Source organism: Zophobas morio, unplaced genomic scaffold (assembly GCF_036711695.1).
Source record: "Zophobas morio isolate AGI-343-1 ecotype UQ-CSIRO unplaced genomic scaffold, CSIRO_AGI_Zmor_V1 ptg000021l, whole genome shotgun sequence".
NCBI classification, from domain to species: Eukaryota; Metazoa; Arthropoda; class Insecta; order Coleoptera; family Tenebrionidae; genus Zophobas; species Zophobas morio.
The window spans coordinates 8,852,221-8,909,236 of record NW_026972126.1 but is presented as its reverse complement, the minus strand read 5'-3'; the positions used below and the strand labels follow the sequence as shown (position 1 = coordinate 8,909,236).

Sequence of the window (57,016 nt, the reverse complement as noted above, 5' to 3'; positions counted from 1 at the left end):
AAGCGGTTTATTTAAATAATCCTGATTGTTAAATTGTGTTTGCACTAGCTGACTATTAAGAAAAACTAACTTGATTGGTGAATTTACAAACAATGAAACAAATTTACAGCACGTGTTTCGGTGGACCGGAAGTCGGCATTTCTCCGATTAAAAGGCCGTAAGAATTAACCGCGCGGGTTGGGGACAACTGCGTCATTATGAAAAATACGTTTGATTGTCGTTAAACAAAGGCTTCCTTCCGTTTTATTAACTACCAAACCAACTAATTTAATCCTAGCGCTTACCACGTGTTTACACTCACACCAGCACATTCAGAATGAATCTAAGCCATGCAGCTTCTCTACTAACCCTATAACTGAAATCACCCTAGCGCTACGTGCTGCCACCTAACTCAATGATCATTAGAGAGCGGATTTCTGTCGGGCTAGGCAAGACCAAACTCGGTACGGCTCGTATGGGATGGGAATTCATTGCAGTTACGGGTTGCATTTCGTTTATTTGAGATTAGAATAACGCTGCTTCGTTGCACTCTGCTGTTAATTCACGTTCTCATTTACTTAGCCACTTGATTAATAAATCGTTAATTGTATTTATGGAATAAGTGACAATTAAATTCAGTGATTATCTATCACCCGCTACTGAGTCCCGGAGATCCAGCGCGTCCCCACCTATAATCGTGACGTAGCCCGACAGAAATCCGCTGTCTAATGATCATGCATTAAAACTCGACATGTCTATTTGGTTGCCTATGTTTAACGATTCCCTTTTCGTTATTGATTTTTTTTTTTTTAATTCAAATTATTCAAATGTGATTTCGCGCCGCTGTTAATGAATTTCAGCGCGAAAACTTTGATTTAAATTCGGTCACCACAGTCGCCCCCAAGTGCTTTCAGAGTGAAGCTTGCGAAACGAGCGGAGACGCTTCCTTCCTGGTGGTGGCCGTTCGTGTTCTTTGACGAAAATGTTCCAGTTCTCCTCGAAGCGTTTGTCGGGTGCATGAAAAGAAAAAAATGTTAGAACAGTTCTACCCAGATTCGTGTTGGAGAAAAAAATAACACAATTACAAATAAATGAACGAGTGGCAAAGTAGGTTCAGTTACATCATAGTCGTCCACACCATGGTTGTGTTTTTCTACGGAAAAACTCTACTCTAAACAAAGCTAGTTGCGTGCTGAAAGAAAACAAGAACAGAATCGTTTGGCCTCGTGTCGAACACAAGATTTCTGTTGACAGCTACACCTACACAGCTACACAGATGATGTGATTCGTCTTAGTGAGGAAACCCTACCTCCCCTGAACTCTGCTTGGGTGACCTGGAGGGAAAAACGTGACATCTATGACTAAGACTGGACTAAATGGACAAAATGCTCCTCTTAGAGGGTATATCATTTGTCAAAGTCAGTCTTATCATTACAAATAATAGATGCACCAACCCACCCACCGTTTATTTTCGTAGATGGTATATTATTTGCCAAAATCAATCGTATCATGGGAAGTACTAGTAACGCCCACCCGCCCTCCGTTTTCATGGAGGGTATATCATTGGCCAAAATCAGTGTTATCTTTAGAAATACTAGCCCCATCCACTCGCCCTTTATTTTCTTAAAGGGATATCATTTGCCAAAATCACTCTTATCTTGGTGGAAAAAAAGTTCTTTTGGCACTTGCGACGTACAGAATAAAAATATTTTACTTATAAGAGTAAATTACTGGGACTATTAATGATTGAAGCAAATTTGTGATGTGGACACCAAATTTTTAGGGGAAATTAATTACACATCCAGTGCAACACTAAATATTACCATCGCATTCAAAATTTCAGGGAGGTTAAGTGTGTCGTTTCTCAGACAAGCAATCAATAAATATGAACACGTCCAATCATTAATTTCCTTGAGACATCCTCTTTAATCAATAAGTACCACACTGTGGAAAGTATTTCTCAGTAAAAATTTACCTAATGTTTTTTTAGAATAACGTCATGACTTCTCCGAAGGGAACGAATACATGCATTTGTTCGATAACCTTTAAATTAATGTCCTAGCAAGATGTTGAAGAATCCCCACTACGCAGCTTGTAAACTCCAGACTTTGCTGTATAGATAAAATGGCGGCTTTGGTTTCGACTTTCGAGAAAAATTGTAAATTTAAATAAAACTTCTGCAAAACAGCGAATCTTCTCATCGACTCAGCAACAACATTATTTAAAAAGCAGCTTTATTAGCGCCAATTAAACCGGCCAATAGTCAACATCTTGGTTACACCAACGCGAAAACTCATGCATGCCAACGTCGGTTCGCCGGCCAGCAACCGGCATTCAAGTGGTGGCGCTCAGGGAAAGTGGCTCTTCAGACTCAGCAAACTTTTGCAACAATTAAAACCAGTGCAAAATGGCAAAGTTCGTAGCAATCTTCGTGTGTTTAGTAATTCTTGAGACAGGTAAGTGTAAAATTCTGTTCAAGTAAAGCGATCCTATGTTGCAATAAAAATAGTTTGAGCGTTAAATTGGTGCCGCTAACACTTGACCAGCGTAATCATATTATTTCCGCGAGAAGTGTGGATAAGCGAGTAGGTATTTCCCAAAAGATTAAAATATGTGGATACGTCATACATAAGAAATTTTTTCACACGTTTTATGAGTTTAAAAAAGGCATTGCGCTGAAGTTGTGCACAAGTATATGTACATGTGTTGATACTTCGTGATGATTTCATACGAAAATAAAAACGGTGAGGATTTATGCTTGACAAACCGACGACTGGTGGCATCTAAATTTAACCTTGAAATCTTCCGAAACATTTGTTTGTAGTTAAAATAGCATGACTTTGGGACGCGAAGATTTAAATGTTGCGATTTTTTATCATGTAAAAAAATCTAGATGATTCATAAGTTAAGAGAAAGTCGGAGTATCAGGAGTATCAGGAGTATCCTAATTGGCCTTGTCTACAGTGGATTATTTTGAATTATACTAAAAATTAAATTTTAATTTCCATCAAATTAACTGCTACCTTGATCCCACCACGAAGTCTATTAAAAATGTAGCATAAATTCAGCTGCCAATCTCTTAAAATGAACAATTTTTGCAAAAGTTGTAAGATCTGATAAAATTTTTATGTTCGTATCTTTATTATTTTAAAACCAACCCCTGTCGATGATGCGCTTGCGCGCTCAGAAATTAAGCGCAATTTCACTTGCCAAGAAATTTGATACAGTTGCATTTCCACGTTCTGAAATTGCAAATACAACAGACTTTTTGCATATTTATTTGTTCTACACGTGCAACGTATGTAATAAAGGTTTTTGGAAAAAAGTTGATTTAGAGTTACGGTTGTTATATAATGAGGAAGGTAGTTTTGAAGGCACCAAGGATAAATAACTTGTATTCTTTTGCACCGTAATTTCATCTTTGTCTTCACCTGTCTCACCATAGTGGACAAAGGAAAAAACCACCAACTGGAAATTCTACACTACCAAATGCAATAATGTAATTATGAATTTCCCGACCACGTTATTCAAATCTGTTCGGTGCAACGATTTTATATTAAGTAGTATTAGTAATCTGATATTTTGTAGATGTTATGCTTTTTTGACAATTCTTGAAGACTATATCTCGATTTGAATTTTATTGTTTATTAAAAAATAAAAAAAATTATACACACATTAAATTATAACAAGGCGTAATATTAATGGCTGGATTTTGAACACATTATACCAGGTAATGATGCACACTTTTTTCTGCTAGAAACTATTATATATATTTTAGAACTACTTATTTCAGACCTCGAACAGTTAGAAGTATCGTGGGTACTAATTTTTATGTTCGTTTTCCAGTCTTCTGTATACCCCTCGCTGATGTTTATGCATTTGTACCCACTATAAAATGACATAACTACAGCGTAAACAATCACCTATGTATTCTGTAAGGTTAAGTAAGCCAAATGATTTTTCACTTGGAATTTTCCCTCAAGTATGCAAGTCACCAGCGGTTTTTTTTACATAAAACATGATATTGAATGCTAAAATAAGTTGACTTGTTTTTCATTATAGCTACAGAATATTGTTACACTACGTAATACGTTCTCACAAAATTAGACAACATAAAATGTCTACTTATTTTCAACATTAAGAAAAGTATTTTTCTCGGAGAAAACTATCGATTTGGATCCTTGACATATAGATTTCTTGGCTTGACATCAAAAATTTTTAATTTTCTCTGCAGAATATCAAGTTTCCTTGACCCTAGACCAATTTTCGACAGCTTCATAAACTCGATTGTTTCTGTCCTTGGATTTATGACCACTTGCTTGGAACACATGACTATTATTGTTAAAATTGCAGCAAATGTTACAAAACGGGACACTAGTTTACCACTGATTGTTATTTATTGCCTCAAAGACCACAATCTATTTAACGGATTTTACATAATTGTAACTCTAGGTCCTTCAATATCTTCTAAAAATTTGCAATTGCAGAAAAAAGTCTACGTCAACAAAATTCTTGTAGATGTGTCGTTGGTAGTTACAATTTCTTGCTTCACTTAAAGTTTGTTAAGAATTTTTTTTGTGATGTTTGTCTGTATGCAGCTATGGGCGGATGGATGTTGTTGAAGTCATTCATTCATTCAGATACGCCTACTTTAGTCATCATATCGTTATCTATTTTATTTTGTACATTTTGATTTACACATTTGATCACGTCGTTCACGGAGGATTTTCAATTAAAGTCATTGATGATAAGAACTGTGACTATTGTTTGGGCTACACTGATCGTTAAACTATTTTTGAAAGTGATAGTAAAACTTTATTTGGAAACCAGGAAGTAATTTTTCATTTAATAAATTTTTAGTATTTCAAGCCATGTATTGATAAAAAATATATTTTACCCTTGCTAACATCTGTTCTAAGTAGTATCGAAAACAGTTATTTTCTGTGAAAATAACAGAAAGTCTTGATTTTTGAAAATGTGTGACGAAATTCAAACTTCAGGGTTTCAATAAATGATTATAGGGTCGAAGTAGGTCATGGAAGCATGCCGCCTAGCACTTTATATGGACTTTACTAAATGCCTCATATCTTATTAAAAAATAAAACTAATTCATTGCAACAAAAAGAAGCAAATTTATTGTGGTTAAACATCACAGTAAATGTTGAAAATGTTCACCATTTTGTTCAAGGCACATGTTCACTCTCTTTTTAATTTCAAAAATGTTCTGTAACATCCTCTCGTCAATGCTTTGGATCCATTGTTCAATTTCATGTTGCAGCAGGAACTCTTGACTGCTGAAACAATGTTGTCAAAGATGTTTGCGAAAAACGACTGTTTTGTTATTTTGAGCTTGGATCAACGAGTAGTACGGTAATTCACACTTGAAAACGTTAGAACAATAAAGGCGAAGATTTTAAATGACAGGTTACGAATGACATTAATGAGAAGTGAGAACTGTTACAATGAGACATGATTTCGGCGAAACAGGATTTTTTAAAATCCATGGCCAACTACGCCCTTAAAATCATTTACAAAAACCCTGTATATAAAAAAAATGTTAAATATTTTCTGGCACTTTACTTCTATTAAATAACAAAAACGCGTACCTAATTAGTAATTACTAGTGAGATTTATTACTACAAAGGTACCAGGAAGTCAAGTTTTTTCCACGATTATACTTGTAAATTATCGGTATCTTTGTGGTACGAAATCCTTCCTGGAAGTAATTATTTTATGGATAGTAAGTGACGTTAAAGTGGAGATATAATGATAATATTTACGTTATAAACGGACAAGATAATAAGTGTTAATCTATCAAGTAAGACAACACTCTACATCATCACTCAAAATTCGTCACCTTTTTCAAATAAAAGATTTGGGTTTCTAAACAGTTTGCCTCAGTTATGCTGCATAGCTTTCTCAGTATCAGAACAAAGCGGAAAATATACAGGGATTTTGAAAGAACAAATATTTATAGTCACACTGTACCGTTTACTTTGGAGATCACATCATATCAGTAGGTTTTTTAATATTAAAACCAGCAATAATCCACACTAAATAACAATGCAAAGAATTGTGTAGAATTCGTAATGTGGTTTGTTTAATTTAATAAGATACGATAACATCAACTGCAGATTTCACTAGATAATTTCAAAAATCTAAATTTTGTTGTTTGAAGGACGAAATTCTACTTTTGAATTATTCTTCGTCTACATTATTGTGGTGGTAACACTAATTGGCGTATGCAGTTTTGTGATATATTACATTAACAAATCAATCAATATTCATAAGATTTCAAGAAATGAAAATTTATTCTAATGTAATATTATAACTGTAGATACTACTTACACACTATTTAATGTAAACAAACTAAGTTCAACTAGTACCAACCACTATCGTTGAATCACCATTGATAAGACCACCGTTTCTTGTTTGTACATAGTGTTGTGATGTCAATTTGTGGCATATATTTAACAATAGTTGTTATTTTTGTCTAATGACATACGTGGAAGGTCGTGCCCGATAATAAAGTGCACCTACATATATATTGTATTAACAGTAAAAATGATGCAAACATGCTAACCGTCTGGTGTGATCAAATAAAAACCACAGCCACAGTCACAGTCACTGTTTTAATTGATTTTGTAATCGTAATACTAGATACCATTTCCAGAGTTTCTTCACTTTATTTTGTGTCCAATACGCTCCTTGTGAAAAACTAGCAATTTCTATGAAAGGTCAGTTTTCTGTGATTGTAGAAGTCTGTCGTCAATTTTATAAATAATAAAGTTATTACATTACCGCACTCCTAACTATATTAGTATCAATTAATAGTCAAGGTAGTACTATAGCTATACTTCTTTTCTATTTTAATCCTTACTATGGTTTTGAAAATCGAACAATAAAACCTTGAAAAACAACTTTTTTATGCTTAAGATACGCAAAGAATTTTGATTTTAAGGATAGGACTTCAAAAATCAAAGAACTTAGGGTGGAAATAAGAGTTTTTAAACCATTTACTCATTCTCTTAAAATCCTTAAGACACTTAAACGTAAAGCTAATAATATTTCTCTCAAGTAAGAACCTTTTTTTAATTTCGCACTATTCAATGAAAAATGTACATCCTTTCAACATTGTTTCGGTTCTTGTGGACGAAATCAGCAATCTAACTGACATAAATTAAAATCTTTAGGTGTTTATGCATCGTCTGATCGCACAATTACTGAAATATTTAACCTTAATATTCTACCATCTATACAGTCAGTTTTTCGCAAAAATTTTCTCTGCTCCTCTTAACTATTCTTTAATTGATGATAACCTTCGTGGATTTTGTGATGTTAAAATTTCAATTTTAACTTGACTTACCATGCCTCACTAAACTTAGTTATGACGGGGTTTGTAATTGTTCTTCTCTCTGGTGTTCCTCAAGGCTCCGCCATTGTCCAGGTTTATTGTCTATATACACGACTGACGTAGTTCAAGTCGTACTGTATTGTGATATACACATGTATGCTGACGACATTCAGTTGTAAGTAATTCTAATCCAGATGATAAAATTATTCTACAAATAGTTTCAGCGGTATTCGTCAATGGTGCATGAATAACTATTTGGAGATAAATGAAAACAAATGTAAGTTTATAACTAAATATACCTTCTAAACTTTACCATAGCTTAAGCCTAAATGTAGAAATTGGCGACAGCATCTTATTTCCATCTTTTTTTTTTAAAAACCTTGGCTTATGTTTAGACAATCAGTTAAAATTTGTAGAACATATTGCTTTTTTTGTAACAAAAGCTAACAATAGCATGATGCAAAAAGTACTTTATAACACTGTGCTGGTTTGGCTTCTAAATTATACCAGCATAGTATTTTCGGACCTTCTTTGTGAAACCCAGTAATATCGGTTGCAGAAGTGTTCAATTCCCAACAATGTGGTGACATCCCGTCAAAATTGTTCCTAGTAAGTAGGATTTCAGTTTTATAAAATTACATATGTATCGATGTACTTGTTGTTTATGAATTCGCTTTGAGATTTTCCCTGAGGCATCCAAATTTTCGCAAAAAAAAACCGAAATTATATGTACAGTAACTTGTTGTACTAGGGTTATTAGGGTTATTCGTTAGCTTATCGTGTAAAGTGTGCCTTCGGGCTTGTAACGTGTCATTATCTATTTTTTGCAGTGATCAAATCTCCAGAACAGTACATCCCAATGTTTTATTATTGGTATTACACTGCACGTGTCTGAATTGACATACGTGTCGTTGTTGGAATAATGTTGATCGGAACATTTTCAAATAGGAAAACTGACTAGAAATACAAGCATAATCTTGCGTTTTATCAATGCATTTATATTTTTAGAGCAATTATTAATTCGTTTCCTATCATAGGTGGTGAATTACACAAACCAAATACAAACAAGTTAACAGTGTTTTCGTACCATAATGTGTTCGAATCATAAAAAGAAAATCTACAGGAATTTCCAGAGCAATATAAGGTGTCGAAACACATTTATAGGATCTCATTTAGCATGTTGTTATCTATATTTGTTTTAATATATAATGGTTTTCACAAATAAAAATCGCTGAAACATGTTTTTTTATTTTTCAAAGAAGCGGGATTTGTTTGACTATGTTTCAGGGGCGAGGGAGGTCCTGTCGACCAGTTTTTGTTCATGTTTCAAAAAATGTTATATTATATTGTATAATATTAAGGGCTAGCGAAGTCCAATCAATCATATTTTAAATTTGTATTAAAAAATAAAAAAAAGTATCTATCACTGTATCTAAATGTTATTAAAGATAATTATTTATATTTGCAGTCATAAATTGACAAAATTCTTGTCAAAATCGTCTTGAACAAATTCTTATTAGTGCTCCACTTCATAAGAATGACTTTTTGTTAAGTCTTTATACTTTTGAAATGTAAAACTTGTGGAAATACATTCTACAGGTATTTTACAGCTGGCATACGACTTGAGTATGATTTACAGCTAATGACAATGACACCAAAACTGGAATTTGTGCAATTTCGTCTATTATTCTTAAATCGTGACGCGTTTTGTTGGTTACTGATTCCGTTTCTTGATGACGTAATCGAATTGGTTAGACATCCGTATAAGTAGTGACATGCGGTACGAGACGCACTTGACGCCCTAGCTTTCACTTAAAACCTTATCTATGCAAATCAAAATAACTGCCTATAGCAGTTTTTAGTTAAAAATGTGACAAGTAACAAAAAATAAAAAGGCTCATTTTTATGTTTTTAAATTCCATTAATTGAAACCGGTCAAATAATATACAAGTTTTATTAGATTGTTAAATTAATGTAAATTGTTATACATTCAAAAATTCGTTATAAATTTACGCATAAATAAACGTCAGAAAAAACCTGACCAGGTACCACACCAGGGGCGGCTGGTCAGGGGCGGCAGGGTCGGCCACGCCGTACCAGTCATTTTAAAATACTTAGTAAGCGTTGAAATTAGAAAATAAAAAAAGAAATAAAGTTTGAATGTACGTTAGGATAGATCATATATATTAAAAATATATTTTATTATATTGTAGGTACAAAATAAAGCATTTGTTGCTAATTTTAAATGCTGATAAACACGCTTTGCCGTTGAGATTTCGACTTCGTAGCAGCTTACGGTTTCATCGTTCTCTTTGTCTAGTACACTGTAGTAGACAAAGACCTGGCGGAACGTATGTTGTGCCAGGTCCGGCGAAATCCTCCTTCGCCGTACCCAGCAACGCGAATTTAGTTTTTAAAACGCTTAATATTTAAGATAGCTAACCAAATTACAAAACAATAACGGCTTCGATGTTCTTCAGTGCATACTATTTTTTTTTAAATAATAATTGTCGATTTAATACATTTTTCTGTGTATGAATAATAAACGAAAAAAATTACATTAAATTATCTAAAATTTTATTTTTCGTACATAACTTAGCTACAACATAAATGCGCTTTTTCTGTATTTTTAGCATCTAAGCGTTTTCAGATATTTCAGAAACGAATTTAAAGTTTTAAATCATTTTAATTTTTCAATTATTCAATTAATTTATTTGACAATTTGTCATATACATTAAAAATAAATAAATGTAAATGAAGATAGTTAACAGTTGGTACTTTTATTATTACTTTTTTTATATTTTTTAACTGCATGTCATTATTTAATTATTATTATTTAATTGTGGATGTCCGGGGTCGGCAAGCCGTATAGCCGCCGGTCGACGCGGAACTCAGTAAAAATAATGTTTTCGGTGGTTCTCAATTAATGATAAAGCAGAACAAGTAGAATTAAGGATTAATAGTATTTGGAATCAAACTGACATTGTCAATTTCCTATAAAAAATTATTTTAACAGGTCGAAACATTTGAGATGTTTTGTATATCCTGGCGCGTAAAATGTCAGTGGTTAATGAGTAGCAGCCATACATTACGAAAATATATAACACCAAGGTGTAGACTCAAAATATTTGGCCGACCCGAAATTTTGACCCACCAGCCGCCACTGTACCACACTGCATAAAATATTCGATGATGAGTATTTAGTTGTTCCTGTGCTGTTGAAAACAAAATGCATAAATTACTTTTATCAGTATCCTTGAAATTAAACCAGTCCAAAGTAGTTTTTATTCAAAAAGTGTGTACGTAATATTGTGGAGTAATTACTTGATTCGTACAACCGGGGACAGTCTGAAAAAACATTCTGAAATATTTTATGGTACCTCCCATTATTTCTGATCCTGTTATATATAGAGTGCCCGAACTATCTGGTGGTGGAAGAATATAAATAAATGAAACGCTCTATATATTTTTCTACAGTTTGCGACGAAATTCCGGACGGTCTGGAATCTCGCCGATAACGTATGGTGTGGCGGTGTACTTGGGTGCGAAACTATGGGTCGACTAGTATCGCTGATGTCAGAAACACGTCTGGTCGATCAAGCTTATGCGGCTACCTTCACGCCACCGGGGGTGGCGCCTTCGGTCAGGAGCGGCGGTCGCTCGGGCGCCAGCTCCCTCTTCGGGGGAGGGAGCGCCGGGGTGCTCTAAAGCCGAAGACACGTAATTCAGGTAGTGAGCCTCCGCGAAAACCCGCGAATAGTAAATAAAACGGCAAGTAAATTTTATATAATAAATAGGATTTATCCCCTGCCACCAGCTACACGGTCTAAAATAATAAATCTTACGGCTAAACTTAAATATCTAACAAAACGGTTTTACGAACAAAATTAAATTAAACGTCAGCCACGGTCGTTCCTCCTGGGCAGCGACTTCCCTCAGGACGGGCTCCTCTTGGCTCTGGGGGCGGCGACCTTGAGTTCTGGAAATCGCGCGAAGACGGCACGGCGATCCGGGAGGGGAGCGCGGTGACGGTAACGACGCGTGCACGACGGTTTCGACTTTTGACGGTGACAAAATAAACGCGGTGACGGTGACACGGTTTTTCGCTCGGGGGCGGCGATTCGAAAACCGGTACAAAACAGGCAGGCGACCCAAAAAGGTACTTACGGAGGTCGGAGGGTAAAACTGCACTTCTTCACAGTCGAAGACTTCAGGCAAGAATCCTCTTCTCCCGCCGCGGCGGCGCGGCGATCACGAATTTACCTCCGGCTCTCGCGGTACGCGTCACGGTTTCCGGCCCGCGAAAATTCGCTTCGTTATAAGTTAATGCACGATAACACTATAATCTTTAGAACTAATACTTGTTGAATAGTGTAATGAAGAGTCCTTTATTTGTTTTATGTGATTTTCGATTCTAAAGACCATAAAAATTATAATTCTTGTTATTAATTTAGCCAACGCCTTGTATATATGATAAACAATGTGAAGGAGAAACCAAGGCATGAATATGTAGATGTGTTTCACTTCGACTTTGTACGTTCAGTATGCTGAACACATGAAAGACATTGTAGAATCTTAATTAAACAGCATGAAACGCTGAATTAATCATTACATAATATAGACAATATAAGGGATAAATTCAAATAATATTGTTCACAACGCGTTTTGGTTTGTTAGTACATTATTTTCATTCGAATAAATTAGTTCCTAAATTCTGTACACTATTAAATTCTAGATTTACTTACTTCGAATTAATCGATGTAAAAATAATGACTACACCTAAAACATTGCATTAACAAATATAATAAAATAACCTCAAAAAACTACTATTGGTTTCCCATTAATTTTCAGGTTGGGCACTGAAATGTAAGATGTGCAAGGATGCTACATGCAGTATGTTAGAAGACCAGACCTGTCAAGCAAGCACTTCCACTTCTGAAGCTGCATGTCTAACCCATATCTACAAAGCAAATGAAAATGCAAAAGAAAACACCATCGAAAAAAGCTGTGTCAACCGAGCCAAGGATGGCAAATACGATTGTATTAAACACAAAAAGGAAGAGGTCGAAATAACGTGTGATACTTGTGTCGAAGATTTTTGTAACGAGAAAAGCGGAGCAGATAAAATTAGCCTGGCGTCACTAGCGGTTGTTAGCGTCATTGCTTTGATTGCACCCAAATTTTTGTAAATAATTGTTGAGGTATTTATATATTTAATTAGTTAAGTATTTACAATTTTATCCCTGTGTAAAGTATTTTGTTATCACAAAGTTAAGCTCTGTGTAAATAAATTCTCTGTAAAAGTTTGTGTCTTTTAACAGTAGAATAATTGAAGTTTACAGCTTCTTTTGTCAACTATAAAGTTATTATTTACCAAACGACAGTTTGGTGTTTGCAGCAAAAACTAATCGCTTGTATGCATCGATAATGTGGAGCAAATATATTGATAGTGAAAAAAACACGGAGTTTTAGTTGCTCAAAACTTCTTTCAAGCTTGGGCGTTGCATTACTGGTCTTGCTCCACTGACCTGGAGATAAATTGTGGGAATCCTTTCACAATAAGAAAGTACGCCGACAATAAAAGTTGGAATAGAAATGGCCCATTCTTTTCAATCGTGTTAAAAAATTTATAACGATAATGGAGAGCTGATGTTTTTTATTAAAGATATCCCCTATAGTAGCTCCAATTACCGCATTTATGAACAAATTGACCAATATGGATACAGCACGATACGGCGCTAAATCAATACACACCAATAATCCCCCATAAATTAATCAAGATTTATTGTTTCATCGAAACAGAAGATGGTAGAAGATAACACCGACAATAATAAATCATTGTAGGCCCTTAGCCAATTACTACTATTTTCTTATATTCAGACGTGCCAAATTTCTCTCGCAATGGAACATGAGAGGTAAGTATCAGTGTGACGTTAGCTATAATTTATGAAACTGATTGAGGAGAGCACGTTTCAAAGTTAATTGATCTTTCTCGTTTGTCCTTAATAAATTTAAATTGGAAAGCATTCATTTGAGTTAAAATGATTCATACTCCAGTATGGATATATATGCTCCTATTTCTTTAAATAAATCTAGAACAGAAAAATGGTAAAAAATGAATACTTTTCGTCAGAGAAGTAGAGGAAAAAAATGCAGTGTTTATTCTCCATACTTTGGTGTCGCAAAATAAAAACATGGCAATTTAAAAAAAAAGCATAGGTGCTATGTACACATTACGTCAACTTTTAAAATATATCTACTTGTAGGTCATCAGCACTTAATAATCAATCTTCAAACTTCAGTAATACTGTGTCCATTCCGTGTTTGTCACAAAATGCGTTTAACAGTAACGAGCCATCCAAAAATTTCCAACTGGAGTAGACTATTATGGCCATCACGTCACTTTGGTCAGTCCTTTAAACACAGTTAAAATCACGTGTTAACTCAAAACTTGTAAAAAAAGTTGGAGATGATGTTCTTAAAATCATGATAAAAGTTTTCGCTCGCCATATGTGGTCAGTCATTGTCCTCATATAAATTAATGTTAAAAGTCTAATAGATATAATAAACAACTTACTGGTTACTGTGAAAACTTAGTTTTGTTGACCCATAGTTATTTACTCACTGTATAATAATAATAATTTTTATTAGTTCAACGAATAAGCCATTACACGTGATGAACATATCAGTTTACATCACGGAAAAAAGAAACATAATAGGTAATATACAGTGGTGTCTCGATTTAAAAATTAATTTTCGCGCCTATAAAAAAACCATTCATGGTTGTTCAGGCTCAACTTATTTTAATGAGACCAAAATTCTGAATGGATTTTCTCTGGGTTGTTATACTATTCATACTTCATAACTTTTAACTAAATATGTAAAATAGTTCATGTATAGCAGTTAAACTATCTAATACAGAATCCAGCAGTTAAACTAATCTTAAACACTGATCCATTTTGAGAGAAAGAACTTCGAAAATTATCATCAGTTAAATTAATATCATCGTTGACTTAAAACGAGTCTACTCGTTTTCTTACAGCGTGAATTTGAACATTTATTCTCAAGTTACGCCACTCTAGAAATCCCTTTATTTTGATTTTGACCGTATTTACTTTGTTCTATTTATTTCATGTGGCGATTCGGTCGGCCCACAATCTAATTAAATAATCTTGATGAATTTATTTCGATTTCATCACTATATTGAAATAATGCATATAATTAAAAATTATTAAATATGCCGTAATTAAATTTTTAGGTTAGGTTTTTCATTTTTATAGCTATTTTTTTTAATCCCCTTCTTCAGTCACCTCATCATACAACTAAACATACCTACTTACTAACACGTCTACACGAACATGATAATACAGATTCCACACGATTTCAGTTTGGAGTTTGCATGAGCGTTGTATATGAATATTTTTATATGAATGTATTAACATGTGTAAATTGTATTTCTAAATATTGAACTCAGTGTTTTCATACATGTTTACCAACATGATTAATATACTACACATATATAAAACCAGACTCTATAATCACACGTAAATGTCTAAGTTCATAATATCTGCTTATGCACGTATTATTTAATCCAAACTTATTTGTTTTTATGCTCACAATGTTCAAGTCATCAGCATACATTTGGCATTTACAGATGCAGTACAGTTTGCGATGTCATTCACATACATCGTAAAGAACGGTGGTCCTAAATTTGAACCTTGACAGATTCCTGATGAGCAATGAAACGAAGAAGACTCAACATGTTCATATTTCATATACTGCATGAATATTGCAACAATCTATTAACAAAAACAACAACGGCATTCCTCAACCAGAACATACAGCTGGAGGAGAATAGAGAATACGAACTGATAAAAAAGGATGAGCTACAGGAGTGTCTATCGCAGATGAAGAACAGAAAGTTGGCAGGACCGGGGGACATACCAGTTGAGCTAGTCAAGTATGGGGGTGAAGAAATGTTGCAAAGATTAGTAGATCTTTTAAACCTTTGCTTAACACAACAAAAAACACCTAAAGAGTGGAAGGTTGGAATTATTTCATCGCTATTCAAAAAAGGGAATAGAAAAGACCCAAATTGCTATCGAGGAATATGTGTAACGAGCTCATTAAGTAGATTATGGGGCAGATTAATTCAAAGAAGGCTAAGGCAAGACCTAGGGATATTTATCGGAGACGATCAAAGCGGTTTTACACCAGGTCGCTCCTGTGTTGAAAATAATTTGTGGACTTTACAACAAGTAATGAACAAAAAGATAGCAAAAGACCAAGAGTTGCACTTAACCTTCATAGACCTTAAAAAAGCATACGATAACGTACCAAGAACTAAGCTAGTAGTAGTTCACTCAAATCAATCGCAACCAATTCCTATCTGGTACGGATAATTTCTGATCTGTACAGAGACACTGAGACAACATAGCGTATATCAAAGAAGGAAGAGAGTTGTCCGAACCAATATATCCCACCAAAGGCCTCAGACAAGGATGCAGTTTATCCCCACTTTTATTTAATATCTATGTGGAAAGGGCGGTGGAACAATGGAAACGGAAGTGGGAGGGTATGGGTTTACCTAATGAAGAGGCCCATCTATTCACATTAAGTTTTCCAAATGACCAGGTTGCCTTAGCACAAGATTCTTTTGACATGGAATTCATGTTGACTAGATTATATGAAGAATACAAAAAATGGGGTTTGGAAGTAAGTCTCGAAAAAACAGAATACCTGGTGGTAAATTCCGATGCGAAATTTGAGGTGTTAATTAATGATAGCGCTTTGGTTAAACAAGTGGATAAGTTTAAGTATCTTGGAAACATTGTGGCCGGTAACGGAATAGGTAGCCGAAACATGAGATACAGTATACAAGAGGCAAATAAAAGTAATTGGGGCTTTAAATGCCAAACAATGGTAGAATTCGTATTAATGTATGGGTGTGAAATATGGTCAATGAAAGAGGAAGACAAAAGACGTATAACCGCTGTCGAAATGGACTATTTAAATAGAAGTACTCGAACATCGAGACTGGAAAGAGTAAGAAATGAGGAAATTAGGAACATAATGTCAGCAACCAAAACGGTTATTGATCGTATTGAAAGAAGAAGTCTCGTATGGTTTGGCCACATTCTCAGAATGGAGGATTTACGATGGCCGAAACAAGTGTTCATATGGAAGCCCCCAGGAAGAAACAGACGAGGACGTCCGCGCAAATTATAGAGCCAAGGAATAAAGAAACTGATGAGAAACAGGGGCTTAGACGAAAATATGGCGAATGAGCGGGGAGGTTGGAGACAAGGACTAGGATTGGGAATGTAGCATCTAGCTGTCTAATTAAAGTTGTACGGTTATTGTTTGGTTTATTTTTATTTATGGATGTATTTTGTTTATACTAATTATGAAATGTACACTTTAGTTATCCCAATATATACATAATATACCTACTGCATGCGTTCAACAAGGAAAGGCCTACAATTTAATGGCAGTATTTTGACAAAACTGTCCCAATGTTTGTTTTGTTAATCCAAACGTGTAGAGATGTGTACAAAGTTACAAAAACCAGGGAAAAATATAAAAACTGACCTTGAACTATACTAATCGTTAGCAAAATGAAACCCTACGTTGTATGTTATTTATGGCGGAATGTGTTCAAATGCAAAGGTTGGAAAGGTGATGTTAAATCAAGATGCAAATAATGGAAGGCAAATGTTTATTTCGCCGTTCTAGAGAGGGAAAAGCTGTTGAAATAAGCTAAATGGAACGTATTTCCCAGCTGATAAAACCTCAGGTTCCAAAAATGGGAGCAAATGTTACAAATATTTAAATGTCACAAATTTAAACACACAAAGAAAATATAAATATGAATTAAAGTAACTAGATAATGGAAATAAACATAGCGTGAGGAAGCATTGCAGGAGTGGGCGTCTCTTCATGGTTTGTTTGAACTAATCACAGCTACATACCCGACGTTCGCATTCGTGAAGCTTACTTCCACCTTTGCAAAAGAGGAAACCAGCTAGACGGCCTGATTCGCGGCGACGAAAATGCAGTATTATAATAAACATTCACATGAACAATAACAATGAGAAAAAAATTGTACATCTGGATACGGACTCGTCACTCTTTTTTTCGCTTAAAATTAAAATCTTCTGAATTTGACGATAGCACAATGAGTAGGTATTATAATTACGAAGAAGGAAACAAACATTAATTATGCCACATTCTATTAAGGATTTGAAACAAGAAAAAATTTGTCATCATGTCAAATTATGCATGAATTCAAGTTAATGAAGTTATTTGAAAGTGTAACCACTAAAACTTGAGTTTTCTAATAAGGCTTTAAAACTTTCAAAAGTCAAAATGAGTCCACAAAAATCACATCGTGGACTGACTGAATTTTTAAATTTACATAAAATAAAGAATAGACACTGTCTTCGGTAGGATCAAAATCAAAATAGGGTGGTCTCGGAAAGCTCTCGGCGTACTTCGAGACGAAATGTTCAAATTAAATCTGTAAGAATTATTTATCTTGCTGTCGAGTCCACGATCATATTCATCTTGATGAATTCATTTTGATTTAATAAGTAACTTCAGTAACTGATGATAATTTTCAAGGTCCTTTCTCTCAAAATGGATCAACGTTTAAGATTAGTTTTAATGCCATTAATGAATTATTTTAGAATCCCGAGTGAGAAGTTATGAATAAGTTAATTTCCTGCCGTGTGTTTTACGGGAATATTTCCATTATTGTAGTTAGATTATGTTAGAACCACGAACAGTTAAAAATGTTAAGATGAAGTGTGAATTTACAAACATAAGACAAAAATGACAATGTGTTGGCAAAAAAATCGTCAAAATTTCACAACATCTCAGAATAGAAAATCACTAATTAACTGGTCTTATACTAATAACAATCGTTGAGGGGGACAATGGCGTTGAATGCGATTCATTTTTGTTTAAACAGTTATTGTTATTTTTTGTGAAATCAGAAACTAAATTGATGTACCCTTAATTTTAATAATTGTTTACACTGTATTCACTAAATAGGAAGTGAGGCGCTAAAAACAGAAACTGGCGTTGTTTTTTTCACGGTGCAAAATTTAATTTTTCAAATCGAGACACCACAATATACTACACAAATGTAACTTTCTATAAATCAAGAAAATTGGCACGAAAAAAAAACGTGCTAAATTTGGTTTTAATATTTGAACTACTAACCTGACATCTGCTAATGATACATTAAAATTCTGTGTAGAATATCATTAATTTTCATCAGAATCACTAAAAGAAAAAATATGATAACAATTATCGCAAGAGTGGTCGTTATCATCAGCATTATTGTTACTATATACTCCTTTAAAGTGGGAGTCAAATGCCTCAACTATCTGTTGCGAACTAGATGAATAATTATGCAACGTGGGTAGACTATTGATTATTTACAGTGTGTCTCAGTTCAACTGGCAACACTCCAGTAATGTCGTTACTTGTTGAAAAGCCCTGTGAAATTGTTATAACATGTAGACCTTTTAGATCTCCTTTTCAAAATATTTTCAAAAACCGACTAGTTTGATGAAAAGTGTATTTTTCAATTGATAATAACTGGCCCACAAAAACAAATTAATATTAGATACTGCAGTGATACTTATCTGTAAAAATTGCCACCAAACTTTACTGACGTTGTCTGAAAAATATAGCATAAATCTTTACGAAAAAAATGCACACCGCAAAACCTCCAGTATTCGGTATGCTTCAGATCCCCTACTAAATTAGCAACTACTATATTAACATAAATGTAAAGTAGTTATAAACCAACATTAAAATCTGTGAAACCGAAGCCCACACCCTGCAACCAGGTGGAATCTGAATCAACATAAGGTTAAAAGTGAAACTGAATATAAAGTAGGTATCCCAAACATGAGTCATACTGTCAAAAATAGAAATTGCTAAACTGATGATTCTTGTAATCTTGTAACATAAAATCAATATACTGCCAATATCGCTGTGTATTCGAACTTTCATAAAGTTAAAATAAAAGTATCTAGTTATACAATCAATCTGCATAAATTCACACTATATATTATTTTCATATGTTTATGTATTTTTTAAATAATTCGGCTAACAAGAGAAAAAAACGTCAAGGTCATCTTCGCAGAACAATATCGTCTGCAATGTTTATGGAAATAGTTATTTTTGTAAGCACATTGAATGCAGGGGTCAGTCAGTAGTCAACGAGAACAGTTGCAGCATGTCATCGCCTAAACCCACAGTTATCATTTTCTTTATAATCGCCTTAGTTCTTGGAACAAGTACGTTCGATTTTTCTATTATGTGCAATTTTCTTTCACATTAATCAATATGTATTTACCTAACTGATGTTCCTTGTTTAATAATCGAATGTTTCAGGTTTGGCTCTCATTTGCAAGCAATGTAACGTGAATTGCAACGACGCAGTGGATGAGGAGTGTTTGGAACCAGGAGACGATCAGGAAGTCGCCTGTTTGGTGGAGACCTTTAAAGGTTGCGATTGTATATTTAAACAGGATTTGTTTAACTTGTTTTGTTGGTTGCAGATACACACAACGCGACGTTGTATCAAAGGAAGTGTGTTTTGTACGAAAAGGGCACCAAGTTTCAATGCGCCGATTATCCAAATTATACATCGATCTCTTGTGTTACTTGTAAAGAAAATCGCTGTAATGCGGCTAAAAATAGTGGGCATGTTGCTCGAGGAAACATTACAGCAAACGCCACTTCTCACATTTAACATTTAGGTCTTTGTTTCTAGTCGCTTCTTGTGATGTTTGAGGTCTGAAAATAAACTTTGATTGGTATTTACCTAAAATGATGAAAATGTACAACTTTGTTTTTGTTATCGAATTTCCAACTGTGTAAAAGATTTAATTAAGGTTGTTTTACTAGACTAAATATACCTCTCCACGTTTTAAGATGTATCAAATCGTTTGATGGTTTGAACTTGAACTAGTAGTAATTATTTATGTATTGATGTAAAATGAACCATAAGTACACAGAGCGTTTTTATCTGTAACCACTATCGATTAATAAAAATTACTTCAATAGAATATCGAGGGAAAAATGAAAATGAATTTTAAAATTGTAGAGTGGGACAGAGCCTGAATTGACAACCGGTACGTTGATGACAAAGAAATATATTTTTTAAGTTAATCAAATGAGTCCATCTATTCCTGGTTGAACCTTGAACCTTAGGGTTAAATCTACAAATGTAACAGCTTACGCAACGAACAGTGGTTCCAAATTTTCTTGTCAATCACGGAGCGCTTTTACAGGCAATAGATTTATGGAGTAAAATTTTGTTAATTGTTAAACTAAGCAATCCCGAAAAATGCCTCTGACGAATGATACTTTCTAACAAAAAAAACACAAATTAAATGAATTCGTTTGACTTTGTGTACTTTTGTGGTATGGAAAACAAAATGCAACAGGGATTCGTTGCCTTCGTTTTTTACGTATACCACAACCAAAATTATGTCCCCAGGTTGTGGGAAGAATCAGTTTTATGTGATGCCTGAAGTAATACCTAACCATTTTTTTCAAAGTTGAAAATCCGAAATCATACACAGGGCATGCTTTTCGAAGATTGTGTGCTTGTGAAATCAGGGACAGTGGCAATTACAAGCCCTCGATCTAGCAGGAATTGATCTCACAATGAAAAGAAATTGCTAAGAGAGTGTTTATATTTCTGACTAACTAAAGTTTAGTTTCAAAGGTTGCATTTATTTTTACGTCGTAATTAGTGAGGAATTAAATGTCATCATAACAACATCATTATCTCGACTTCCGTTGTGTTTTTTTGTAAAAAGAAAGAAGGTAATGAAATAAAACTTTTTTAGTACTTGGTATAAATGATAGAGGTTTTGGTCACATCAAACTTGACAAAAATATTTGTTGTAATCACTAATATACATTGTCCATTGGCCGAACTGAAAACCTTTAGGTTTCGTGAAGTTGATATTTTCCTTTTTTGTTTATAAAATTTGGATTAATGTAGACGATAAACTAACCGTTTTAATTAGTTCAGAAATACGCACATTTTTTGATACATAAAAAATTCACTTAGAAATTTAATCAGATTCTGTGTTTAATTATTGTTTTAATAATCACGTTGTTCATGATGTGGGAACAGTTTCTTCTATTTTGAAAATTGACGTTATTTTCCATCAGGTAACTACTAGAAAAAGGTTTAATATTTATACTTTCCGAGTCTAACCTAAGGAAGTATTGTAATAGGATGAATAGTTTCACGTTTTCTCCACGTTTCATGGCTCTAGAGTATGTACGAAAACATAGGTCTCCCATTTCTGTCTGTCTGTCTCTGTCTACTTTTTGCAGACAGATAATCTCCGAAACTACTGAACAGATAGTTGTCAAATTTTATAGGAGTATGCATTTTATATATAGCAAAATTTGTATAATCATCCTTACCAACACTGTGATGACGTCCCGTCGTAGTAAATAAGATTTAAATTTTATAAAATAGCGTACTACTTTACTTCTGGTTTATGAATCCGCCTGGAAGTTTTTCCCCGAGGCATTAAAATTTTTGCCAAAAGATCAAAATTGTGTAACCACCTTTTATTCTAATAGAAGCAAAGCTCTACGATAATGCACACGCATAATTTATATTTTTTATGTAGTATAAAGATTATCACAAACAAAATTCGCAAAAACAAATTTTACAATTTTTCAAAGAAGCGGGTTTGCTGGATTGTTCTTCAAGGGTTAGGAAAGTTCTGTCGAAATAACCTGTGACCATTTCTAAAAATTTTTGTTCCACTTGTCTAAACTAGTTTAGTAAAAACTTAATATTTTGTAATTTCAAAGTTATTTTATTTTATTATTTTTTTAATTTGCATTATAACAAATAGTTTCACTATAATCTATCAAAATGCTCGTGGACTAAATTCCAAAACGCATGATTTCTATACCAGTTGCTGTGACAATTCATTTGATATTATTGCATTGACCGAAATTTGGCTAAATGACTGTTTTCAATTCCGAATTATTTCCTGCAAATTATAGTATTGTCCGTTGCGACAGAAAATTTTCCCTAGTTGACAAAAGCACAGGAGGTGGAGTTCTAATTGCTTTTTCTGATTCTTGCTAATTCAAAATAGTTGACACTAAGGGTCTTACAGATTTATTACCTCTAATTGTTGTAATTATTCCTCAATTCTCTAGAGATTCTAACACTGAATAAAAGATCATGTTGCTCGGTGATTTTAATGTACCAGAATTTAGTCATTCATTTTCTACTACAACTATGAGTTGCTCCAAGTTTTCATCTCTCAAACAATTCTGCCTTTCTACTGAACTTAAGCAAATGAATGATGTATTTAACAGTAATAGAAAACTTTTAGATCTTGTTTTTGTCAACTTTGACATTAATGTTTTAATTGAAAGTGTTACCCCTGGACTGGTCCGTGAAGATAAACATCATCCTCCGCTTCTCTTAAACTTAGAATTCAGTTTCCAATTTAGCTTCCCGTTTTCCAATATCAAAAAAGCAATGATATGATTTTCGACGTGCCAATTTTCCAAGTCTATATAATACACTATTTAGTCTTGACTGGACGTTCTTGGAACATTTTAACGATGTCAATCTGGCTCTCGATTGCTTTTACAAATGTTTATACGAAGTACTTGATTCAACTGTTCCAAAAATAACACCTCGTTCTTCTAAATTTCCACCGTGGTTTTCGTTTGATATTAAGCGTAATATTGGATTAAAAAATTATTATAGGCAAAAATGGGTGAAATCAAAAAATATTGTATATCTCATTGAATTTAAAAGGTTAAGATCCCTAAGCAAATTGCAAATATCCAATGCATATAAAAATTATATTGTGAATATTGAAGAAAATCTTAAGTCCAGTCCTTCCGATTTATGGAGTTTTTTACGCCACAAGAAAAGTAGGTACATCTAGAATACCTACTCGCTTAACAGATAACGATAATAATGAATATTCCGATCCGCAAGAAATTATTAATGCTTTTGCAAAAAATTTTGAAAACATGCTTTTGCCTAGTGTGTCTACGTTTGCGGGCACAACTGCTACTAGTTTACCATACTATACTAATTCCTTTACTGTAAAGCCTGTAACTTAGGAAGAACTCATTGTGATCATGTCTAAGTTTCCACCCAAGTTAACAGCCGGTGATGACCTAATACCAAGTCTTCTAATGCATGACTGCAAGTCTGTATTTGCTAAACCCCTAGCTCTAATAATCAATTTATCCTTAAAATTAGGAATTTTTCCTCACCAATGGAAGAGAGCTCGAGTAACACCAATCTTTATAAAAGGTGATCCCAATAACCTGCAGAACTATCGACCGATCTCCATTCTATCGAACTTTTCTAAGGTCATGGAACAGGTATTATATAAATCTATTTATGGTAATGTGAAATCTTATCTTTCTTCTAAACAACATGGGTTTATAAATGGGAGATCTACTATCACGAATCTATCAGTCATTACTCACGACTTATCGGTAGCCCTAGATAACAAAACACAGGTAGACTTTTCTAAAGCGTTTGATTCGATCTCACATGACCTTTTACTTCATAAACTTAGCCAATTTGGATGCTTAGACCCTCTACTGCCACTGTTTACGTCATATTTGTCGAATAGAATCAACTATGTATTCTACAATGGTTATTGTTCTTATGAATTTGTCTCAAGATCTGGAGTTCCGCAGGGGTCAAACTTAGGACCGCTACTATTCAATATTTACATAAATGACTTGCTAGAATCCATCACATGCTCCTGCCTTGGTTCTGCGGATGATATTAAATTATATTCAACCATAACATCTGCCGGTGATATTCATAGGTTACAAACAAATTTAGATACTTTAATGAATTGGAGCTATTCTGACAATCTCATCTTAAACATAGCTAAATGTTATCTTATTTCCTTTACACGTAATAATATTCAGATTAATTCGTCCTACTACATTGCTTCAACACCGCTAATGAGGAAAAACAGCATTAAAGACTTAGGAGTCACTTTTGATTCTAAGCTTACGTTTAATCTCCACTTCCAAGAAACTGGTAACGCCGCGAACAAAATGCTGGGATTTATTATGAGGATCTCCAAATATTTTAACAGTATTGATGCCATTAAATCTCTTTTTTTCTCATATATGCTAAGTAAAATGGAATACGCTTCCTTAGTATGGTACCCACTTTACATGACGCAATATATGGTCCTAGACAAGATTCACCGAAAATTTCTAAAATATCTGTCTTATAAACTCGACGGAATTTACCCTTCAAGAGGAATCCCTATGGACAGTCTGCTAATCCGACACAACATGACTTCTCTTTCTGCAAGGAGGGACGTTAACTGTGCCAATTTCTTGGTGAAATTATTTTCCAACAAAGTTGATTGTTCCTACATTCTATCAACCATCGGGTTTAATGTGCCAAGATTGTTGTCAAGACATGTCAACACATTTTACATTCCTCCTTCAAGAACTAACGTTTTCCGCCACTCTCCATCAAGAACTATGTGTATTTGTTTTAATAAACTTATAGTAGAAGACATCTTTATGAGTCATCGTTAACTGTATTTTTCTGCTGCCTTGATATGGTTACATACATATATATATATATTTTTTTCTTTCTATTTTTGTAGTTATTGTAGTTTTTCTTATTGAAATATGTATTAAGTTTTCTATTTTTAATATTCTTAATTATTATTGTTGTCCTGTTATTAGGTTATCCTGTTGGACAGTAAAGGATTTATTTATTTATTTATTATAGATTATAATAATCAAGAAATGTTATTAAATCATTGCCTCATAACTATCTACCTTGTTTTCCTCAAGAGTAAGAAAAATACCATAAAACAGAGTTTCCCTTTAGACTCATTCAGTTTTGTTAATACTGAACTTCCTGACACGATATTTGTGCCTTATTTTATGTCTAGAGCTATATCTTGTAACGAAGCGAACTGTCTGCGGATTGTAAGTTAGGATAAATGTGTTGATGGATAAGGGATTTCGGGACAGTTGCGCCACCCCGAAGCCGCAAAAACGGCATTCAGGTTTCGATACACATCCTGGAACTGGAAATGTGAGAAATGTTTCTGTGTATTCTGTTTACGTCATTCCTTTTTGTGCACGCGTGCAAGATTATCCGTACTACAGACAAGCGCCTCCCCAGGAACGAAACAGCACCGTCCAGTGAGAAGCCAGCTAGAGAGTGATTGCCACTAACGACCTTAACCGTTCTTTACTTAGGTTCTCTCCGTTCGGCAACCCCCGCAGACCGGCCAGGCGTATCTACAGTGACACTAGTCGGTCCAAGGCGCGGCATTGACGTACGCCACAACCCCCACTAAGATATCTGCAAAACCCGAACCGTCACCGCCATCCTCGGATTTCGTCACATTTTCTAGAAATATTACAAGGTTCACTTTGAGAAATATCTGCGTCAGGTCTTTTGGCGTTTCATTGATTACTTAACACGAAGATAAGAGTTACTTACCATTTCCGTCTGTCAGGCTGTTCGTAGACAGATTTTAAAATAAAATTTTAATATTTTAACATTATTATGAAAATAGTAAAACCTGAACCAAAATTTGTTCATGCATCCCTTCTAAAGAAATGAAGATATCATACACCGTACTTCTCTAAATTGATACTTGTTCCAGTTGAAGATAACATTAAAAAATTTTGTTACGATAACCTAACTTAAAAAGTTTAATGATTCATTACTATTTTCATTTTAATTTATGGCCGTTTAATTTGCAAAATTAAATTTTATTAGTTTGCCAAGAAATTGGACTTCTTTTATTAATAGTTTCGAGGACGAGGGAAGAAACTGTAGAAATGAGGGAATTACAACATTCACAATTAACAAAAATGTATTTTTGCTTAAACAAAAAAAAGTTTTTCTTCTATTTAACGACGTTAAATTCATGGTAAAATACGGCATGTAATGAAATTTTATTGTTGACACTGGCTACAACTTTCAATGACTTTCAGAATGCAAGTAGGCCATAAAATTCGTTCAGATTTTCTCGTTACGGACTTTAATCTTTTTTAGTTCAATGACCAGTATTGACATTCACAGTAAGTTTGTAAATCAAGTATAGCACCATTTATTTGAACAAACTTAAAAGCAAACATTAAACTTTGCGGCGAGAAAAACACAACGTCGTGAAACCGCATTTGAAAAAGAAAAAAATCATCACCCATGTTTTAGCGTGTAAGGAATTAGGGAACGCCCCTCTGTTAGGTTGGTAGTTTAAGGGTTGTTAACGCAGATAGTCTTCACAAGGGCCACTTTTTGTTTAGTAAGGGCAGTGAAAATACCTGTTAAAATTAAGGGTACGTTTAATTTACTTTGTAATACCATGAAAGGGTAATTGTTTAAACAAAAATGAATCGCATTGGACGCCATGATACCACTTTCAACGAGTGAAGTTAGTGTTATATCAGGTTTCATGATTTTCGATCTGAAATGTATAAAATTTTGACTATACCATCAACACTTATATTTTTGGTTTGAGCGTTTGTAAGTTTACAGTGCGTCTAAAACTTTTTAACTCTTCATGTTTTTAATACAATTTAGCTACAATAATTTAAATGTTCACATAAAACACGTGACGGAAATTCACTTAAAATTATTAGATTGCAACACATTTCATAATTTTTCTCTTGAAATTTAAAATAGTTCATTTGCAGCATTAAAGCTAATCTTAAACATGAAAATTCATATCATCGTGGACTCAAATAATGAGAGGGCTTTAATATTTTGTTACAGATTTAATAACTTTTTACGGCTTGAAATTTGAATATTTATTTTCTAAGTTTCCGCTTTAGAGCAAAGCGTTTCGAAGACCAGCTTATTTTTATTTTAATTGTATTTACTACTAGTCTGTTGCGTTTATTTTATATGAGATTTGTTTATGTGACATGGGTTTACTTTCGGTCCACGACGATGTAATATTTGTGAATTGACTCGAATTAACCATTAAATTGAATTACTGCATAATTTCGCTTTGATCACAGCCATCGGTCCTTTAACTGTGATTTATGATTTGAAATCCCAATATAATCTTTTATTCATATTTAAAATTTGCCGTCACACCATCATCATAACTTCTGTATCCAGCTACTTTAACAACGTTTTCTTTTTTTCTTTACTTGTTTAAAATTGTAATGTTCAAATATTTATATCGGTTTGTAAAACATTTGATTTTATTTTGGAAAACTAGAGAGGGTTTTGCAGCTGGTTTCACATCTTTTCGCTCTTCAGAATGGGGGAATAAATAATTTGTCCTGTGCTTTATATTTCGCATTTTAATTTAAGAACACGTTTCCAACCTTGAGGTTCACCACTTTGCATTTGAACGCATTTCTCCAAACAAAAAAGATCACACACAACGTAGGCTCCTATTTTACTGATGATCTTCTATTACAAGAGATAGAACTCCTATGCAATTAGAGCTATATCGTAACACAAAAATTGAGCTGAATCAACGTATCGCGAACGGCGAATCAAATCTAAGAATTGGATATGACAGAGGAATTCCTGTTATTATATCATCAAAACTCCCTGTTAGCCCCACGGTAAACTAAAATCGCCTAACAGATTACCAGTCTCCTTAAACATATATTATCAAAATACACGAGGCTTACGTACTAAATTGCACATATTTTATGAAAATATATCTGAATGTTCTTTTGATATCATAGTAGCAACGGAAACATGGTTAAATAATACTTTTTACTTCCCGAGCGTAAGCAAAGGAAGTATTGTAATCGAGTCCGTCGGCCGACTCTCTACTTTTACGTTTTCTCGATCTTTCATGACCCCTAGAATACGAAGAAATAGGTCTCCCATTTCCGTCTGTCTGTCCGTCCGTCTGTCCGTCCGTCTGTCCGTCCGTCTGTCCGTCCGTCTGTCCGTCCGTCTGTCCGTCCGTCTGTCCGTCCGTCTGTCCGTCCGTCTGTCCGTCCGTCTGTCCGTCCGTCTGTCCGTCCGTCTGTCCGTCCGTCTGTCCGTCCGTCTGTCCGTCCGTCTGTCCGTCCGTCTGTCCGTCCGTCTGTCCGTCCGTCTGTCCGTCCGTCTGTCCGTCCGTCTGTCCGTCCGTCTGTCCGTCCGTCTGTCCGTCCGTCTGTCCGTCCGTCTGTCCGTCTGCCGTCCCGGATTTTTATTAGACAGATAATCTCCGAAAGTACTGGACCGATTGTTGTGAAATTTTGTACTTATATTAGGAATATCATGTAGATGGTAAAACGCTAACCAAAATTTGTCTAATCATCCCCACCACTAATGCGATGACGTCACTTCAAAATTGTAACATAGTCCTACACATGTAGTTTACGACTCCGAATTCAGTTTTTACCCGAAACGTCCAGATTTTTGGAAAAAAAATCAAAATCATAAAACAACATTTTGCAATTTAATTTTGAATCTGCTAACCCGAATGTTTTAAAATATTGCAGATGTTTTAAGGGTCTAAAGAGCATCATAAATCTTTAGTCAAAATATATTTGGTTATCCCCTCCAAAAACTTGATGACGTCAGCTCAAAAGTTTGCCGAATAAATCCTATCTAAAATGTACAAAATATGATGCGTCTGTACTTGTGATATATCACTCCATTCATATTTTTTGGATTTGCATATACAGGGTGACTCAAAAAAATTAATGAATGCGCAAAATTTATTTTACTGATTTACTCAGGAACTACAAAACCGAATGCTCTGAAATCTTGCAGATGTTTTAAGGTCATAAAGAGCATAATAAATGTTTAGTCAAAATATATTTGCTTATCCCCTCCAAAAACTTGATGACATCAGCTCGAAAATTTGCCGAATAAATCATATCTAAAATGTACAAAATATGATCAGTCTGTACTTGTGATCTATCACTCCATTCACATTTTTTTGGATTTGCATATACAGGGTGATTCAAAAAAATAAATTAAAGCGTAAATTTATTTTACTTATTTACTCAGGAACTACAAAACCGAATGCTTCGAAATCTTGAAGATATTTTAAAATTATCATAAGCATGGTAAATTTTTGATCAAAATGTATTTGGTCGTCCCCCCTAAAAAATTTATGACGTCACCACAAAATATTGCTGAATAAATCCTATCTAAAATGTACAAAATATGGTGAGTCTCTTCTTGTAATTTATCATTACATTCAAATTTTTTCGATTTGCATATACAGGGTGATTCAAAAAAATTAATGAATGCGTAAATTTATTTTATTGATTTAATCAGGAACTACAAAACCGAATGCTTTGAAATCTTGCAGATGTTTTAAGGTTATAAACAGCATAATAAATTTTTAGTCAAAATATATTTGGTTATCTTCTACAAAAAACTGATGACGTCAGCTCAAAAGTTTGCCGAATAAATCGTATCTAAAATGTACAAAATATGTACTTGTGATTTATGATTCCATTCATATTTTTGGATTTGCATATGCAGGGTGACTCAAAAAAATTAATGAATGCGTGAATTTATTTTATCGATTTAATCAGGAATTACAAAACCGAATGCTTTGAAATCTTGGGAATATTTTAAAGTTATTATAAGCATGGTAAACTTTTGTTCAAAATGTATTTGTTCATCCCTCCTAAAAAAATTGATGACGTCACCCTTAAATTTTGCTGAATAAATCCTATCTAAAATGCAAAAAATATGATGAGTTTGTACTTGTGATTTATCATTCCATTCATATTTTTTAGATTTTCTTAAGAGGTGGTTCAAAAAAATTAATGAAGTCAATTTATTTTATTGATTAAATTAAAGGCAACACTTATTAGTATTACACCCCAACCAACCCAATTTGGTAGACACAAAATTTGTTAAAGGAAAAACTCGGTTGAAACATAAGGGTAGCACGCTTATTTACATCGACTTTAACATTACAGACCTGCATTTGTTTTATGCGCTCACTTGGTTCCGCGAATGTGGAATAGACATGTTCATAATCAACCAATTGTGAATTTTACCGTCAAGAATTAAAATAAAGCTCAATGTTTTATATAATAAGCGGAAGTCGAAGCAATAAAACCGATGGTCGTTTTGTTTACAGTTTCTCTGTTTGACTCTCACGTATGCTGTTACGCTTGTCATCTTAAATTAAGAATGTTTATACATAAACGATTTTCAGTTGCCCCCCATATTACTAGACAGCGGATTTCTGTCGGGCTACGTCACGATTATAGGGGGGGACGTGCTGGATTCCATAAATATAATTAACGATATATTAATCAAACGGCTAAGTAAATGAGAACGGGAATTAACAGCAGAGTGCAACGAAACAACGTTATTCTAATCTCAAATAAACGAAGTGCAGTCCGCAACCGCAATGATTTCGCATCCCGTGCGAGCCGTACCGAGTTTGGCCTTGCCTAGCCCGACAGAAATCCGCTCTCTAGATATTACACACCGGCGCCGTATACGTGAGTAAATTATTTCGTTATTTTATTGATTATAAGAAATCAATATTCAAAACGACCCAATTCATTTTCCCGAAAATTTGGGAATACAATAATTTTATTCTTAGTATTACACTACATCTATCCCAACTGATATACGTGTCCTTGCAAAAATGTTGATGACGTCATCACAATTTTTTTTTTAATTCCCACTACAAAAATGTAATGAGAAGAAAAAACACAATTAGGCATGCAGTCGTCAAGTTTCCGACAGCGAGGGAAGTACTGTCTAAACTCTTTAGACCAATTTTTTTAAATAGCAATACCATATAATTAATTAATTTTTGAGTCGAGTTTTTATTTAATAATAATAATAATAATAATAATAATATGGATTTATTTCCAACAGACTACATTGTCTATGGTGGAAACTTAATACACTAACATTATTAAAATTGTTTCTAAAAGAACCTAACAAAATAGAAAAATATAAATGAAAAGGGAAAACAAATTAGATCACAGCAAACCTTAAATCGTATTAAAGTTGTAACAAATAGCAGTTAGTTTTGCTTTATATTTTGTGTTACTAAAATTATCATAAAATATGTCTACTTTAGGATTTATTAAACAATTACACAATCTCAAACATCTCATAAGCGGGCTATTGAAATGATGGAATGTACTAGGCACCTGATAATAAAATGTTGTAGGCGTACGACAGTTTACACGGGGGCAAATAAACTGAATATTTTGTAATATTGATGGAGAGAAAACTTTGCAACTTATTAGTTTTTGCATAAAGGTTACACAGGCTACATTTCTCCGCGCATAGAGCAAACATTCGTCAACTATATTATATAACGCTTCTGATGCAGTGTTGAGGCGGATATGAACCATACATCTTAAGATAAATAAATTTACAAAATTTTCGCAACACATTTTCAATAAGATTAATATAAATTTTATAATGTGGTGCCCAATTTCTAAATTCATTGGTATAGCACAATCATACTTTGTTTTTTATTGAAATGGAAAAATGAATTATATTCACCTAGTGAAATGTAGGTAATCTAAGAATTTCATGACCACTCTCTTTCGACGTCTCGTCTACCAAATAACGCTTTTGTGTATTTGTCCTAAAAGGTTTCATTAATTCCCACTATTCTCTTTTCGAAAATTTGTGTTCAAATTCAATACTATGTGTAAGCAGACATTCTCACATTTGACTCTTTTTTCTAGAAAATGTTGGTGGCTGGTCCAACTACACTAAATGAAATGGTGCGTTGTACAAAAATAAAAAGTTAAAATCATCTAAATCCTAAATTGACTTGCTGCGTGTAGAATTGTAAATCTTGATCCTTCACTTTTAATTTTGGTTAGGTTACTTTTTAAATCTCATATGTGCACCCAACGACGAAATTTACCACTTTGGTAAATCCAAGTCGAGGTGCACGAATGTTAAATGCTCTCAAGAATTTTGAAACCGGAGAAATTTTCTCAAAAAAGTAATTTTTGCTTCAACACCATGTTTTTGTTCACACAAAATTTGGCGACCGTTTACCTTCTTTGACTTGAAAATTTTGTGCAAGGTTGTTTTAAACTCCCCCCCCCCCTTTAATTAATTTGTTTGTTGTGTTCCCAAAATAGTCGTTGCAGGTCTTTTCTAAATACATAATTTGAAAAAGTGTCAGTGGGTTTTCGCTTGCCAGAAGACGAAGTTTTCAAATTTTCGTCTTTAGTGACGACAATTTCCTCTGCAGTTGCACGACTGACCTATCAAATGTTTTTAATTAACAAATATTTAAAAACTTTAAAAAAGTCACAGGAAATATGGGAAGTATGTTCACCATTCTCATCATTAACTCTTCACGCTTTAGTTGGGGATTATTTTCTTTCATTTGCAAATAGCACCTTTTTATTGAAATTTGTTGTTGTAACAAAACAATTTTCGGCATTTTAAATTTTAATGACACAAGTCAGAAATGTCGCAACTTGAAAATATGATTTTTAAATAACAATAAATGTGGCAAATCGGCCTTAAGCGACCGTCAGTCTCACGCAATGACGGACAAACCGTTTTGTGAATGAATCAGTTTATCCAACGTGAAAAAAAAAGTATTGCAGACTTTTATCTAAAAACATCCTCATCGGTTTATACGTATAATATTACACTTATTTCATATTTTTATTACTTCCTGCTGCTTATATTTCAGTCTGTATTTATGTGAAAGTTATAGTTTCTCTCGTAAGTAAAAATAATGTAAGTAATATTTATCTATAATACGGAGAATGTCTGGCGTAGTGAGTAGTATTGAAACATTTAGGTTTCTTTTATTTATGAACAGACGCAACCACATAAATTTGGCAGTTTGAGTCAAAATATTTACAACGTCTTGCGCAAAGGTCGATATAAAGTCATTTAATAGCCTTAATTCATGTATAATTCCCGGTACTGTTTGTTACCTTAGTACTTCGACAACCAAAAATTAGTACCTACTATGTAAAAATACTATATAGCACATACACAAAGAATGGTTTCTATGCAAATAAATATTGTCTTGTTTTACATTGATACTCGTAAATGCCCCCCTTCCCCCTTTCTCCCAAAATTCTAAGATATAACAATGTTGGCGATCCTATCCGAAATCCACCTCCAAGGTGAACAACACTCCACCAGTTGGCATATTCTCGTGTCTTGCGTTTAATGTCGCCTTATTATTATTATACAACATGGACCCCTCTATTCCTGCTGACACTATTTCCTCATCAATGAGCAGGTGTGAAGGCAGCCGTTTCATTTCTTACCGGGTCACTTCACATTCAACAACCAGTCGGAAAGAGCAAAACGCAAAAACAACAGGTGAACGCACTGTTGCAAGCCTGAAAAAAGTGACTCTACAATCTAACGTCGATCTACACGCACGAATTCAGCTGCCGCCCATCGGCCCATCCCTGCTGAAATTTAATGTTTGCTCCACCACTCCACCATGTGACCTTGTACGTTTGACCAGCAGAGAACTAGTACGCTCTTGTGGTGTTCTCGAGAACCAGGAAGCGCGCAGTGTGTTGTTTTCTGCGAAGAAAACCCTACGGAATGTCGCCGAAGACGCCGCAAGTGTTGCTTTTCTTGGCTGCCTTTTTGGGAGTATTTCAGCTGGGTAAGGTGTTATATTTTAAGTAAGTTTTTCTTGAGTTGCGTAACCGCGAAACCAGTTTTTGTTTATATAATCAAATAACAAACCCACGCCATTTTTAAAACGCCATTTTGGCGGCAAGCTGTAAGTTTGTCAATTTTCAAGGACTTTCGCTGAAATGCTACAAGTGTAATGGGTGCGAAACAGCGTCTACTTTGAAGGAAACATGTCGGGATGTGGATCCACAGACCGAGCAGAGCGGGTGTATGACGCAGGTAGTCCGAAGTAAGTATTCAGCACTTTTCAATAAATTTAACTAAAAACTAAGCTTGATTTTGTACTTGTTTAAGCTGGAGGCACTGCTGGAAGTCTGACGGTAAAAAAATGTGCAGTTTATGGTAAAGACGACAGATTCGAATGTCCAGTGCTTCCAAGTGGAGACACAGTTGCTTGCAGTATGTGTCATGAAGATTTTTGTAATTCTGGAACCAAGATCGCGACGAATTTTTATCTATATTTGAGCATATTTGTTATGTTGCTTGTACCACGATTTTTTAATTTATAAAAATGATCTTGTGTGCCTGGATATTTTGGTGTTAAACTTTTCATATTTTAATTTTATTTTTTGTAAATAAAATTTGTTATTTAGTTGCCACCGTTTCTCTTTTATTTGCAACAATTATGAATCATTTCATGTAACAATATTAAAGGTGATTAGGCAAAGGTCGAGTTCGAGGTGTAAGGAGTTAACGAACAAGTTTGTGATTTACGTCAGTACGTTTAGAGTGGTCACCTGCAACACAATATACGAACGCTAGAACAAATTGCATACATTATTGCCGACTAGAAAATTTGCCAATACTAAATAAAATTAAATAACACACAGAAGTTAATTAATTTTCGTCAAAACAAAACATAAAATTTATAAAATAAATAGGTAGTTATTTAGAAACATAGTCACCAACAGTAAAACAGTTTTTATGATAAATTAAGATCTTTCTAAATAATGAATACTTAAATAATTGCAGCTACTTTATGTTAGGACCATGAACAGTTAAAATTTTTAAGGTGAACTGTGAATTTATAAACACTAAAACAAGAAAATCGCTTATTAACTGATTTTAAACTAATAACACTCGCTGAAGAGGGACTGTGGCGTGGAATGCCATGCATTTTTGTTTAAACAATTGCCGTCTTGTAAAATTACAAAGTAAATTAGATGTTTTAACACATGTTTTTACTCACAAAACTAATCAAGAAGTGACATTTTTAAAGACCACCTGTGTTAACAACCCCTAAACTACCAACCTAACAAAGAAAAAACATGGGTGATTGTCTACGTTACTGAAATGATTTTTTTCAAAAATTTAATACAATGGCTTCTGAAATTTACATCGGAAAACCGTCCATTCAGAGTCCAGATAAATATACCTCTATTGTCAACACTTTTCATCAGAGACAATAAATGTTCTTGAATACAGGACAGGACAGGAACACAATATTTTCAACGTTTATCGTATTCTTTTTAAAATAATAATTAACTTTGCAAGGTTAGGTACTTTATTTTAAGTTATTATAAATTTTGCTGCATTACAGTCTGAAACAAATGCGCAGCAAATAATGTCATTATCGGTTACAGCAGCATTAAATAGTTACTTACGTAACAAGGCACGAAAGTGAGCTATTACAACACATGACAAGGAAATTTTGAAGTATGGCACACTGGACAAGCCGAATGCTCTAAAACTCCGAGACAACTAAGGACATTTTCATCTTTATTGTATGTTCTTTTTCTGAAATAGTGGATTTTTGTAGTTGATATAGGAGTTTAAAGGTAAGCATTTATTACTTTAGCTTCGTTAAAAATCACGTTATTTTCGTCAGGATGAAGCAATGATTTTCCTTAGTAACAAAATGCTAATACGAGTATTTAACTGCATCCTGTGGTCTCTAAAATAAAATAAACAGAGATGAGAACATAAACTATTGTTGAAAACTATTTTTCGTGACATTATATGTCATTCGCCGTAATTTTAGTAATAACAGTAATGAACGGCGAAGTAAGCAAACAGATCTGGAAACCTTCGATTGGACATTCGCCGCCTAAAGAAACTAAAGAAACTAAAGGAATTACGGGGGATGTTCTTCTGCTTTACTTTATCAAAACTGAAAAGAAATCAAATATGTTCCAAAGGATCAAAATCCATCAATTTTTCAAATAGGCTCTAAAAGATAATTCAAGAACTTTTGTACTTTTTAAATCATTGTTGTAATGAAGTGACTACAGTATCTAACCTGACATAGTAACTTTTGACGTATTTAAAGGGGTTGTAGAAAAAACGTGGAGGATTTAAGTTGATTACGACATAAATTTACAATTTTAGACATGTTTTAAGGTTTTTTGTCGAAATATGTCTAGACATGTTAAGAAAAAAGGCAAAATGTATACCCCGCCCACCCGCCCCATCTCAATTGTGGTGATTAACTGCAAAATCCTTACTTCTGTACGAGAAATTAAAAACATGTTCTTGGGTATCGTATTGTTCAAAGAATACTGTGTGTGTTAAGAAAAAATTAAAGCCAAAGATTAAGTCCCACCCATACCTGCCCTAATATAAATAGTAATGAATTTTTCATTCGTTGACAGACTACTTGGGGGAGGAGCCTAATTGCAAAATCCATATTTTCTTACAAAAATGTACCTCCCATTTTAAATGTGTTTGAAGTTTCTAATAATAAAAAAAAAACATTTTGCCTTTTTGTTTTAATACGTGTAGACTTCTTTTTACAACATGAAACTTAAAACATGTTTAAAATGGAAAATTTGTATAAGGAAATATCGATTTGCAATTAGGGTCCGCCCCATAATTGCAAAATCCATATTTCCTTGCAAAAATATACTATTTTAACCACGTTCTAAGTTTTTTGTTGTGAAAAATGGCTATGTATATTAAGAAAAAAAAAATTACAAAATTTAGGCCCCACTATATGAATTCTGATGATTTTTTTTATTCGTTGTAAGCAGAGGGGCGGAGCTTAATTGTAAAATCCTTATTTTTCTACGAGAAATTACCATGTGAAACTCGTTCTTAAGTAAGCTTAAGTGGCAGCACTGCACACTACCGCAATTTGATTGGTTGGAAACCCAACGTCAACGGCAACGTAAGGACGAAAGTTAAAATTTGGTCATCTCGAACGTCACCTCTACGGCGTGCCAACTTTGAACGGCAACGTCGACGGATGATATAAACGACGCATACTTTCCTTGCGTATGTATCTTACAAGGGCAACGTCAACGGCGAACAGCAATGTCAGCGACAAGTTTATAAATCGACCTTTAGGTTCAAGTGGCACACACTCAACGTCCTCAAAAAATTCATGTTTGGGTGGGAATAATAAACAGAATATTCATTGGCCCCTACTTTTTTCGAGGAAATTTAACAGCATATCGATATTTAGATCTTCCGGTTCCAGATAATCCACAAAAGTTAGATCGCAGGATTTAGTTCCAGCAGGATGGGGCACCACCACATTATGACGTAAATGTAAGGGTTTTTTTGGATAATCAATTTGATGGAAGGTGGATTAGATAGAATGGCCACCTACGGCTCCGGATCTGACATCCCTTGATTTTCTTTTATGGGGACATTTAAAAAGTCGCGTTTATATGAACAGACTCGATGAATAATTAGACGACTTGAAAGCACGAATTCGTCATGAAATGACCCGTATAAGTTCCCAGAGTACTGAAAATCCCTCAGTCAGGCCTACGTCTAGGTTTGTGTCAGATAGTAAATGGGGAACAGTTTGAACAATTTCTATGGCATCAATTTTTACTCCAACGAATTGTTCTTTATTTAATATTTATTATTAAAATCAAGTTTATTTTGTTTGTTATTAATTTTCTCATTTTTTTTTTGTTGTGCAACCCCTACATCAAACTACATTTTCATATGCAGAAAAATAAACTTTATCAAATAATGCAATCAAAATTATACCGTCTTATTAAAAAAAAAAACATTTATGACGTCATAACTTTTACAAATTTGACGTACAATTTTTTTGACGTATGTCAAAAGATAGAGACTAAAATAAAAAACTTGACATGTTTTTGCATTTTTTTCAAAAACAAATGCTGCACTTGTTATTAATTTGAGGCATTACTTTATCATACCCCTGTATGTTCTGAATAAATTTCACTTAGGCACATCAGAAAATTAACAGTTTTTAACGATAACCCACGGCATTATTAAAAAGTGTATACATATATACATACTAGGTTCTATGTGTTTTTAAACGAAAGAACATCTTGATGCAAATTGGATTTTTTAACCACATGTTTACATCTTGTAATCGTTTTTTTATTTTGAGACAGATTTGGCCCTTGTTTTGAGGAAGTCCCAACATATAAATGTAGTCTATGAAGCATCTTGTGTTTAGTTTTAGTTTTTCTCGGAATGCCTACAACAGCGTTTTTCTCACGTGTTATATCCGTTGACTGAATATCATAAGAACTGCTCAAGTATTGACTGAAGCCACTTTTCCATTGACCTTTAATTAAATATTTATATGGAGAGGTAGAGAAGCTTTAGGTCAAATAATAATTCGATAGTGAAAGCATGAAAATACTTTTCCTAAATCTTGTTGTCAGAATTTTCCAGTGAAAAATTTAATTTAAAGATGAGCATGCTGTTAATGAAGTTACCTATCTTTAGGAGTTAAATTCCACACAAGGTCTTTGAAATATGGAAAAGAACAAATCAGGACAACGAATCGACACAATATTTTAATCCATATGTGATACACAATTTCTATTCAGTGACTAAGTATTGTTAGAACGCTTCTGTGGTAAAGTTATAAAAAATGCATTAATAAAAACTTATTATTAGATTTGTTTGACCATGTATTTTTAAGCTTTTTGTAAATTAGTGTTTGTAAATAGAGAAATTTGCAATTACGGTCTCGAGTTTCTCGATTATCGCTGATTAAGTGATGAAAACGATGCTTGTGACAACGTTGGCGTACCGTAATAGATATGCCTTGAATAAAATAGTGGCTGTGGTTTCACGGCTGTTATACGAAAAAATCAAATCAATATCGATGTTTTAATTATTGTTATTAAAGTGTTTAAAACCACCTCTATATTAAACTATTTCTTTGTAAACTAAACACTACGATCAAAGTAGGTTTTAAAACTAACCACTGAAAAAAAATTGCCAACTTCCTAGCTGCTTTATTAACTGAGCATAATATTGTTATCTGTAAATTTGATCAACTTTTTCAACAGGGTCCATCTGGGGAATGACTACTTTCATGTTTTCTCGACGTTTCCTGAGCCATAGAGCACGTCTGTCTGCCGACTGCCGTCTGTCGTCAACAACCATTTTTTACGAAAAATTTACAAGAAATAATAATTGCAGAGAATTGAAAGACTTTTTCAGAACCACTCTTTATTCAATTCAAATATTACCTACAGAATAAAACTCCAAGATTGCAAGCTTAATTCCACATTTATTTCTAATTTACTAACAACGATAGTCCCGTTTTGGAATATTATATAATTAAAGAAGACAAAAATTTTACTGATAACGGAGTAACACACTGGATTTATTTCCGAAAAGTCTAGGCAATATTTACTGCCTTCTATCCTGAAACGTCATAACTAGCAACAGGAACATTAGCCTCTTTGTTGAATTACATTTTTAACTAGCAGTTTCAAATAAATCTATAATAAATTTCGCTCAACTAAAGCGAAGCACAATTAATTATACTGTTACGAAATAAACCCACACTCCGCCCCGGTACGATGCCTATGGGTTCTAATGGATGACTCATCGTCGGTGACAGCGGCCGGGCGGCTTTCGCTAAAAAAAGCCTGGAAACGGAAGTCGCGATGGGTGTTCCAGAAAGGCCTCGACTACAGAACGTCTAGAAGCAAAGTATGGGTTTAAATACAGGTCACCTTCGGGAACGACTCTCAGCCAACGAGTGAGGTCCAGACAATGGGAGAAGTAGAGTCTAGTCAAATCCATTCCAGTCGGAATTATTCTGTACTTAATCGCTGGCTAATTAGTCGTGTAAATTTGAGTTATTGAGAAATAAATTGTTGAGTTGTACTCACGCCGATTTTAAACACCCGTACAACGTAACAATACAAATCCAGTTTCTGAGATAAATTGTTCATTATCCTGAGTTTATTCTTTTATAATGACGCCTATAGGTGAAAACGAAAAGTAATACGGCGTTTTAAAAAATTTTGCACAATTAGCTAAAGTCTGTATAAACATTAATGAACAACAACGAATAACATTTTGCACATATTAGGATTTATTTGGCAAACTTTTGAGACAAAGTAATCAAATTACCTTAAAAGGCTTGCATTAGATCTGGTTTCGTTCTATCTGAAATACATATGGAACATCATCGCGATTTTAGGAGTTGCATTTTAAAAATTAAAATATATCACTTAAAAAAATATATATACTTCAATTTGACAAACTTGACTCCATGGAATCTCGTAATTTACTCTCACAACTAGTGTGCAGTTTTTAATAAAAAAAATATATAAACTTGACCAATTTTTAGACCACTTTAAACAGACACGTTCACGTTCATGCAATTGTTTGCGTTGTGAGACAGGAGGTACCCTGAAGAAAAGTGTCAGTTTTCTTTTAATACCATTTATAAGCTTACAAAATCCGTAACTGCGTTTAACAACTCCAGAAACCTTGTTCTGAAACTAAATCGTGGAACTTGTCGACCACCAGTTTCGTACGATTTCGGGTGATTATATAGTGTAGCAACTGCCCATCAGAGGGCGCTGATTAACATTCAAATATTTTTTAATAGAAGATATCGATATCAGTATTTTCAGTTACAACACCGTTTCATTGGTGCCGGTTTCAAGTTTCACTCAAAAACATGATCAAAAATTTTAGCACGTCAATCCCTGTCGCCAGCGTTAAAAAGACGCCGTATATTAATACACAATACATAGTATAAAAAAATATATTAAAGCTATTTAGACAAATATTCTCCGTTCTTGAAGCACTAATAATAATAGATCTGTTTAACACTAATTATTTTTAATTCTCTGTAAATAAAAAACCTGTATATTGCACGACTAATAATTTTTTAAATTAATATAAAGCTATTTAGTTCAGGTCATTGATCATAATCATTTCAGTTATTGCAATAAATTAATGCTTGTTATTATTTTTATGAAATAGGTTTTAATTAGATTTGTGCGCAATAATAAACTTGATAACTTGTGGTTAAACAATTCAACTCATTAGACAAAAATTTTATGATTGTTCAGTATAAAAATGACTTAATTATTTATGTCATCAAATGGATAGAAGTCCATACTTTTTCTTTTATGGTATTTCTCCGCGATTTATTGTTTTCTCTTAATTTTGAATAAACACAAATTAAACAAAGAGTCACTTCAAACTACAATATATTGAAAAAGATTTAAAAAAAGTGCAGAATGTAGTAGAAAATTCTGAACTTCAAATTCGCTTTCTGTTAATTTATAGAAATTATTTTTATAATATTTTTACTCGCCAACGTAAAATTACCTCGGATTTACAAAATAACTGACATTTTATACAGTTTAGTTTATGGTTTAGAATTCAAAATAGAGTTTAGGTATAGGTACCTTAATTACAAGAATTAAAAAAAAATACTGGTTCATATTCACTTCATCTTCTTATTTTTAGTAAACCTAAAATGCATATTTGTGCAGTTGTTCACTGTTGGAATATTTAATTAATTTATAATTAATCATGTTAATATTGAGTGAATTATTGCCACTAAGCGTACGCTCCTCGATATTTCATTAATTCTAGTTCTTGTTACTATATAAGTATATTTTAAAATTATTTTCAACTATGCACAGTGTAATATCTTATTAGGGGATTGGGAAAAAAATGTTTTCTCCCCTCACTCATTAGAAGCTAATAAATACACTGAGCTCAATAACAAACAACAAAACGAAAATCTACAAATTTTATATAAAAAGTAATAATTTACAGAAATGGAGATAAATTGAGAACATTATGTCTTTTTGAAAACATACGTGTTGTATTTCTTTTTTTTAATAATAATAATATGTGTTCTCATTTTCAACAGTTTAAGTTTGGAAACAGGACGGATTGCAAAATATAGCAAAACTTATTTCCCTAGAGTATGAATGAGAAATCTGTAGAATAGCTCGACCTTTACCAACATTTTCAGTAACTCACCACCAGGGGACAGCGCTTCTCGGACCTTTAGAATGGAGTTTCCCAAAGTGCTAAAATTGGAGCACGGAACGCCCCCCTTAAGGCGTCTAAAGTAAATAACAATAATAATCCTTTATTGCTCAACATGAGAAACCCCAATAATAGGACAAAATAAAAACATAAACCAAGTACATTCTTTACACTCATTCTTTAAAAATAAGAGTTGACGAATAAAAAAAGTATAGAACCAAATTTATTTGATAAAATTTAAATTGAATTTATCAAGCAAAATTATAATAAAAGGAAAACGAAGAACTCTTTTAAAAGTGTCTTAAATGTCTAGAACTTTTTTTGACAAATAGAGAAAAATTATTATGTTTTATTGCAAATTTCAGTTCACACTACAAAAACAGTAAATAATACTTAGTAATTAATAATTAATAAATTTTAAAACTTTGAATGCTTAATAAACTGTGTTACTTGTATTTACGCTTTTAACCAGTTTCATTCTTCACTAATGAGTAATCAGTGTTTCAGTATTATTCTATTGTTATTTCACACAAATGGTTACACCTTAAGATAATCGAAACATAAATAATATGAAGGATAAGTTTAAACAGATGTAACAAATACTTACTTGTACAAATTTTCCATAATTACTTGTTAATTTCTCGGTTGTTGACAGAATAAGGAAAAAGATAACTTTTCAACCTTATAATCTATAAAACGGTTTTTGTCAATATTTTAATCGAGTTTTTTGCATGTATACTTGTGTATCTTCTTGCAAAATCTTATTACTCACATGCAAAATTTATTAAAGAGCGGATTTAATTCTCTTTTCAAGAACTATTAGAAAAATGTTTTTTTCTCTCTACGAATTATTAGTTCTCACAAATTTATTAAACATTTTTGTCATTTAAGTGAATTTATATCTTATGCTGTGTGTAATTTTCCAGTCTTGGGAAACGAGAAATTAATTACCTTATTATATTCACTGATAAAATGATTTTGCTTATTAATTTCGACTAGGCAAAAATTATCCTTTGTGTGCGTAATTAAATGAAAAAAGTGGCGAATGGGTTTTATTTGTTTCAGTTATAAAAATTAAAAGTTATTTCAAACTGGAACATATAGTTACAAAAATCGATAACTTTTATTTCCATGTTTGTTTTAACATATTCCCATGCTAAATTGTTGCTTAGGCTTTTTCACTTATTTATTGACCTTCGTATGAATAACACAACTAATTAGAAAAATTATTCAAGAAATTGCGGAAAATGATTCATGTCGTTAAAACTTTGTAGAGGAGAACTTCAGAATATGGATCAAATGAGCTTCTAATGAGATATGTGAATGCTTTTTTTTAATATCGATATTTTCCCATGCAAATTAATTCCGGGAGAGTGGGAAGGTCTTATTCAGATGACTTTTTTGGATCAACTGTAAATAAATAATTATTATGTTAACAGAAATGTATTTTTAAATTTGAAAACTTAATTGTTCTTTTTTTTAACCCTATACATATATATGTAAAACTTTCGGAAATGTTTCTAATCCATATGATAAAATATGAATAAGATTTAGATTTAAAGATCCCACACCATCCAGCCTTGAAACAGTTACCTCCTCTTAAAATAATCCCAAGCCGTCTCTGAAGAATCATCAGACAGACTAGTTAATCTAAAGGTCAATTATTTAATCAGCAATTACGAGTAGTAAAGTCAACTGAATTAACCCACAATTTATATACCGAACACAACAATTAAAAGATAATGTAATTAACGCAGGGAAAGCGTGAAGAATCTGGATTTAATGGCAAGTTAAGAATTCGACAAATTTAATAACGCTCCATCACCCCCATGCCCAGTATGTAAATGTCCCCTTAAGGCCTAAATTGACCCTAAAAAATGAAATTTCAGCTAGAAGGACGCGGCATGATTTATGACACGTGTTCTCGCGTCGTATTGTATCGCATTAGTACGTGTATGGCATTGTTCCATATTTACCCAAAAAAATGAAAACCGCAAACAATCGGGGCCACGCAAAATCAGATACAAAAACGTGCGAAAAACCCATTCGAAAAACAAAATGGAATAATCCGAAGGTAAATGCGCGTTTTCATATATCAGGACGAAAACCGACATGCTTTTCGCATCATCAATTCATCACCGATGAATCAAACATCATTGTGACATTGCGGAGTCAGAAAAAACGTGACAAAAGAGTAACCGCGGGGGGCGGGGTCCTATTTCCGTCATTTCTTGTAAATAGTGAAATCATTTCCACGTCGGTTTATGGCTTTTAATAAAATTCTCCCACGTCTTGTCGAATTTTCATTACTCTCTACACGAACCGTCACGATCTACCAGCATAATAATCCGGCTCTGATCCAAGGTAGGGAGGGGCAGGCCAGCGCAGGGGGGTCCCTTAAAACCCGCCAACAGAATCGACTTTCGAATATTTGTAGAGTGCCTTCTGACTTGTACGCAACTAAAAATTCGCCAAGTGTGCGGTTCAGTGACGCGATGGCCAATTTTGGATTATTTTTGACCCTCTTGCTAGCCTACGTCCAACAGGGTGAGTGCTTGTATAGGTGTGCCGCAGGGATCCACCTCGGGACCTATGTTTTTTCCACAAATAGCGCGTTTGATGGGGTCGGCGAGACGGCATTGTCGTTTAATTATTACCCGCCCTTATGTCTCGTCGTAGCAATCTAGGTAATCAGGGGACATTATATGCGCAATTAAAATAAATAACGATTTAATTCAAGGTTTGCTACGTATTATTACCTACAGTAATTTTAATTGTGTTTGAAAAAGTCGTGCAGCAGATTCTAGAACTGACGAATAAGTTTTAAAAAATATTTAACTCTTCGTGTTAGTACCACAAGCGCGTACGCACTGGAACCGTAAAAACAGGATGTCTTGCATTTTAAACGTGTGAATCGTGTTATTCATGTTTATAAACAACAGGTTACGTAAGACGCCATTGAAATAACAATATAAAAAAAGATAAAACGAGTGTTGGTGTCTCTGTCGTTGAATTCCTATAATTAGCTGTAGGTGTGGACCGGTAAACAATTTTCTGTCTTTTTCCAGGACCAGGTTCTGCCGAATTAATGAATTTGCTTTTAACGGACAACTATGATTTAAAATCTTGTCTGGGTTTTGTAAACATTTGTATGGTATTACAAAGTTAACGATTTCTCATTTCCAGTTAGAAATTTTAAGCGATGAATACCTGAATCGTTGTATCATACCAGATTTTAAACTGTGATGCCTCGGACATTTAAAAGCACGAGTATTACGTTTCATTTAACAACAACAGGATTTTTCGAACGTTTTTTGTACAGCTGAACTTTTACTATCAACCTATTTTTCTAAAAATAATAATTACAACCCCATTATTGCCATGACTCATCTTAAGTAATATGAAAATAGTTTATTTTTTAACAAAAGTTTCGCAAGATGATGAGCTTTTTTTAGACGCGTAACTCGCGTTGTGTACACATATATTCATTAAACATACTAGGTTTCAAACATTTTTATGTTAAGTAGTTCTTTAGGTGTACTTGTTGTCAAACGTAAACAATACAAGGTGCGGTGCCGAATACACATTTAAATTCCATTGGTTAAAATTGTATGTACTCAGTGGTATGCTTTACCATAAGATATAAACGTAGCGTCAGTTTTAAAAACAAAATCTTGTAACAATATTTCAAGGAAATGGTAAAATTACGTAACTGATTGACGGCATCGATGGTTAGATGACAAATTGATAATACTGAGGAAGTTGATTTATAAATACAAATTTATAATGTTCTAACTTTAGCGTCTTAATGAAAAGCTAATGTTAGAATGATGTAATCGTGACAGTCTGCATACACACAAAAACAAAATCCCTAAAATTATGGTGTCAAAAATGACGTTATTTTACAATAATATTTTTAAGACGTTTCGAGTATGTTTGTTTTTATAGGGTTCTGTTGAAAGCACTAGAGTTCTCATTTTTTGATCTAATTCAATTTAGCATCCTTAATCGAGGTAAAACCATGATTGAAGTGAGGTACATTTATTAAACATTCAAGTAAATACTATCCCATTTTTTACTGAAAGATGATTAATAGCAGTTGATTGTGAATCATAACTGCGACATGACTACACAGTTGTTTGAGCTATAAAACTGTAATTACGTTTAATTGCATGTGCCTGTAAAAACAGTGAAAAAAATCTGTATTTTTTTTGGGAAAACCCGAGTTAATAAAGTTAAAAAAAAAGATAGACATTTGGTGAAGATCTATTTTTTTTTTTGAGAAAATAAATGAGCAAATTATGGCTATTTTTTTGTATCTTCCGGCGTATTAACGTATACTTAAAATTTCAGAGAAGTCGGTTTGATAGTTTTGCAGATTGTTCACACAGTCCAAAAATTTTTTTATAGGAACTACATTTGCATCTTCTATAGCTATATGTATTGTGTTTGTTATTTATTTATTCATAAACCTCATTAGGTACTCATTAGTCAATACACGTTCAAATCTCTTTAATAATAAGTGTGATTAACTTAATTGTATATCTACATTACGAGTCACTCGAAACAATCATGTGTACATACATAACAAGATCGCAAAATTATATTTTGTCGTCATGCAGAGTGCTATAGATAATCTGTTAAAAACGAAAAATACACACACCATTTTTTCTAGAACATATGAAAAACAGTCTAAACTATAATAAAAAATTATTATTTTTACTAGTATACTTAGTCATTTAAATTTGTAAAATTTATTTTGCCTTTATTTTTTTATTATGTTACTTTTCGAAAGGCAAATAAACGTCTAGCACAGGAACTATTCGACGAATTGTGAATCAGTTAAATTAATTCTGTTATTAGTTATGTAGCCCTAATTCATAATTTCAGAATTTAGATATACAGAGTGAGTCACTAAGCGTGGGGTCGTCCTCAATATCTCATTAATTACTATTAGAGATGGAAAAAAGCCACGGAGTCAAGTTGTATAGCTCTTTGAGTAACATACATTTTCGATTATACAGAGTGTTTTGTTTTAGAGTCGTAACACACAACTTTTTTTTAAATAAAGTAGCTTGTGTATTTTTACATATTCTTATTAACCTCTCCTAGACTTTATGACCATTGTTTTTTTTTTAATTTCGACGCAACGTTGTCACGTTACTTCAATATTTTTGAATTTTTTATTAGGTTGCGCACTTTGTTGTGAAATCAATTAAATCAAATTTTTTCAAGTAGAACACCTTGCATTTTATTACTGCATCTTTCTCTATTTTTTGTTCTCTTTCTTTCAGTAAAAAAGTAAAAAATTTGCTAACTTTAAAGGTAAAAAATACTTAACACAAAAAAAGAGAACAAGAAACAGAACATGGAGTAATATTTTTCTAAACACTCTGTATATTAAAACCCAGTTTTACTTACCATAATACACTCTCCACAGAATATTGTAACCACATTTTAAAAATAATCCTATTGTGATTTTTCCATGTACTCTTCCATTGCTGAAAAATTTCTAGGAAATTGGAATAACTTGGCAACGTCGCACCGACATTTCGAAAATGAATTATGGTTATAAAGCCTAAGAAAAAGTCTAATCATTTGTTGTTTTTCTTTAGATATGCCGGAGTATCTCTTAAAAAAGTGAAAAATTGCAGAAACTATCAACTTTAGATACACAAAATACTTAAAAAAAGAAAGAGAATAAAAGAACAATATACGGTAATAAAATATGGATATATTTTAATGTTTTAGAATTTAATTTAAACCACAAGGTGTGTACCTACATTTATTGCTTCACAAAATATTGTAACGGAGATTTTAAAAATGACTTAGTGTCAGTTTTTTCCCAGGGTGATGAAAAAATGACGCATGTGCTTGATGGTAAGTTGTTAAGAAGGCTTTGAAGAACGTGAGAAAAATAGTTAAAAAAATCCTGCACCAAACATTTGAAAATATTGAACGTCAAAGCTGAAGAATTAACTTCGTAATTCTGATTTTTTTGAATGAACTGCATTTTCTAATAAACAGTAAACAATTTTTTATTCATAATTTAATACTAATTTGTTAAAATTTTTATCGGAATTTTAGGTTTTCAATTAAATTCACATTATAACATTTCAGAATTACGAAGTTAATTCTTCAGTTTTGAAGATAGATTTGTTAACCAGTTTTTCGAGTTCTGCAGAACCTTCCTAACAACGTTTTATTGACCAAATACGTCATTTTTTCATCATCTTGTGTGTTCTATTTAAAAAACTAGGTTGTTTGTTATGTCTCAAAAACAGAACACTCTGTATAACTGATAAAAATGTTATTGCATGCTACTCAAAAATCGCGGAAATAGGTTTCGTTACATTTTAAAACACAATTTTTTTGCGTATGTCAAAAATCTGAGCCCAGTGACTTTTTTTCAAACGACGACACCTTTTTTGACTGACAGTTAAGCTTAAAATTTGCGACATTAGCTAAAAAATTCTCTGCTTAGATTATCGTTTGTGGACATTTTCGAGAATTTTAATTCCGACTTTCAAGGTTGTGATGTATATTAACACAATTTTAAAAGAAAGAATAAGATAATCGTGCGAAATTCACAGGAAAGCAAAATTTATCTTGATTTGTCTATGTGTTTTTTTATGTGTATTGAAGAATAAAGTTACCATGAAGAAAATCACAGCAACTTAAAAAACTGGAATTTATTTATAAAATGAGGGTCATCGTATTAAAAACAGATTTATCTTTCGTAGCGACTTTGTCTATTTTTATTGTACTACTTTTCTTTACGAAATTTCTTTTTTATTGCGCCCTTGAAAACGATTTTAATCAACGTCACTCATAAAAATTAAAAATGTAATTATTAATGATATACATTTTAAGGATATTAATTATACGTATTTATTGCTATTACTACACAGTGATTACCTCGAGTTTTAAAATTTTCGCTGTAATACACAATTACAATCTGCAACTAACCTGAGATCTAGTTTTCAAAAGACTATTTCATTTAGAAATCGTCGTGAAAGGAATAACAAATTCACATAATTGAACAAGACTTTTTTATTTAACTTCTTTATTCATTAATGTCAGCACTAGCTAATTAAGAAGTAACTTGCGTTTAATTGTTCGTTAAAAACATAATATGTCAAAAGAAAAACTGGAACTACTTTCACACTTAACGAGGTGAAACTTTTCCAAAGAACCAGCTATTTTCTTTAAAAAATAACAAAGTTGGTGGCCTCTACTTCACCTAAGTCAGCATTTGCGAGAAAAAAAGGTTATCTATCGACCGAGTAATAAGCAGTCACATTTTAATAATTGCTCGCTACCAACTTATTTCCGAACTTCGTACCAAAAGAAAGTAAATTTTTCTAAAGTGTGTTAGTGTTACAATATAAACACAAACGACTTTTTACAATTCGTTTAAACCGAAAATTGACCTCATTCTCCAATTTTTATTTTTCTAGTCTCTAATCTTTTTCGTTTCTTCTTCGTAGGATGGGCCCTACGTTGTTGGTCATGCTCGTCCGACCTGGACAGTACCTGCATGGATCCCTTCAATGCAACAAAACTCATCACCCAGCGCCAGTATTTCCAACAAACTAACTACAACAACCAGTATCAAAGAAACGACATGCCCATCTTGAGAGAGTGTACCAACGATCTGGGTCAAATCTACAACCAAAAGCAAATGTGCGTCAAGAGAGTTATTAATGGTAAGTGAAAGACGACGTTGTTTGTACAAGGTAACATTTTCCTTTTTCCCATCAAGTGCCATATGGCAAGAAAATCGTCTCCAGGGAGTGCAAAGCGGTGTCCACCAACCAGGCCGCCGGCACCTGCCCCGATAGAAGCAACAACGTCGAATTTTGCGAGTACTGCGAGTACGATGGGTGTAACGGAGCCACCGGAATGAAAGCTAACGTTTTGGGAGCTTTGGCAGTACCTGGCGTTTTGCTGCTGTTCCTTCGCAGATAATCGCGTGCTTAATAGATGTTAATTAGATGTAGAGGTCTATGTACAAAGTAATTTTCACTGTTGAGTAGGTACAGGAAAAGCGGTGTCCACCCAAAGGTGCCTTTGTTAAACACATAAATTGTGAAGGTTACGTTTTGCAAAGAAGAAGTAAAATGTAAATAGTTGTGTTATTAACAGCATTAATGTAAGTTTTCAACAATTAAAAAATAAATTTGTTTTTTAACTTGTGGTTTTATTTTTTTCGCGTGTGTTAAGGTCGGTTTACACCGGAGTGGTTCAAGGACGGTTTAATTAAAGTGAGTGATGTTTTACATATTAATACGAAACGAGCATGTGGTCGTAGTGATGATGTCACGGCGGCAGGTGTGGCAAAATGTCACCTACATTTTTACTTAGAAACTAAAGGAGAAAAAAGTTTTGGTAAAGTGTTTTGGTATGAAAGAAAATGTAACTTGTTAAAGTTTTTATCGTTGGTGCTTTGTGGTCAAGTTCACTTCGATATAAAAAAGCTTTGGTAGTTGTTTGGTATTACAAACAATTCAGTTACTCAATAAAAACAGTCAAAGTCACGATTACGAAACAGTATAATACAAATAATAAATAAAGAAGTGTTGACTTTGATTGTAGGTCAAATCTTAAAATATGAAGACATATTTGGAGAAAAACGGCGATTTTGCGCAAATATTTTCTCGTACTATTTATGGCGGGAGTATTAAGCAACAAAAATTTATTGAATTGAATTGATATTGATAGCATACAAAATCCACAAGCAATGTATTTTATACCACAGAATTTGTGGTCGTGTTGCCAGTTATTTTATTATGTATTTATTAAATACCTGTTAAAATTAAAATTTCTCGTTTTAAAATTCTGTTTTTCCATCATCTAAAATACTAATAACTTTCAAGAATTTCCAGATAAGACTACCGTATTCCAATTTAGTTCTTACTATTGCATAATAAAGAAGAATAATGGTTTTTATATTTGAAAAATTTTTGCAATTTCGGCATATAAAACCGCATGATTTGAATGTACTTTGAACTGCGTGGTTAATATGGTCCACAAACGTAAAAGATTCATCAAAAATGATGCCTAAATCTTTGATCTTTTGATATCTGTTTAGAGTGACACCATCGTTCACGTAGGAATACAACAAATAATTTTTTTTTTTAAATACACTTTATTTAGGACACACCATCTAAATAAAGAACATAAATCAACCTGTAAACCTTAACAATCCAGGATTGAATTAATCTTAGGGTATATTTTCAGACCATCTGCAAAGAGTAACTGATCGGTATTAATAAAGTCGAGTAGGTCATTAACAAATAGTAAAAACAAAAGAGGAGCTAAATTTGAACCTTGAGGAATCCCCGAAGTTGGAGTAAAGGGTTCCAGAAATTTCGATACCTCACTGAATGTTGCCGATTAGTCATACATGAATATAACAAACTGGATAGTGATTTAGAAAACCAAGAACTGACAATTTATTTAATAGAACATGGTGATCTATGCGGTCAAAAGCCTTGGCGAAGTCCGTATATATCACATCAACCTGTCCTCTGTTATCGAGAGTTTCCGAAACAAATTGCGTAATACACCCCAAATTCGTTATTGTCGATCTCTGGTTCACAAAATCATGTTGCTAAGGAGAGATAATATGTTTGATAGTTGAACAAGTCTATTATACAGATATGATTCAAAAAATTTTGCAAAGTTGCACAATATAGAAATCGGTGTATAGTTATTTATTTGAGCAGGATGACCTTTTTTAAGAACTGGAGTTACACAAGCTTTCTTCCATATGTTGGGAAATTCATTATTCTTTATTACTAGATTGAATAACATATTTAGAGGAGGTATATTCAGGTATTCCAAAAATAACAACATTCTTTTGTTTTTGTTGCCGTTCAAACACGTCATGAACTATTTCCTCAAATTCTACCGAGTTAGACGAGACAGTTTTCGAGGGAAGGGTACTTCTTAAATTATTGATTTTATTTTGAAAACTTTATCCAATGATGCACCTTTACCCCTTCACTTGGCAATGAAATAAAAAAGTCTAATATTGTTGTTAAATTTTATATGCGATATACGTTAGGAATAGCATGTAGCTGATGAAACGCTAATCAAAATATGTCTAACCATCCCCACCAACAATCTACAAAATAATACATATACGCTAGTGCTTGTGGTTTATGAATCCACCTTCTTTAAAACTACATAAAACGAAATTCGACAAACGAATAAAACTGATTTTGGCAAATGACATACCCTTTAAGAAATAAATAATAGTTTAAAAAACTAAAAAAACACGCTTTTATTGCTAATCGAACTAAAAACTAGAAATTAATTTTTAATGACAGAGTTTAATATTACAGTAGTAGAAGATCAAACAATCAATCATAATAAATCACCTCAAATTAAAATTATAATAAAATTTAAGTTATTAACAGAATAATTCAATTCAGAGTAAAAAGCGTGGGGTGCATTTTACTGCGGTTCATAACTATCCTCTCATAGATAGTTGCCAATAGAATGATTGTAATATTTAAAATATCAAGCACCCCACGCTTTTTACTCTGAATTGAATTATTCTGTTAATAACTTAAATTTTGTTATAATTTTAATTTGAGGTGATTTATTATGATTGATTGTTTGATCTTCTACTACTGTAATATTAAACTCTGTCATTAAAAATTATTTTCTAGTTTTTAGTTCGATTAGCAATAAAAGCGTGTTTTTTTAGTTTTTTAAACTATTATTTATTTTTCATTTTTTAGTCTGCGACAAATTCATAAATTGGGGAATTAATTACTTATTTAGATTTTTCTAGAAAGAACCACTCAGTGATCTCCGTATGATCGATCAACGGGAATTAGTTCGAAATCAATCGCCCTCACGAACCAACGGGACACAATTCATCATTGTGGTTAGTTTTACCCCCCAAATAGTTAATTTTCCTCCATGTTTGTATTTCTGAATCACAATTTGTTATCTTTATTTAAGTTGGTGAGAATTCATGATTAGATATGTTTTAATTATAATAATTATAATTCCTTCTTTACCGACTGTAAAACCAAAGCTATGCAGAAATTGTCCTTGAAACAGAAATAATCGGTATAGATCGGTATAATCGACACGGAGAGAGATAACCGTGGTATATACTGACACAATTAAGATGCGATCAGCCATTTTATTTGCACACGTTTAGTTAATTAAAAGTCCGTTCTCGTTTTTTTCATTTAATATCCGTTATTTGTATTTTAATCAAGACTATAATTACAACGAAGAGTAAACCAGATACTACAGGCATGCGCAGATCGCGCGCTAGCTTTATCTCTTTTACTCCACTACACAGGATCCATAAAAGAATTTATAAATCCTGGCGGTCCTAATAAGGATAATGGGAAACTGTTATCAAATTATTGCATTGTCATCGATCCCTGAGACGTGTGCAAAGTTTCAAGATGATCAGACTTTTAGAAACCGATGAAAATTAAGCTCAAAGATTCCGTTACATACATACATAGATACATACAACCCAAGCTAATAAAAGCGTGATAAAAAGAGGGAAGGTGGGTGGGGCTAGTAGCTGCGAAAGTAAGACCGATTTTGGCAAATGATATCCTCTAAGAAAAGAGAGGGAGGGTGGGCGGGGCTAGGACTGGTTAAGACTGATTTTGGCAAATGAGATTACCCTCTAAAAAAAGAGAGGGTGGGTGGGCGGGGCTAGTAGCTGTTAAGTAAAACTAATTTTGGCAAATGACATCCTCTAAGAAATGAGGGAGAGAGGGCGGACGGGGCTATGAGCTGTTAAGACAAAAAAGATTTGGGCAATTGAAATACTCTCCAAGAAAAAAGAGAGCGGGTGGTTGGGGCTAATATCTGCTCCGATAAAAGTGATTTCGGCAAATGATATACACTTAAAAAAAAAGAGGGAGGGTTGGCGGGGCTAATAACTGCTAAAATAAGACCTGTTTTGGCAAATGACATACCCTCTAAGAAAAGAGAGGGCAGGTGGGTGGGGCTACTACCTGCTAAGTTATGACTGATTTTGGCAAATGATATACCCTCTAAGAAAAGAGAGGGTGGGTGGGCGGGGCTAGTACCTGTGAGATAAGACTGATTTTGGCTAATGAGATATCCTCTAAAAAAAGAGAGGGCGGGTGGGCTAGTATCTGTTTGTTAAGAAAAAACTGCCCACCCTCCTTCTTTTTTCGTAAATGGTATGTCATTTGCCAAAATCAGTTTTATCGGAGCAGATACTAGCCCCACCCACCCGCCCTCTCTTTTCCTGTAAGGTATCTCATTAGCCAAAATCAGTTTTATTTTAGCAGCTACTAGCCCCACCCACCAGTCCTCTCTTTTCTTGCAAGGTATCTCATTAGCCAAAATCAGTTTTATTTTAGCAGCTACTAGCCCCGCCCACCCACCCTCACTCTCTTTTCTTAGAGGATGTCATTCAGTCTTAACAAGTACTAGCCCCGCCCACCCACCCTTTCTTTTCGTAGAGGGTATCTCATTAGCCAAAATCAGTTTTATCTTAGCAGCTACTAGCCCTGCCCCTCTCTTTTCCTAGAAGATATGTCATTTGCCAAAATCAGTCTTAACTGATTACAAGCCCCGCCCGCCCACTCTACTGCTTACTCGCTTAATTTTATCAAGTTATTACAAAAACAACACAACCATATCTTTGTATATTCTAACTGAAATGGTAACTAATATGGTCATGGGCGAGAGAAATAATACTAACTAAAAGTTTTATTACTAGTTATTGTGATAATGAATGTGTTGTTAAACGTAGCAAAAGAACCAATTTTAAAATCATTATAACATAACTCGATCAAAATGTGAGAAGGATTTTTTTTAACTGTTTTCCTAGATTCAGCAGTCGATTGTTAAGGGCGTAGCGGAGAGTAGTCCGTCATTTTCCAGACACCCGGTATAAAATTTAGAAAAAAATTTCTGGGGATTATATTCATTAAAATTTTTTTGGCCATTTTGCATCAGTTTTTGGACAAACTCGTATAGAAGTGACTTATGCCTTACTTCCTTTTAGACATGTTGACTACCTTATTTTTCTTTAAAAAAATATCTTCACTATTATTGGCCAGTTTAATTTTTTTTAATAGAATTCTCTGAATGTGTGATGGTACTTTTCTTCTATTGCAAATGAAAGTCCCGGATTTCAACAGTGAGGGAAGTTCTGTCTAAATAATCTTATACCAATTTATTTTTTTACAGTAATATAAATAAACCGTATTGATTCTATACAGGTTATTTTTCTGTACTGACATCCTTAAATTTCTTCAAGAAATTCTTTATTTATTTTCTTACAAAACGTGGGTTGATATTTTCACCAAAAAATTAATTTCACTGGTCAACAGCTAAACTCTAACTTTTATTATAGCAGTCAATTATTATTTAATTAGCAATTTTAAATGATATTATAAAGGGCTAAACCAAAACTTAGCTCTCATTTAAAAGTAATCTTAAAATATTATCCTTTGAAAAATACAAAAATCGTACTATTAAGTAATAGGAAACTTTCTATAGGGTAAATGTGTACAAGAGTGCGCATATGTATAAGAGTACGCACTGATGATTTCTGCTTATTAGTGCCATCTGGGTAAGATGAAGTTATACCATTCAGAATTTAATGTTAAACCTGAGATAAAGGTGCAAAAGTGACCTGAATATAGTTTATAGTTTGGTCGTACTGACGATTTTATGTTCACACGTTGTGTGGATGTAATTTTTACCGCTCATAGTTTTAGTTTTTTGTAAGGTACGTACCAGTTCTTTTATTTTACAGTAATAATTTTCATTAGTTGTAACTTTTAAGGTGTCGTTATACACTAACAGTTTTACACTTTCTGTCCATCAAAAGCTTTTAACTTTGAAAACATTAGGTTATGTACAAATGTACAAGAGTGCGCAGCGAGGTATTGTATAAGCGTGCGCATTGCTTGCAATATGTAGTCTAATAGTCTTAGAGATACATACATACGGTAATGAATTATTTAACTCTACTACTTTGTACTGCTTCTCGAGTTGTGGGGTGGTGGTTATGGTGATTTTTTTTTTATTTTTACTTCCTGAGCGTGTTGTAATCGAGTCCGTCGACCGACTCTCTATTTTTACGTTTTCTCGTCTTTTCAAGACCCCTAGAGTACGAAGAAATAGGTCTCCCGTTTTATGTGTAGTCTGTAGTCACTTATTCCCATTTATTTTCACCTTAGAAACAAATATTTTTTCATAAAATGTAATGCGTACTCATAAGCGTTCAAATGCGCACTCTTGTGCAATGAACTGTCTAACAGTGCGCATTTACACATCTTGACAAAAATTGAAATTACTCTTAAAATATAGTGGTGTTGGGGCGTACAATTAAATATATCTGATCTCTAAACATGTATATAACGAACCCATATCATAAAATTTGTCTATCCAAAAAAATTAAAAAGTTGTTGACAGTTTTACACTAAGTGCGTACTCTTGTACACATTTACCCTAAGGTGTATTTTTTTGTAATCAAATTACTACAAACTTCTTGGGAAACAATAAGAAAACTACGTTTAGTAAGTAGAAGACATGTTATCATCATATAAAAAATTTAAAATTAACATATTCTTAAAAGTGCATTTTATACACTCGCACCTTGATTTTTTCCCCAAAAATTGTGACGACGTGAGTTACCATCATAGAGAACGCATCCATCTGGGCATTTTGTCGATAGAAAAACGTTACCAAGATCGATGGAACACCTAAATGACACCTAAATGCTCGCAGAATACTGCGGGACCATCAAGCGAGAGATCTCCAATAAAATCTATAGGAGGCAACCGAAAAAACGTCGG

General features: G+C 33.4%; 3 protein-coding genes across 5 annotated transcripts; all 3 read left to right on the top strand.

Moving 5' to 3' along the window:
- The first annotated feature begins 2,285 nt into the window (after positions 1-2,285).
- Positions 2,286-20,199, top strand: LOC135133020 (uncharacterized). Of its 3 annotated transcripts, none has more exons than XM_064061251.1 (3): positions 2,286-2,435; positions 19,745-19,858; positions 19,912-20,199. In XM_064061251.1, exons 1-3 carry the CDS (start codon positions 2,387-2,389, stop codon positions 20,103-20,105), a joined length of 357 nt encoding a protein of 118 aa, XP_063917321.1. In that variant the 5' UTR covers positions 2,286-2,386; the 3' UTR covers positions 20,106-20,199. The 3 variants fall into 3 exon arrangements, with proteins under 3 accessions (XP_063917321.1, XP_063917319.1, XP_063917320.1); XM_064061250.1 differs by lacking the exon at positions 2,286-2,435 and adding an exon at positions 19,539-19,647; XM_064061249.1 differs by lacking the exons at positions 19,745-19,858; positions 19,912-20,199 and adding an exon at positions 12,185-12,636 and having other exon boundaries at positions 2,297-2,435.
- Positions 20,200-33,562: 13,363 nt separating this feature from the next.
- LOC135132460 (uncharacterized) lies at positions 33,563-34,582 on the top strand. Its single transcript, XM_064060566.1, has 3 exons — positions 33,563-33,951; positions 34,093-34,212; positions 34,278-34,582. Exons 1-3 carry the CDS (start codon positions 33,888-33,890, stop codon positions 34,490-34,492), a joined length of 399 nt encoding a protein of 132 aa, XP_063916636.1. The 5' UTR covers positions 33,563-33,887; the 3' UTR covers positions 34,493-34,582.
- Positions 34,583-44,431: 9,849 nt separating this feature from the next.
- On the top strand, positions 44,432-50,376 carry LOC135132841 (uncharacterized). The gene is made up of 3 exons (XM_064061051.1): positions 44,432-44,729; positions 49,673-49,891; positions 49,948-50,376. Exons 1-3 carry the CDS (start codon positions 44,447-44,449, stop codon positions 50,151-50,153), a joined length of 708 nt encoding a protein of 235 aa, XP_063917121.1. The 5' UTR covers positions 44,432-44,446; the 3' UTR covers positions 50,154-50,376.
- Positions 50,377-57,016: the final 6,640 nt, after the last annotated feature.

Excerpts from the sequence above, each read along its gene's own strand:
- LOC135133020 (XM_064061249.1), top strand. The coding sequence starts at position 2,387 with ATGGCAAAGTTCGTAGCAATCTTCGTGTGTTTAGTAATTCTTGAGACA. Across the intron at positions 2,436-12,184 it reads TTTAGTAATTCTTGAGACAG|GTTGGGCACTGAAATGTAAG; the intron begins GTAAGTGTAAAA and ends ATTAATTTTCAG.
- LOC135132460 (XM_064060566.1), top strand. The coding sequence starts at position 33,888 with ATGTCGCCGAAGACGCCGCAAGTGTTGCTTTTCTTGGCTGCCTTTTTG. Across the intron at positions 33,952-34,092 it reads TTTGGGAGTATTTCAGCTGG|GACTTTCGCTGAAATGCTAC; the intron begins GTAAGGTGTTAT and ends TCAATTTTCAAG. Across the intron at positions 34,213-34,277 it reads TATGACGCAGGTAGTCCGAA|CTGGAGGCACTGCTGGAAGT; the intron begins GTAAGTATTCAG and ends TACTTGTTTAAG.
- LOC135132841 (XM_064061051.1), top strand. The coding sequence starts at position 44,447 with ATGGCTTTTAATAAAATTCTCCCACGTCTTGTCGAATTTTCATTACTC. Across the intron at positions 44,730-49,672 it reads GCTAGCCTACGTCCAACAGG|GATGGGCCCTACGTTGTTGG; the intron begins GTGAGTGCTTGT and ends TCTTCTTCGTAG. Across the intron at positions 49,892-49,947 it reads CGTCAAGAGAGTTATTAATG|TGCCATATGGCAAGAAAATC; the intron begins GTAAGTGAAAGA and ends TTTCCCATCAAG.